Source organism: Lutjanus erythropterus, chromosome 8 (assembly GCF_056507025.1).
Source record: "Lutjanus erythropterus isolate fLutEry1 chromosome 8, fLutEry1.hap2, whole genome shotgun sequence".
Taxonomy (NCBI): Eukaryota; Metazoa; Chordata; class Actinopteri; order Lutjaniformes; family Lutjanidae; genus Lutjanus; species Lutjanus erythropterus.
Genome location: NC_139324.1, coordinates 29075763 through 29147851, shown reverse-complemented (window position 1 = coordinate 29147851; position 72089 = coordinate 29075763). Strand labels below are relative to the sequence as shown.

The following is a 72089-nucleotide window of genomic DNA, read 5'->3' as shown; positions in this document are numbered from 1 at the left end:
ATTTACACCTGCATGGCAAAGACAAGCCATGAAATTTTCTCATATTTAATTAAGTAGATTTGCTTCCTAACCCTAGCAAAGTAGTTGTGTAGTCTAATTTACCCAAACTGCGACTGAAAACTGAAAATAATAATTAGAAACTATAAATAATAAGTTAGTTAAAAATTTAAAATTATTTTCACTCATCCAGCAGCCTGTCTTCGATGGAAAATTTGCCACTATTTATACCTAAACTAAGGGGGTCTGGGGTGAATAGTTGAATAGTTGCCTTGTACCTATTTTCACCTGTGTCCAAACACATACTCTGAAAAAAAAAACCATATCAATCTGTTCACAGAGCCAAGAAAGTCATATCTAATAGTGTATGTATCAAAATTAGCATGATTATCTACCAGCCCTTTAATTTTTTTTTGCTTTAGAACTTCATCTATTATCAGCTTTGTTATGAGGAACTGTCCATAATAACAGAGTGGACAATGTGGGAGTGATTCTGACACAGTCTACCACTGAAGTCCCATTGAAATATGTGAAGTACAGTCACAATGGAGCCATGGCATCTTTCTTACCTGGCCTAGGTTCAGTCTTGCAGGCAGTGGAGAGCCCTTTGAAGGCTACAGAGAGGCTGAGATGAGAGGAAGCCCTGCCTGCAGAGGGATCAACCATGTCGAAGTGCCAGCACCACAGTGCTGTAATTAATCGCCAGCGATGGCAGCCTTAGTCCTGCAGCCCTGCTCAACTTCTCCCTCACGACAAAACCTCGCGGTCAGGAGACGTTAGGCAACATTAACTGCTCGTACCATTTCCATTTTCTGAAAGGGGGCGGCGGTGGTGTGTGTGTGCGGAGGGGTGGGGGGTGGAGGTGTCCCGGGGTAGGTCTGTAGATATAGCACTACCGTGGGGGCTCAGGCGGGGAGAGCGACGGTGCATAAGCCATGGCTATGTACCTTTCATCTTGGAGGAGATTTGGAGAGGTTTCAGACCACAGAGACTTCTTAATTCTCACTAATTCATTTGCGTTCCAGATTCACTGGGCCTGGGATAACCTGAGAATGATAATGAACTCGCAAGGGGAGTGCATGGTCCCTTGCCTTTGAATGTGCTCAGAATAGATTCAGATAATCTTTCCTTGTGAATCTTTCTGGAGGAGAAGAATCCTATTAAGAGTGATTGCTTGTCATGAGATGTCCTCCAAGTTGGGGAGCTTTAACTTGTGGACACACATACCCTGCTGTCTGAGGACATAACCCTAACAAAGCGGTTCTTTTGAAACACAAAAATGCAATATGGATGTATCCCCACAAAAAAATACATCTGTGCAACACTTCGATTTCAAAATCATACTTTATGATGAATATTTATTTGCGAGCCGCATGAATCCTCAATCAATAATTTCTACCCACCAGCTTATATAAAAATGTTGTTTTTTTTTCTCCTCGGAAATCAAGCATCATCCAAACAATATATTATCATTACAAATGAGGGAGCAGCCTATTTACATTTATGGATTGAAATGCCACATTTTCAATACCGTACACAAACAAGTACCTACATGTTTACATCCTACAGGCAAGCAATGCCCGCTGTCCAAAACTTGTTAGGATTATTTCTACACTTTTTGCATTCAGCATTGAGGGATATTTACAGTTACGGTTCCTCAAATATCTTTAGAAATAACACATTCTTGAAAGCACACTCTTGATAGTTACAAGCAAACCATGTTTGTCCTTTGCTGTCAAATCATGACAGAAATTTTGACTGAAGGAATTTTCCATATGCTTCTTTATAGCGGGCTGACAATGAATAGAGAGATTTTGAAGAGATTTATAGGTCTGCGGAGTTCTAAGGGATAGATTGCAAACTCTTGTGAGAAAAGGCAGGGAAAGCTGCCTTACTTCAGGGCTGGTCTCATCTTTGGTCAAACAGAAGTGAGCTTAATTTGTGGGTCTGCCTGGGGAATTTCAAAGGAAAAAAGCTTTGAGTGACGCCAAGCTTGAGCTCCCTGATGTTAGTGAGATGAATGAAAGCAGGGTCTATAGGCTACAGGCCTTCTCACACTCCCACATTAACAGAGGTCTTTCAAGTTCTCATCAGGATAATTGTATAGGATGCAGGAAAATGCAAGGCAGTGTTTTAGAGGAGCCAGTTAGCAGTTGTTAACAGTGTTATTAAGACACATTCACTTGTGTAATAATTAGTACACATTCTACCTTGATTATAAAGTAATAACACACAATATGTCATTCCTGATTTATAATGAGAAATAGCTATATACTGATAAAAAAGGCACTTTAAAATAACAGTTGTAGCATTTAATTTAAGTTGCACTATTTGAAAACAGTGTAACAGTATTTAATAAACTGTTTTTAAATAAAGGATAATCTACTCTGAGACGTCATTATTGTTTATTTTGCAATAATGACCTGCTCACTGTAGATTGTCCCACTTATTACACTGAAACTTACCTTTGACACAATGTGTTATTTTGGAAATTATCTTCTTGATTTAAATTTTTTTATTCACTCCAGAATCTATGATCAAAATTTGAACATTTAATAAAGCCGTGTAATAAAACACTTTTAAAATAATTTATTACATGGCTTTTTTAAATACTTTATAATACAAATTACAGCATTCTCAGGTCTGTTATTTCTGTATAGCAGATTGTTGCTATGACGAACAAACTGTCGCTATCAGTACAGTTCTGCTCATACACTCTGGAGAAACAATATAATCATTTCATTAATTAAATAATTTTAAAATTAATATTTTGTGTCAAATCATGTATTGAGTGAGCAGGCCATTATCTTGAAATAAACCCCTTCAGCATGATTAAAGTGCAGGTATCACCCGCCACGTATTACATTGCTACATACATTTAAAAAAAATCAGTACTTCGACACAAAATATGAATTTAAAATTAGCAAAGATCTTATATTAGCAACAGATTGTTGATTCTAGCATCAATCTGCTGTTCAGAAATAACAGATTTTAGAATGCAGTAATTGACCAATCAGAACTGAGTAAAGCCATGTAATAAATAATGGATAATGTACAGTGAGAAGGTCATTATTGTGAAATAACCCCTGACAGCGTGGTGCATGAACCCCAGTGCAAAACCCTGAGGGGGTTTATTTGGAAATAATGACCTGGTCACTGTACGTTATCCTGCTTATTACACAGCTACTTTCTTAAAAACAATTACTTGGTGCAAAATATTAATTTAAAAATGCTATTTATTGATTTAAAAATGCTAATGCATTAAATGCAAAGCTATAAATGTAGTTGTAAAAAGACATACCAAAGTGTTTGTTAATGTATAGTGTGGGTCCCCAGTACTAACTTTCTTCTAATTTCTTTGTGCTTTACTATATTGTCAGTCATTATCTGCTTAAGCTTCCACCTACCATCAGGGTGCTCACAGGAGAAGTCTGACACACACACACACACACACACACAAAATAATTTGTTTAATTAAACATCATAGACATACTAAATTTAATTAGTCTATACCTGTCCACTATGCAGATAAACTGTCTGTGTTAAAATACAGCAAAAGTTTGGTATTTACTCCCACTGCTAAGCTACTAGACAAAACAAAGGACACTCACTTCCTAGCAGGTTCCATTGCAGAAAATACAAGAATTCATTCTCTGCCTCTTGGTGTTTTTCAACAGAAGACTTACTGTGCTATTGTATGGAACTGGCCTTGATAGAATGACCTAACATTTTGACAGGACAAAATATAAAGCTGCTCTTTATTCTGTGGACAATTCACCAGATGCAGGCATGGGAATGGCTTTAATCAATAGAAATGTGGGTGTACTGCATGATTTATTCCAGGCTTTGCTTTATGTACAAAGAAATCTCGGACATTGCTAAGAGTGCAAGCAATAATGGGACCCACTCAATTTTCCCTGAAAGCTTGTGTTGTGATGGTTGTTGCTGCGAGTATTTACAAGTGCTATCTGATCAGCCTCAGAGGCTTCCCAGCGAGACAGATGATTAGGTACGGCAAACGAGCCTCATCACCAGCGAAAATTGATGACTCAATGCTGGATGACAGACAACTCTATTTGTATCAAGATAAGGCGCTGACAGTTGCGTATCAATCAAAATTGAGTTATTATTGAGCATAAAGAAAGGCATTTGTAATATCATTAAATCCAGATATGCCTCTCTTCACATCTGGCAGGCAGCCATGCGTGTGAAGGGGGGTTGAGGGACAGAACGAGAGAGGCAAAGCAAGAAGGGAAAAAAAAAAACACTTGGGGCAATCATTCCTGGCAGTGCGCTGGCAGCTGCAGTGTTTTTTTGTAATTTCAATATGTTTCTCTGTACCTCAAGCTTGGGTGCAATAACAGCTTACAGATTGCTTATGTCATCAAATTTTGACAAACTTCTCAATATATTTTGACCTTCATCTTTAGCCATCTGCTTTCTACTCTCCTCATCTCAGTTTTCACCCTACAGTAACTGTGTACTCTAAATAGGTTATATTTGAAAGCCAGTTTTAAATTACATAAGACAAGAGCAATTTATAGTTGTTAGTTTACAGCGGGCTAGAGTCATTAGCCACTTTTTTCTTCTTTTGAGGCAGCGGAAATTAGTTGTAAATGTAACACATATTCAATACATCCTCATATCTACACAAAAGAATAGGTTGAGTGCCAGTTACTCCCAAAATTAAATATATTGTCAGTGGAGAGTATAAACAGCGACAGGCCGGACTTACATGAGGTTTGCGTTGTAAATGGTTTGGTTAGGTTTAGACACACAAACTAATGGGTTAGATTCAGGAAACGATTTGGGTTAAAATAACTTTTACGAATAACACATGACAGAGGTGCTGTCACCCACATGGCGGTATGATGCGATGGACGTAACGTCAATGGTGAAACTTTTACTAACTCAAAACTACAAATACTTTTTTAAGCCATCCATTCCCCCACCTCCTCCATTTGCAGACTTTTCGTGTCTTATGCTCCTGTCATTCTTACTGCATCCAGTAGGGGGCGCTGCTTAATGTGGTCATATCTGTCAGAACAGATAATTACACATTTGAACAACATGCACAATTTTCTGGTGAGGATGGACTGGACGTATTACCTTTTAAAGCAACATTATGCAGGAATTTTTTGGGGTTTTTTTTGCGATTTGGTGCCTCTGCTGTTTTTTAGTACAATTCACTGATAGACTGCTGTCATAAATATGGACAGCTGTATACATACATTTGGTATGATTACATTACTAATAATCAAAAGCTAGCAAGTGGACAACTTCGCTAATAAAGCCAAACTCAAGCTGTCATGGTTTTGGATTTCACTTTAGTTATTTCCTGTTTTATTTTGGTAGGAGTCTAACGTCTTGTGTCTGTGTTTACTTTACTTCCTGTCTTTGCCTCGTTTTCCCGCCCTTAGTGCACCTCATTATCCTCCTTTTGTTGGCAGTTCATCTTCATCCTTCGTGCCACGACTTTATCGTAAGTGTTTTCCCTGTTTTGATATCCATGTTTTCTTGGACTCTGCTTTATTTGGACTTTGGATTTTGGATGGTCCTTTCATTAGTCAGAAAACAAAAGAACAAGTAAGACCTGTTGTTTGTGAGACTACATTTTGGTACGAAAACATACAGGCTTCGTAGCTTCAGCGGCTAACGTTTCATTTCTAAGGAGAAAGTCATGATGCCACTTATGAGACTTCTGAGTGTATAGTCTTTCTAATTATGTATCTTTACTGTTTGGTACTTCAACAATTTTGTAACAAACGACAACTGTCTTGACCTGTAAAATCCCCTTTTAAATTGACTGCAGTTAATGTTTTTGGTCCCATGGTGGTCCACCAGAAGGGGAGGGACTTCAGCTCTCTATCGCAACAGAGCATCATCTCCAAAGTGCTCTCAAAGCGCTGTTTTCAGAAGAGCGCCTGGCTTTTTCAGCTGGGGGAAAAAAAGGCTATATTGGACAACTTAAGTCAGAAAACAAAAACTGCCAAAAGACCTTAAAAAGCTCCATAGAGTTGACGGAAACAGTGGGTGAATTCTTGTGGGTTTATCACTATGAGTGACCTTTTTCATGGAACCCGTGATTCAATGTTAAAATGGAAATATGGGTTGTAGCAGCTTTAATCGCATCCCTGTGAGATCCTCTTTAAGGATGTCATTCAAATCAATCACTTCTCACCATCTGCCCTCTTTTTAGCTGCTGTTGTGTTATGTTAATCATGTATAGACTATTCTTGTTAGTCTAGCCAGTTGTGTTATTCTGAAGTGAGAAAACTATCGTCCAGGTCAAAAGCATAATAGAGACCTCTTAAATAGTCAACTGACAACGTGGCATTAAGAAGTATCTTGTTCCACGAGCCGATGATCAGAGTAAACAACACTCTGCGTATAATATAGTCCCTCCACAGTTTGACATTTCCCTCTGATTTTCATATCTTTGCCTGAAATGACAGTCTATGTAACATGTGGAGGCCTTAAAAATGCCATGGCTGATATGAAATCAATTTGCATTTCCCCAGTGCCTGGATAACATGGCCCTGTCAGAGGACCCTGCAGATCTGCTGGAGATAATGACGTTATGGAGGGCGGCTTGCACAGTGGAAAGGATGAAATTGAAAGAGTGACGTTCGGTGTTTCCCATGATTGCCCTGACTGGAAGATGTGCGGCTATCGGACATGCACTCTTCTGTCTTTGCTCCCCATTAGCTCCACTTGTTCCCAGGCAGAGGTTAAGACAGACTAAAGAGATCCACCAATCCACAAGTCAAAGCCTCCTGGTGTCAGCGATGGTATTTCAACAGCATCAACTTTTAGGTAAAGAAACGACAAAACTCTAATAAAGCTCATTAATTCCACCCCGTTGGTCTCTGTGGTGAAGGGTTGTGGACCTGCAGTACATAAAAGCTACAAATATTACAAATAATTAAAGATGTAATAAAAGCAATTAAGCTATTAAGAAGTCTTTTTTAGTTCATTATTGATATTATGCTTGAATTTATAGACATTAATTATCTCTCCCAGGCATGACCTTTTTTTACGCCTCCGACAGCCAGAGGAATTATGTTTTTGCGTCATCCCATTCTTGTGACACTATCTCAAGAACACCTTGAAGGAATTTCTTCAAACTTAGCACAGATGACCAGTTGGACTCAAGAATGAACCAATTAGATTTTGGTGGTCAAATGTTACTGTAAGATCAAGTTCATCCCAGTCTTGCAAAACACAATATTTAAGGAATTCTTGGAGGGAATTTCTTCAAACTTGACACAAATAAACAGTTGAACTCAAGAATGAACAGATTAAATTTTGGTGGTCAAAGGCCAAAGTTCAAGGTCTGTGATGACATCATGTGCGTCCAGTTGTTGTGAACACAATAGCTCAAGAATGCCTGAGGGAATTTCTTCATCTTGGCACAAACGACCAGTTGGACTCGAGAATGAACCAATTAGATTTTGGTGGTCAAAGGTAACTGTACTCGAATGCTTGAAGGGATTTTCTTCAAATTTGGTACAAATGTTTATTTGGACTCAAGGATGAAGTGATTAAATTCTGGTGGTAAAAAATCAAAGATCATGGTCACTATGACCTCATGTACATCCCATTCTTGTTAATGCAATATTTCAAGAAAGCCTTGAGGGAATTTCTTCAAACCTGACACTAATGTCCACTTGGACTTAAGGATGAACTGCTTACTGGTTAGTATAGTTTAAAGGTCGCAGTAACCGCACGTCCACCCCATTCTCATGAACACAATCTCTTAGGAAGACTTGGAGAAACTTTCTTCAAATTCGGTACAAATGTCCACTTAGGGTCAAGACTGAACTGATTAGATTTGGTGGTCAAAGGTCACTGTTTACTCTTGTAAACACAATATCTCAATTTTCTCAAATTTGGTACAAACATCCTCTTGGACTCAAACAGGCACTGGTTAGATTTCAGTGGTCAAAGGTCAAGGCCACTCTGACCTCACAAAATATGTTTTTAGCCATAACTCCAGAATTCATGGGTAAATTTTAACATTTTACACACAGTGCTGAAAAGTAACTACCCACACGTAACTAGTTAAATGTAAGCACATTACAAAATGAATCTATTTGTAATCTGTTATAGCTGCTGAGAAAATGTACATAATTAAATTACAGTTACTTCTCAAAATGATGCTGGTGTTGGTGATTACAAAGGGGTTCCATCCAAATATTCTTTTAGGGTTGTCTGGCGGAGATCTACACTCCACTGCTTAATAAAGTGATCGACTATTCAACATGTAAAGAAAGTTGACATCAATTAGAATATAATATTATGACTAAATTGATAAAAGGAAAGAAAAAAGAAAAAGAAAATCCCTCTGTACTGACTGTTAACCCACCGACTTTATACTGCAGCACTGGCCTGGTGCTACAGGAACGGCGTGTGATCCCATCATTATATTTTTCAAAGAAGACCACACGGTAATGGTAACTGCATGCCACTTTGGCCACTTTGTGAAAATGTGAAATGGAATTATCTGAATCGCGGAGATCACACACAGGAGTGTACTGCATCTGTAAAGCCATATTACGGTGCACAACCCAGAATTTGTTATAAACATAGGAAGTGAATGGTTGGCGGTGATGACCCGAGGACATTTAGACGTGATCACACTGGTGCAGGAGGCCAGCTTGTTATCGAGCTCAGTGAATGCTGAGAGTGAGGGACATCTCTCCCGCTGCTGCAACACTAATATATACCGCTATAAACTACAGCTGATTCCAGCAGAGCTGTTCCTCACTTTGCCTATTTCAGGTTGTTGAATGTGAAAATTTTGACTTCTACACCCTGAGTCAGACGGTTAGCTTTCACTGTGACGGCCGAGGAGGAAAAAAAGCTGTGGATTAGTGGTGGTTCTAGACTCAGGGGCCTGTTGTTTTGTCAGAGGGGCACATTTGACCGGAGGCAAAAGAGACAAATAAAATTGCTCATTGCTCAAAATTTCAGTATTTTTTGCTCAGTATGTAAAGTAAATGTGGACAAAAAACAACATAAAACATCATGACTGGTATTTGTTTTAGTATTTGTTTCAGTTATATGTTGTTAGTGCCAAGTCATTGCAAGAAAGTAGTCATTTTACTATCACTGTAGACTTTTGGACTGGGGTCCAAACGGCCCCTAAATTCCTGCATCGAGTCGGGTACCCACAAGTAACCTGCCAGGTAACCTGCAAAAAAGTTGTGCAACGGGTAAAAAAAATTTTCTTAAATTCACAGGTACAGACAAGGATAAAAATGAACTAATCGCAGGAGGGCAGCGACTGAGAACAATAATATAAAAAATACAATACAATAAAATATTTTTCCCCTTGAAAAATCACAAAGGAAAATGATTGTGCAGTATTTTTGACATCTCAATTTGTTAATAAGTCTGTTCAGCTGCCAGGATTTTATTGTGAAAGCCTTCGACACAACCTTTGACTCCACATCTTGCCAAACAATGTGAGCCAGTGGAAACACCAAACTGTGGACAATACACCGTCGAAGGCCAAGTCGGACATTTGGGAGAAATTTTGTGTGCCCAGAAACTGTGAGAATAATATTGTCAGTGAATATGCCACTTGCCAAAAAAGTATTAGCTTTTGATAACCACAAGCTAGGCTTGTTGTCCATGTTGAAACACATCGACATCCGCAGAAGCGCCAGTTAAAAACACAAGTGAGTGACAAGTGAGTGACAAGTGAGTGACTGTTTGTGTGTTAAATCACAGGTCAGGTTGCGGGTTGGTACTGGGTCTTTGCGGATATGGGCGGGTTTGCAAAATTGTACCAAGATAGGACTTTGCTGTCCCCCTTGAACCACCACAGTTGTGGATGTTTGAGCTGCTGTATATTAAAATGTGGTGCATCGTCAGTAATGAGTAAACTGGAGACCAAGATCATTAAATGGTTCAAAACTCCTCAGGTTTAACTGGACACAGAACAATTTACTACAGAAAAAAAACAAAACAAAAAAAAAAACAAAAAACAAAAAAAAAACGGCAAAGAAACTAATACAAAAAACATTAAAGTGAAGGGAACAATTTGCAGAAGAAAGTCAGGAGGACATTTTGAACGTAAACATCAATCAGTGATAGAATGTAAGTAAGTACATTTACTCAAGTTCTGTACGTAGAGTTTTGAGGTACTTCTACTTTACTTGAGTGTTTCCATACACTACATGTCAGCTCTGCAACAGTTATTAAGGAAATATCATACTGTTTACTCCACTACATTAATTTCACAGCTATAGTTAGTAGTTGTTTGGTGGATAATATGACCAGTCTGCAAAATATGATGCATCACTATGCATAATACATGTATAGAAACTAACCAACAGAATGTAAAGTTGTTTTAGTTCGCTCCATTTTGCTTCTTACATCTTAATTCATCAGCAATAATATTCCAGTATACTACTTCAGCTTCATTTTGTTGATAGTTCTTCTTTAAAATGCAAGTTTTTAATTGTAATAGAGTATTTTTATATCAGAGTATTCCTACTTTTACTAAGTAAAATATCTCAAGGCTTCTTCTGTCACAGAAATCAATACTGTACATTATATAGACATACTTTCACCATTAAAAATTGTGAAAATATTTAATCTAATTTCACTGTGCGGGGATTTTTAACTACATGTAGGCTGTAAAATGTATGAATGTCAGTTTAGCATAAAGTCAGAAACACTATGAATGATAGGAACAATCTTGCAGTGTTTTCAAAACCCTATTAAATAACAGTAAATATTTAAAGCCTTATTTTCTCAGTATTTCTTGAGAAGTTAAACTGGTGACAAGCTGGGTCTCCTTAATTACAGCTGGCAGTAAATTCCAGATGGCTTTAGAAGTAAGAAATATTTAGGATGGTTAGAATTTTTGCAGAAAACAGAGAAAATAACCCTGAACACATTCACACACTCTAATTATATTCATGGGTCACAGTTTGACTTGCGAATATATTTCGTCTTTGTTTCCATACATCTCATTATTTTGTTAAATCAAGATAAAATTGCTTTGAATGCCTGGGGATTAACAAGGTCATATCGTAAGTATCTAAGTCTATATGGTGGTGTTGATGTTGCAGAGGGATTAGTAAAGTACAAAATCTGCTGTTTTCCATGTTATTACAATAAATAAACACAGTCGGCTCTGTTCACACGAGTGGTCCGTTGGGTCTGATGTCCACCTTACAGTGGGATGTCCCCTGTATAATAAAGAATATACTTACAATATATGAGGCAGACGGGCTGATAATGAGACATCCTGTCTCTAATCAACCTTATAAAAGTCTGAAGAGGAGCAGAAATGTGTTTGCCGCACCAATAACAATTTTCAATTATAAAAAAACGTAATTTTGTCCAGTCCCCTGGGACAGGGATTTGGTCTAACTTGAGGGCCTTCCCTCACATGGTGGTGTGAACAAACCTTTATGCTCAGACAGTCACACACACACACACACACATACACACACACACACACACACACACACACACACACACACACACACACACACACGGCAAGGAATTATACTTGTCTGTATGGTTTGTTAGCACTCAAGAGATAAAACTTTACATGTTGCTCCCAATTAGCACAGCAGTGACCGTGCACTGTCTCCTGTGCTCAGCTTCCCTTCTGAAGAGGGGCTATTTATGTGAAGACTCATGAGAATGTGAGAATTGAGGCGAGAGAGAGGAGATATGGACTGTGTGAGATAGAGTGTGTGTGTGTGTGAGTGTGTGTGTGTGTGTGTGTGTGTGTGTGTGTTAGATAGAGAGAAAGGGAGAATTGAAATGGCTTAAGCATCCATTTTGAGTGGAGAGACAGGTCCTATTAACATTTAACAGCATTTGTGCAACTTGGTGCCGAGGTTATGATGCAAATGAGGAGGAATTAAAACTGGCCAGAGGTTTGTCATTGATGGATTGCAGTCTGGCAGTGCTCACACTTCCTAGTGTCCATCAGAAGCGATTACTGTGTAATTAAACCTTATTTCTGGACTCTCTAGTGCATAATTACTTTGTGAATGTAACCATCATCTAAAAGCTACAAAAATGCTTTACCATTTAGTCTAGCAGTCAGTTCCACGGGCTTGTGTCAGATATAGCCATCAGACAGAGCAAAAGAACTGTCACTTTTAATAAGAGGCAAAAAATTAAATGAAACAGTATGCTTATTACAGAAAAATTAGGCTTTCAAGAGTCCTTTCTGTTATTTGCATAATTTATCCCCCACCCCACCCCCCACATACACACACACGCACACACACACACACACACACACACACCACAAGCTTTAGGCAATTTCCCTCACATTTAAATAGATTGCACATTTAAGGCTACTTAAGGAAAATTATCACTTTGCATATTTTAATTGTTATGAAGGAAGTGATTTGAGAGAGGTCTGTGGCTCATCCTCTTGAGCCATGTGGTTGCGGAGCTGTCTGATTCGTCTGCTCAGCGCTGCAGCTCCACAGATAACCTCCGAGTTCACACACATCCACTCCAGTTTCATCAGAATGCAAATGAAGCACAGAACACTGGGACAAGTGGATCTTTGATATTTACAAAATAGCCACTAATAACTTGAGTGTAATTTGTTTGACTCAACTTTATTTTTTTCTCTCTCTTATCAGTCCTGATTTTTTTTTTTTTTTCTTCTCCTGGTCAAATGGCTCTTGTTTAAAAAAATTCTTTGCAAAGAAACAAAGGGCATGTTTGCAGCTAGAGTTTCAGAGCCAGCAGGATGGAGGGTGTGTGCTGCATCTATCTATATATATCTGTCTGTCTAGCTCGCTCTTATAACAGACCTGCTGCTGTGGCACAAGCCCAAGACAGACGCTGTGAGGTGTTAAATATGAAAACAAAGCATGTGCATGCATATGCAGTTAGGTGTTTTGATGTGCATATGCAACAACAAACATCAGCCACAATTAACACTGTGAGAGAGACAACCTGCTACAGGAACATTGTGGAGAAGCTTCAGTCTGAAGTGTTACTGACAGTCAGGTGTGCTGTGGTCGCGAGATCGTGTTATGGAAAATAGATTCAGTCATCATGAATTGTCTACATACTTACCTCCTTGTTCCTAGTTTAAGATTAGCAAACAATGCAGACAAAGAACATACAAAGTGACAGTTAATTTAACATTGATTAGTATTTCTTGAACCTAATTAATAAGATCAACATGTTTAGACAACAGCAGGCTTTATTTCTTTTCCTTTGTTGTTTAACGCAAGATTTAAAAGGACTCTGAATGAGGCTACACCTGCATTAGAGGATACAGATGCACCTGAATCTGAATACAGTCCATTATTCAGGAATGCAGAAATAATGCATACCGTTTTTTTTTTCTATCCAAAGCTACCCATTATTATTTGGAAAAAGTCGAAAGCCTGGAGTCATTTAATAACTTACTTTGGATTTGACTGTTTGCAAACAATAACTGTAGGGCTCTGTTGTCTGACATGAGGACAGTATAGATGTCTAATTTTCAACTTATACTTTTGTTCTTACTGTATTTACATGTCTGTTTTTGTCACTGGGTTTCTCATCTGTCAAATCTATGACTAACCGTTAATATGTCAGTGTTAAAAAAGGGGAAAAAACAAAGAGGAGATGGTGTTGCACTTCAGACAGTTCATAAAACTTAGTTTAGCTAAAATTAAAGAGAGAGAGAGAGAGAGAGAGAGAGAGAGAGAGAGAGAGAGAGAGAGAGAGATGAAAAGTGCCATAAAACAATGGGGAAATATATCTCATAGTTAAATATATGCTAATACGAAATAATTTTGATGCTTTGTAGGCATGACAATTGCATTGTCAATAAATATTAGGTTTGAAAATAAAACATTTGCCCAATTTAATTCCACTATAAATCCCATTTCTGATCTTCAATCTGACAGATAATTTTGTCGGGTGAACATATACAGATATAAATAATCAATTTATAATTAACAAGAACTACATGTTTTAAGAGTTAGTTGTTTCAACCGACAGTTAATTTAGTGTTGATTGGTGTTTCCTGAACCTAATTAATCAAATCAACATGTTTAAACAACAGCAGGCTTTATTTCTTTTGCTGTGTCGTTTAACACAAGATTTAAGAGGATTCTGAATGTGGCTACACCTGCACTGAAGATTATGGATGCACCTGAACCCTAATACAGTCTGTTATCTCAGGAAACAGATATTTCTTCAATCCAAAGTTGCTAATTATTATTTGGAAAAGTCAGCTCATTGATTCCCCCAGCAGAGTTAAAAACAGAGACAGATCATTTTATTTGCTGAACAGATACAGATACATATAATTACATCTCTGTGCAACTCTCCTGGAGGAATAAAATTAAAGTGCCTTAAAAATGTTTCATAATTGATAAGAACATATTTAAACTGCGGCGGTAGCTTTATTTCTTTTGCTGTGTTGTTTAACACAAGACAAAAAGTTCCTCTTCACTTGTGGCTACACTTGCACTGAAGTCTGAATACCGTATTCGGGAAAGAAGAAATAACGCAATGGAAACAGATATATCTTCTATACAAAGTTACTCATTATTATTCGGAAAAAGTCAGCTTCACGATTACCTCGGCATAGTTACAAACAAATACAGATCATTTTGTTGGAGGCACAGATACAAATAATGACGTCTCTGTGAAACTTTTTTAGAGGAGTAAAATGAAAGTGTTTTTTTTAAATAAAAAATGTTCATAATTGTCTCTTCATAACATTTAATACTTTTTTTCATTCAGAGATGAAATGAAATGAGTGAATTACTCCTGTTTTCTAGTAATAAGGTAATTTGTCAGGCAATGTTCTTCAGCATAACAGCTATGCTGAATAAGACTAGTGAACAATTCCATCCTCCAAGGACACTTCTCCATGGGAGACTGCGATGTTTGAAGTGTTAGCGTTCTCGCCTTGACAAGCTTATCAATGCTTGTGAGGGAGAGCATTCAGACGCTGACAGGCACTGATAATATGAAATTACCTTCTTTCACACCCCTTAGTTTTTGTAAATTAGTTAATTTTACTCCACATCATGTACAACTCAAGTCTTTATTTAGAAAAAGCTCTATGGAAATGAAAACATGTTTTATTTACAATTGTCAGTGCAAAGTATGGATGTTTTTCCCCAAATGATTTGGCATAAATGACATAATACATGTACAAAATTTATTTTTTTTCATCTGTAAAACCAGTGTTTGTCAACCCATGTTGAGATATATGTGAGATCTGCTGACAAACTGCACCCACAGCTGATACTGATGTACTCACATGAGTAAAAAAAAACACCGACACAATATACTGTGTCTTCTCTCATTTATGTTAATTGCACAGAAATTTCCCACGCATATGACACCTACTACTTAATGATACCATGAAACAGGAGTTTTAAGCATGGCTGTTCATTTTCTAATAAAAAAAAAAACAGCAAGTATGGATTTATTCATTATTATGAATCATGAGAGAACTGGTGGGAGGAGAGCAATAAAAAATAAGCCTTAAAACCAGCCTCTGTAAACAGAATTACTTTCACTATAACTTATGAAGAAAAGAAATTATGATTTAGGTTGTCATGGAATAAACACCACCAAGAAATTGCTTGAAACGAAAATAGCACAGGCTTAAATCAATCACACCGTTGCAAATTTAATCAAGTAAAGGTACAAAATGCATCCAGTTTTCAGGAAAAAAAGAAAACATCTTTATTCAGTATTTCAGTAACCTTTATGTACCTTGAAATTAAAATACATTTAAACTGACTGTACTGTAAGTATGGCAATACATACACACATATAAACATGTATGTGGTGCATTTTTCGTATGTATGCTGTATATCATTAGCAAATGTACAATACGTACAGCTATGTGCAAGTTTATTCTCTGTACATGTATATGAAAAGTAAAAACTCAGATTTCCCATATTTTAATGTTATCCCTCATACTTGCATGTAGAATTGCAAGTGCACATACATACACATTAACATGCGCACTACAACAATTAACAAAGGGTTAAAGCAATTTGTTACTGTACTTTTCAGGAAATGAAGTTGCATTGGCGACCTTGTAGGAGACCTACAACAATTCAATGGAAACATGGTAAATAAACTGTACGTCAGAATGTGCAGGTTAACTTCATCTTTGCCCTCAAGGTGCCGTATTTTTTCTGTGACTTGTACTTGACAGTGTAAAGACAGTCTTTTTGAGGTAGACTGCTCAGATTCAAGGGCAAGCTTTTTATTTTTTGTTCTTTTTTTTTTTTTGTTTTGTTTTGTTTTAACTTTTTATCCACAAATGCATGACATTCAAAATGACAGGACATAAGTACTACATGTACAATATGTAGCAATGAGGTAGAAATGGTTATAAAGAAGAAGCCAGACTATAAAACTACAGAAGGATGGAATCAAAAAACTTACTGTAAGCAGTTTTCAACAAAAGGTAATTACAGAAATACTGACAGATTTTGGGGGAGGAAAAAAAAAAGTGATTTAAGTGACTGAGTTGGCGTCACTGTGAGAGTCGATGTGCTTATCATAGGTTCTGCTCAGGTGTGGTTTGTGACTGTTGGCCCTTTCATCACATCATCCTCAACAATGAGTGACTATTTTTCATGATAACATCTATAGCATGTGAAATATACACCCTAATTGTTTGACTCATACCAGATCTTGTTGCAGGCCTTCTGTGATGGAAATTAAAAACATACACCTTTTTATCCGTGTGCCTTTTGTGTTACACTGTGCTCTATTGCACTGTCAGGGAGACAAATTAAAGCCAAAAAAAATCAAATGTGTGTGTTGTTGTCGGGGTGATTACAAGTACTACTTAATTTGAGTGGAACATTTCCCCTTTTTAACATACATCTCTCCGTCGGCTCATGAACAGTCAGCCTCTTAAACTCATGAAATCTGTGCTTGTTAATGGCACTTAGGGCTTCTTATCACCTTCTTGTCAAAAACCTTGCAATGAGCTCAATTACTTCTTAAAATTAGCAATCATGGAGACTGAAACAATTATATTCCAGTGTGACAATACACTGCGTGGTTTCTGACATATCCTGCTAATATCTGCAGTATGTTGTATTTTCTTTTAAATTAGCGACAAATTAGCCAAGTTTCCGTTTGTACTCCAGGCAGAGGCGACTGACTGCTCATAAACTCAGACAGGATAAAACTGAAAACTACAAACGCTTCACAAAATTCATCTCTTGAAATCGTTTTACAGACTGTGACACAATAACTTAACAAAGCCCAGGGAGAGTGTTATAAAAATTGACAACTTCTTAAAACAAATCATCATATCGAAAAGAAAGCTGTTTCGCTTTGGCTTCAAGGAAAACTTCAACCAATACTTCAAAGTGTAATAAGAAATCAGACAGTATTTAAGGGGTATTTTCATGTTTGAAGCTTACAGATTGACATGTTCATGTGAAAACAAATTTGTCCGAACCCTCCAGATGTGGTGTAAGTCTCAGGAGAAAAAAATGCATGCGCAGCTTAATCTTTTGTACATCCTGAATGAAGGCAAACCTGTAAAGTTTTCTTGTAAAGATAGTACTGCAAAATGTAAAAAAAAAAAAAAAAGTGAGTTAACTGATCCCCTCCTAAGTCCTACCTCTTTTCACTCCTAGATCAGCTATCTCCTTTCCTGTTTCCTGTACCCAGATATGCTTTGTGCTGGGTTCGTCTTTGTTGAAAAGAAATTTTTGAGATGCTTGTAAGACATTGCTGAGTGACCTGTAAAAGCGACATACATTCACATCTTAAAGTAGCTAATGTTAGCAACACACTAACTAGCTAGCTAGCTAATCTACATCGATTATTAGCTGGTTAGTTAGCCAGTGATTTGCTCACATTAGCTACATAGTTAGCTACCCTTTTGCTAAAATTAAATAACTTAAGCTGTGACCCATAGATGTGTTATAATGAACTAGATATTACATGCAAAGATGGTGCCCAATCAGTCCAGTTCTTGCTCTCCTGGTGGCTCATGGGAAAAATGCTTCTATAACTACTGGAAAAACTGGCAGCAAGGCTGAGCAGCAATGACCTGTCTAGTTCATATTACACATCTACGATGTAACCCTATATGTTGCTTTTGCAGGAAAAGGAGAAAGCTGATGAAGCACCCAGTTTGCTCAACCATTATTGGAGGACCGAGCAAAAAGAGGCGGGACTTAGGAAGGGTCAGTTATGAAAGTGTTTTGAAGCTACCACATTAATGCAATCTGAGAAAATAAAACCCATGAAAATACATAAATGGGCACTGATATTCTGCTATTCATAAGGTAAACCTATGCTTAATATTTCAGATTTGACAAATGGAATAATTCTGCTTCTGGGCTGATCAAATAGTCTGAGGTTAGGTTAACATTTTACCAATTACTGTAACCTGTGGGCATTCAAGGAACTGAAGTAAATATTAATCATACTTTATTTTACAGTACACTAATAAGACGTAGCAAATCATACTTTAAACAAATTAGACAAAATAAGAAAAGTAAATATGTTCTTTGTCAGCCAGTATTATTATTATTATTATTAGACTTTCTTAGCGGGTAATTAGTGACACATTACAACAGAACTGTATTGTAAAGTTAAGTGTATAATTTCCCACTGTTAGACCCTTATTAAGCTTTATTAGGCTGGAGGCATACTTGCTGTTTAACCATGTTTGTGTTCACGTATGAGCAGAAGAAGAGGAGTTCATTTCTAAAGACACACACAACCATCACTCCAAATGTACGCAGGATACATGAGGCAACCATGACGTATAGGGATGCATATGCAACTGCATAGTTAAAAGCAAGTATATGTCTGGCCTTAGAGGGTAATTTGGGGCATATTACAACAGAACTGTACTGTAAACTAAAGTGAAGTCACATAAATGCTACTTGAGACACACCTTCTTTGGCTGGTCCCATACATTGATCTAATCATCATCTGCCTAACAATAAGTCTGCGCAGTCACCCACAGACAAAATATTCCTCTACCTCTCTAAGTTTGGGTTTGCATTTACTTGGTCGATGTGATTCATGTTTATGTTTATTTTATTTAATAAGCGACAATGCATATATAAAAGCAGACTGATGGTACAAAAGCACAAAACAATATACAGAAAGCACATAAGCACAGACAAAAGTACAAATTGTTTTTAAATGGGGAAGTAGGAGATATTTGCTCTTACTAAAGTTTACAGTACAGTTCTGTTGTACTCACCCTCTACTAAATTTCAATAAGGATTTTACAGCTTAGTTTAGTTTATTGTGCAGTTCTGTTGTAATGTGTCCCTAAATACTCTAAAGGTCTCATAAAGCGTCTAATACTGTCTACTGAAGAACACATTATTTCTAGTTTTTCAGTTTGATGCAAAGTACAGCTTGTTACGCCTTATTAGTGTACTGTAAAATAAAGTGTGACTTATATATCTATAAATATGTAACACAGATAGTGTGAAACTACGACAGGCTTGCTAGCTTTCTCTGCTGCTAAGTACAGTATGTAGTTTCTCTGCTTTCGTCTGGATGTTCTGTATACATCCTGATACAGGTCTGGAAGAGTTAACGATACCAAACCAGGTGGCAGTGATCAATATGCACACTGTCCAATAAAAAAAAAAAAGACCAGGTAAAACATGTGCAATAGGCAACAAACATGAAGGGACCTCCTTTGAAAAACAAACACAAGGTCCTTTAGTGCCTCTGCAGTATTATCCGCCTACACCTACAGTGCTATCTACTTCAGTGGCATTTTTCAATGTGCGAGTGCTTTGCTTTCCTTACTGCTCAGAGGACGTAATACATTCAATAACATTTTTTACTTGCCAATTCAGCTGTCAGTCCTGCTCTTTCATTGCCAAAAAAACGTTGCACGGAAATGTACTGATTAATGGCAGCAAGTAGTGATTAACAGCACTGTAAACACAACAGTTTAGGTGTGAAAATGACAACATAGAGTGAAAATAACAGTTTCGTGTACAGTGAGACTAGCCTTCAGGACATGTTCTTAAAAAGGAATGCCACTCAATTCATGAATGTTACAGTTATGGTCGAACCAATCCTGGTGTAAACTTTGTATTAAAATAATGGAACTGGTTTCAAGCCAGAAACATCACTGTGAAAACTGTCACGTTTAGATTTTCTATTTGACATCACAGATTCAGGGGCCAAACAAGCAAGATCCACCGGCGAAAGTTAGCTAATACAGACCAAATTGTCCTAAGGCAAAGGCAAAGGTATCCCAAACCTGATATTCAGTGGTATTCCCCTTTAAGTGCATTGTGTGGTGAGAAACAGGGCTCTTGGGAGTTATCAAAAATGTAAAGCTAATAGATTTTTGCACGCAACAAAAATACTGTTTGGTGTTCTCTCACAAGGTTTCCCTCATCAAACAGGCAGAGTAGGTGCTGACATTTTGCTGTCTTCATGAATTTGTCTTTCAGAGATAACTAACAAACTGAGGTAGAAAAGGAACTTAGGCTATACATAATCCTTAGGTTTCATTAATGAAAAAAAAAAAACGGCAGCAGGATGGAATGAAATAGCTCGGGGCGGTCGTCTTTCCTCAACCCCGAGATGTTTGTCTACACCTTTCAAATTTCTCTCGGCTCTGCATCACCACAAGCTAAAGAGTAACACTTTACATAAAGGCGCTTGTAAAAAGCGTTAGTTAATGGGTAACAAGGCCCTTATAAGATGCTTATTAACATTAGTATGTGTTAATAAGACTATTGTTATGTTAATACTAGAATATTACACATGTTTATTGATAGATTGTATGATATTTGCAAGCAGTAAGAAGAAACATTTGGCTGTGGATTTTTTGGGGTACGGGATCTAAAATATGAGCAATGCTTATTAATGTCAATGAATCCCTTATTATGCACTTATTAACAGTTTACTCTAGTTTTAGGGGTACTGAATCTTTAGTATAAACAATGCTTATTAAAGTTAATTAATCATTTATTGTACACTTTTAAGTTAATTAAAGTTAATTTAACTAACTTTAACTATTTCAGGCTTTTTTCCTCTGTGAAGAACTGCTAATAAAGGCATAATGAATTATGCAGAAAGTTTAATAAAGCAAGTAAAGATACTATAAACATTTATAAGAAACTCATTAGGCTTTCATTAACATTCTTATGCAGTCTGTTAACAAGTTTATGAGCTGTCGAGTCTTATAAGCTTACAATAAATATGTTTATTATGTTATTATGAACACTTAGATGGTCTTATTGACACATTAATGGTAATAAGCATCTTATCAGGGCATTATTACCTATTAACTAACGCTTATTGCAAGACAATAATGAAAGAACCCCAAACGAATGACTTTTTAGTCTTAGTAAATAAACCAGAATTGCTCTCATACATTCATCGTAGGAACCTTCTCGTTTCATTTTGAGCTTTTTGAGGTATTCTATAGCCTTACATGGTTTGATGATGGAATTTCAAATGCAAGCCAAATGCTCTTGGAGTGTGTAGTGCTTCGACACAAGCTTATGAGGTACTATACATGTCATTATCACTTTCCTGAGTTTTCAAATAGAGAACATCAAAAGAAATAATGGTAGAATTTTACACATTTATGTGAAACACTGTAAATTACTACTTGTAACAATATTTTAACAGCAATTACATATTCATTTATTGATTTGATTGAAGTCACATTGAAAAATAATGTTTGTTTTTGTAATTTCATCTGTAGTGGAGAGTACAGCAACCAAATTCACTTGCTAGAAAACAAATTCCAGCATTAAAAAAAAATGTATGTCAGCGTTATTGTAATTAAAGGATTTACACATACATAAAACTTGTGTAAGGTAATGAAGCCCAACTGTAATTGAATTTAGCTCAAATTAAATTACCACAACTGTTCACATAGAGCACGAAACAGACACAGCTGTAGAACACTGTTCTAATGGAAAAGAGAAAGCAAGTTTTTTGTCTCATTTTAAAGCTTTTTTTCATATTAGCACATGTCACCAATGAAGATTGTGAGAAAAAAAAAACTTAAACAGCACCACCTCAGGCACTTGATAGCAACTAAATCTCAAGATCAGCAGAATAGTATGTATATATATTTATATATATATATGTATATACAAAAACAGAGGGGGGATCTTCTCCAAGACGTTTGAGTTTTAGTGAGCACATGGCGTCTGCCACATAAAGCATTTAATTAATTTATACCAATGTGTGATGTCCAGGCTGTCATCTTGTGTCTAAAGCCTTCAAGGACAATCCCTTTGATGTACAGAGTATGTTCATGTCACCACTGTTTGATAGATTTCTTGTTCACTGAAGGCCAAACACTTTCTGGGTTTAAAGAAACTGTATTTGATGGGCCTCTTTCATTGACTACAACCAAACATTTTATTCCACTCAGTGTACATGTCAAGTTCTTTTTGTGATATGCTGGGCTGGAATTTGCAAAACACATTGTCAAAGTCTTGGTAGGAGACCGGTCTCATTTGGGTGGGATGGATGGTCGACAGATCAGTACCAGGAATGCCGTGGAGAGGACCGACCACAGCCTCTTGACACAGCTGGGTCACGTCTAGTCCTGAAAAACCCTCTGTCCTCTGAACCAGTAGTGACATCTCTTTGTCACTAAGACAGTAGTTGTGCTGTGAGAGCAGTTGGCTGATTATCTGGTGTCGTGCCGTCCCATCAGGCAAGGGGATGAGCAGTCGCTTGGTAAAGTACCTCCGTAGGGACTCTGGGATCTCTTCAGGCTTATTGGTGGAGCAGACCACGAGGACGTGGTCCTCAGCAGAGGTCAGGATACTGTCGAGCTGCATGAGGAGCTCAGCCTTGAGGCGATTCACCGGGCTCTCCTCGCTGAGCTGGGCCGACAGCAGCAGGTCCACCTCTCTGATGAACACCACTGCCGGCTGGCGACACCGGGCCACCAGGAAAGACGCCTGGATGATCTTGTCCCCTTCGCTTAGCCACTTGGTCACCAGAGCTGAGCTGCTGAGTCGCAGGAAGGCCGCCCCCAGTTGGCTGGCCATGCAGTGGGCCAGCAGCGTTCTACCAGTTCCCTGAGGTCCAAATAAAAGGAGGCTCCGAGGTAATGTGGCAAGTCCACTGAACATGTCTGGCCTTAAAATGGGCCATAGTATCTCCTCTTTGATGGCTGCTTTGGCCATGTCCAGACCCGCGATGTCGCTCCAGTCCACTGGAGGGCCCTGCTGAAGGATTTCTGTGGTCACCATCTCCACCAGGTTGGAGTCACTGTTCTTCAGCTGTTCCTCTGCAGCATGGATGGACGAGGTAGCCGTACCGATGTCAGGCCCTGTAAGGGAGTGAGAGAGGTGCTGTCTGTGCTCTTCAGTTTGCTCGCTCATGATGGGGGATCCAAACTTGCTGTAGGGCTCGCCAGTTCTAAGATCACCCACAGAGCTTTTGGTTGATCCATAGGATGGAGGTGTTAGTGCTCTGCCAGAGTGGACGATAAACTTTCTTTGTTGATCAGAGGACATTGGCTGTTTGGTTGGCTTGAACGCTAAAGACGACGCCTCAGCGTTCCTGTCAAAGCCATTGCCCCTGTTTGAGTCTGAGATGCTGCTGTCTGCTAGTCTGTACATCGGGCTCTGGGAGGAACGCTGTTGGTTGTAGTTGAAATTACCAAAGCTAGAGTCCATATCTCCATGTCCGCTCATGTAGAAAGCTTTTCGTTTTAATGAGTTGGATGTGCTGCCGTTCAAAGGTGTTGGTGCAATTGGTGTATGATTATGGGACTGGTAGGTGTAGCCAGGCAGTGTGGAGGGAGGGATTGGTGTAGGAGCTGCAATACCGGACGGCAGATAAGCAGAAGGAGGGGGCGCCCCCCCAGGGCTGTAACCAGGGCCAACAGCAGTCTGAGAAGGATACCCTGTTGGAGGATAATTGTAGTTGGGGAGGTTTGGAGACCCAGCGTTGTAGCTCGGCACTAAGGTAGGGGGAGGAGGCGGGGGTGGTGGTTGTAAGAGGCCAGCACTGTGCAAAGGAGAGGGGTGTGGGGAGGGGAGGGCGGGGGTGCTCTGGCCGCTGTAGCTAGAATGCAGGTAGGAGCCGTTGTAGCTGGCAGTATATTCCTGAGAGGGGAGGCCCGAGTGGAGAGTAGTGGCTGTGTGGCTCCCACAGTTACTGCTGGAATAGCTGGGCTCAGACAAGCTGCTGGCCACCCCTGGGGAGCTGCCTATGCTAGCCGACACATCTGTAGGGGGTAGGGCAGCTGTCATTCCAGCTTTGCTCACAGATATAACATCTGGACCACAGTTCATTGGGTAAATCCCCTCCTGCCAGGACTCATTCTCTGACTTTCGTCCATTCATGAGTCCAGTGGTGCTATCAGAGTAGGAACACAGCAGGGCTCTTTCATTTGGGCCCTCTAGGATCCCAGAGTACTTCTCTGCGTATTTCTTAAGCAGATTGGAGGCAGTCAGTGCAGAGATGTCATCGTTTGCCCACGCATACTGGTACGTTCGCTGCAAGTGCCCCCGGTAGGCCTCTACTTTGTGTGCTGGCGAGCGGGTAGTGGATGAGATGTCAAAGTGTTGCTCTGCCCATTGTGTGTGCTCTGGGGTCCACTGCATCTTTAGACCTAGATATTCCGTATAAGGAAGAAACATGTCAAAGTAAGCATTCAATCATGGTGAATAATCATATAAAAATAATATTCTGATATTTGTAAATGTTCTGTAATAATTATCAGACAGTAAGTAATTAAAATACTGTACAAAAGAATAAAGACATGAATTGCTTGTTGGTGTGTCTAATTGATTGTGTGGAGAAAAGGTTTGAAATTACAAAGAAAATAAGATTGTTTTTCATATCATTATCCAGAAAATATTTAACTTGTAATGTCCAAATTAGAGGTGTCACAGTAATGATGATAATTGTGATACTGTAAAAACTCAAATGGTGATATCATGGAAATAATACCCTTATGATATCATTGTGGATTTTTTGTTTATCAGTTCATCTGGTTGCTTTTCACTATCCATTAAGGCTGGGTTGCAAGGATTAATTTTAACTTATATGTTATTATGTTACACAAAACTTCTAGACTATCTTTAAGTTTAGAAAGATTAAATTTAAACCTCTCTTTAAACCTCTATTTAGTTGTTACTGTAAACCTAGATCAAATTTAATTCTGTTGCACCAAAGCTTTATACCCCAATTTAAACTGTGATCTAGTATTAACTTTAAATTTACACTGGAGTAACTTTAATTTTTAAAATGGCTGCCTGTTTCTGCAGAGTCATCGCGAGTAGGCTAACTAGGTCAACGAACTGATGAGCTAGCAAGCATCAATGTGCATTTTTAGCTAGCTAGGAAAGAATATAATGTGTTTTTTCTTCTTTATATAGCTAGCAAATAAAACGTCTTTCTTTTTAGCTGGCTAGCAAACAATAAAAGATTTCTTAACTTTTTAGTTAGTTTTAGCACGCAAACAATGCAGTGTTTTATTGAGGAATTACTAGAACTATTTTCAATTTATATCAGTTTACATTACTTGAATTTACTAAATACAGATTAGTTTTGAATTGTGCAATAGAGTTATGCTTAATTTCAAATCTATATTTTCTAATTTTAAACCTGGTTTTGCTAAACTCTGATTAACAAATCTTAAATTAAATTAATCTTCGTTGGTGCAACCCAGTCGAAGCATATGTGCACTTTTTGTACACCTTTTTACAGTTATAGTAAAATACTCTCTCTCTCCACCTTGCCACATCACATTTTGAGGGACTCATTTGCAAAAAAGAGGGATAACACACAATAAAACAAAGGTGAAAATAAATTTGACTAATTTGTTATTATTATTTTTCAGTAATATTCAAATCTAAAATAGTATCGTCATCATGAATTTGCTTTTGGTAACAATAATCATGTAGTGAAAATCTGGTATGTGACAGCCCTCATCCAATCTCCCCTACGACAAACAGACAACGCTAACTGAACACACATCATGTTCAGAGCGAGGATGTGGGACCCAGCACCTGGTTAGCGTGGTATAATCCACCCAACACAGAGCAGAATGACACAGACATTGCGGGTCAGTTTATAATCCAACTCTCATCTGAGGCATTCTGAGACAGTTTCAAATCTGCTTGGAGGAGAGCAGCAAAGCAATCTTCCTTGGCAGCGCTCTGTTGCTTTCATCACACAGACCCCTCAGCCCAGCATGAATTACATCCACATCCAGTCTGCCTACTGCTTCCTAGTCCACAGAGTGAGGGAGGGGAAAAAAAAGAGGAAAAAAAAACATGCTTCACTTGTCTTTTTCTCTGCAGCCTCTCTGTATGGCCCTGAGGGTTTGAATGACATAGATAATCAAGTTAAATCCTAAAGTCAATCTGCAAATAAAAGTTTTTACACACGCTGTCATCTTTTCCTCTGCTTGGGATTATCAGAAGATGTACTATACCCCCAAAGAATATAGACTATTAGAGAGGTTACAGCTCAAAACAATCAGAGATAGTGTGCAGAGCCTCGCGCATCTTACATCAACACTAATCTTATCAAAAGCTACAAGGAGATATAAAAGGAGATGCATTTAACCAAACTTTCCCCGCCCATTACAATGGTCCGTGCCCTTGCTAAGCAGACGCTGAAATGTTGTACTTTATACTCCAGTGGGTTAAGTCCATATCACAGGATTTAGGCAACAAACAGCCACTGTCCAGAGGCAGATTACAAACGCTGTGTTTGTCTGCAGATTCCCTTCTGACTCCCTCCCAGTTATTTCCCCACCCGCCACACTAGACACCGGGAGCTAATTAGCAGGATGATGCTGCACTAATTGTGTTAATTTACAAGGTTTTAGTCAAAGAGATCCATGCTATGGCTCACATGGTTGTCAACCATCCAAGCTAATGATTAAGAAAAAGTGCCTGAGGCAAAAAGCCCGGGCAGACAAATATGGTGGCCACACAATGCTGGAACAGAAAGGTTCATGAACCTACAGAAAATGGATTATGAAAAAAATACATATTATCACAGGGGATGGTGACAAAAATGACAAAAAATTACAAAATTCATGTAGATCAAAACCTCATTTACTTCACTGTAAAACAAAAAACTGAATTTAATGGAATCACATAAATGTAAAATAATTTTTTATTTGTTATATACGAGTTTAATGAATGTACTGTACAGAGTTCAATCAACTCATTAAATCGAGTCTCTAAGGAAACATTATCAGCATATTAGCAGACTTCCCATCATGCATTGTATGAGACTTAAAACTCTAAGACCCTTCGTTTTTACAATTAGAAGAAAACATATATGATTAACACTTGCTGAGTGTCTCTAAATGTGTACAAAGTGAAGAAAATGAAGGAATGACATCCTTGATAACACCAAAACTCACTGACTATATTCACTGAAGTGGCCCACTACATTCAAAGTCAGCTGTTTTGTTTGGTGCAGGTGAAACGCAAAAGTAAGGCTTCTTATGTGGATTTTTTTTTTTTTTTCCAATTTGTTTAAACTTCAAGAAGTAAGTGTCCTGGCTGCCTTAAAATTTTAAGATGACTGAATCTTAAGAGACAAGTTGAGGTCCTTTTGTGATGATTGAAAACTTCTCTTTTCAAATAAACTTGATATTAATTCAGTTGTACTGACTGACTGTGACTGAATGTTTAGGAACTTAAAATATTAAGTTGGTCTTTCCAGGAAGTTGCGATCGAAATTTGCACAACCTTGTAATTTTGTCCAATCACCACTACTTTTCTGCAAATTTGACCAATCACCATTGCTTCCTGCAAGTTCCACCAATCATAGCAGTCCCTCATGCAAATGTCATACACGCATGTCTCGGTGTTTTATTATTGTGATACAGGTACTGAAAATCATTGTTACTGACATTTATCAATGCTCTGTGCACTTTTAGATTTTTAAATTTTGTTCTCGAGCTTCTTTTTGGAATACCTCCATTTAAAAATAAAGCATAGATTTTTGTAATTCTGAGCCCTTTTGGTTACTTAGAACATTCAGAAAAGACTGTGGTTTTAATCTGCCTGGAACAAGTTGCCTTTGATTTTAAATGAATTGTACGAAAAAAAGCTGTTGTGAAATCAGGCATTTTAGGCTTCAACAATCCCCCGAAAAAGCCTGTGAAATCCTGGAGGGAATGGTAGGTTGAACCAACAACTCTTCAGTTTAACAGAATATCACAAACATGTTTGAATTTCTTTTGCATTTACTCGTTTTGAAGAGTCAGTCCTTTATTTCACACAAATATCTGACAGCTGCTCACAAAGACAATATGTGAAACTCCTCCGCATGAATTCATTACATTTTAAGTTTAAGGGGGTCAGGACTGAATTCAATACTAATGTGCATCGTGGTTCACAGTTTTTTCATTATTGTGAAAATGAACAACCATGACTCAACTTCAAATGTATTAGTGACACGAGGTGAGTTTTTATAAATATGTTTTCTTCCAGCTATAAAAATGAAGGGTGTCAAGGGAGTGTTAACTCTCACACAATGCATGCTGAAAAGTCTGCAAATATGCTGATCACGTTTCTTAAGAAGCCACATTTTCATGAATTGATTGAACTCTGTGCAGCACGTTCATTCAACTCATCATTTCAAGTCAAAAGACTTACTGTCAGTACGGTACAGTAAATACTAAATGAACTAATGAACCACTAATCAGAACAAATAAATGAAACTTGATAAGCCAGTCAATAAAGATTAGCTGATTCCACTAAGTTCCTGCTTGAGTTTTCACCTGATGCTTTTTCGTCCTCTGCTATTACCACATTAATATTGAATATAATATTAATATTGAACATGATTTTACCCACATTATAGCTGAGAAAAATCTTCCCTTCAAATAAAAAAAAGAAAAAACAGTATCTGGATGATAGCAACTAGCACAATGTTGTCTGCCAAAAAATCTCAGCCACTCACAGCGTTTACTGACACCGCAGTGTAAGTATGAGTATAATAGCTTTTGTAAAATCATTCAGTAGAGTTCATTAACACTCAAGGCACATTTTGTCAATAACAGCTTATTGAGTGAGATTCTTCTATTACTGTTAATCCTCTCTGAACAATGTGCCACTTTGGACAATCAAAGAAGTGCTACTCACAAAGTGTACTTGAGATCTCTGAGCATCAGGTATTTTATACAATGGAAACCATCCAAGATGATTATATAAATACCGCACACTGCTTAAAACAGACCGAGGAAGACTTTCGCTTTCTACATCGAAAATAACTCGAGATTTGGATTTGTGGAGCATTTTGTCTTCTACAGGCAAAAAAAAAAGAGTCTGTTCTATTAATACTGAACCTACACAGACAAAAATACAAGGAAACATGGATTTTTTTTGAACCATGTTAAATAACAAAAGAGTTTCGGTATTACATACAAAAGCAGTAACAGCAACTGTCAAGCGTGTCAGCCTGTTTTCTCTATTTATAAAGCACACTATTTAAACGAGAGTCAGACTTTTTGGTTTAGACAGAGGTTATGGAGATGGAGAGTAAATGCACCCATAAATAGGCATATAAACACTAACACGTAAACAGACACAAACGCGCACACACATAAACACACACGGTGCATTTGCATAATGATCTTGTACTTTGGTATTACGGTAAAACGTTGTCCTTTATTCCACCTGCCTGGAAATTCAAATACAACATCCACAGGTTCCTTTGTCTTTCTTTGAAATGGTATAATTACAGAGCGCTCCATTAGTGGAATGTTTTCAGATAGCCTCGGGGCTCGAGCTCAAATTCCACTGATCAGCCACCAACAAATACAGCCTTTGTTGGACTAATGTGTTTGTCAATTCATAGATCAGAGTAATCCTCTCTGGCAAATTTGGGATGATGGCAGTATGGGAAAATAACGTTTTTTGGTCCAATGTTTTGAGTTATTTTATAGGTTCATTCATATCTAAATGATCGTCCTGCTTAATATGAGATAAGTTTGAGAAAACACACATTTGTTCTTATTCTTTACAATCATCACTGTGATTAAAAGTGATTTATGTTAAATTTTTTAGAACTTTAAGGTCAAGGTTGCTCCAGAATTACAGTAACATAAAAATAACAACAATAAAAGAGCATCAAATATAAGTGGAATATAAAATATTAAGTGTTACGTAGAAAAGTAAGCTAAATAGAAAAAGTAGTAATGGTAATTAAATTGACAGTTACATTGGGTGATACTTAGAGGTAATAAAAAAGTTATGATATTAAATGTAATTGTACATGATAATAATGAAAAGTGACATTGCATTCACCAACTAGTTACAATATTTTGGATTTAAGGATTTAAATATATGGAATATATGTAATTTATGATGTTTTGTTTTGTTTTTCTAAATTTGCTCTGTGGCAGGGAGCACCTTTGTCCCAGATAAAAACTCACAACTTAAAACACTATAAAATGTGCAAAAGCCTTTAAAATCCAAAAAAAAAAGAGTTAGCTATACTTTAAGCATCCCTGTCTCACTTCCTGGTCTAAAAAAGAAAAAAGGTAAGAATGCTGCTCAAGCACTCGTAAACTTTCTGTTTTTAACAAATTCATTAAATGATATTGCTATTAGATGTGTTTCAACCAAAACATGTAAACTTGGTAGAATTATGTTTTAAAAAAATTTGATTAGCATAAAGAGAGCAACTTTAAAAAAAAAAGAAGTTTACTCACTATTTAAAAATCTTCCTCCGTAAGACATCAGCTCAGTCAGTTTCCATCTGACTGAGCTGATGTCTACATTATTAAAAAAAAACATGAGGTTGGTCTGTTAAAAGGTTTAATAGCAAAGAGGTTGATCTTTTAAAATAAATGTTTCCTGCATACTTTAAGAGTAAAAAAATTCAGTTTTGTCTCAATTCTCAATAACGAGTGATAGATCATATTCTTTATAGACGATCTCCCTCTCATTGAAGACAAGGAGACCAGGTGGAGCTGAAATGCGTTTGACATGTGATGCGTTGGTGTTATGCTACGCTATAGTGTTTAATTTCTGGTTCAGTGATCATCATCGATGAAACAGAGATGCTGACCTTTTTGGGAACTATTAATCTGGTAGCCTCGGCCGTTTTTAAGCAAACAAGAGCGGGCCTCCACTCTGTCCATCCAATTTCCCAGTGCGTAAATTGGACCGCCGCTTGCACAATTCTCTATTCATTACTGTGCTGCTGAAAGGAAACACAGAGGTGGCAGAGCCGTTTTCTTTTCCTCATTCTGTGTGTGTGTGTGTGTGTGTGTGTGTGTGGGAGACAGAGAGAGAGAGTGAGAGAGCAAAATGCCTTCCAGGAGGATTCCCAAGCATAAAGAGCTGGACTTTCCTTCCTCTTTTTTTGGTTTGGGGGGAGGGGAAGGTGGGAGGGTTGAGGGAGAGGGAAGTGAAAGCTGTCGTAATTGAAACGTGGCCTAATCAGACTCATTACCATTTTTACCAATTTGCACCACCAAAGATGCTTATTAGGTAACTGTGTTTAATAAGCCGCTCTTTAGAAAACTAACTGTAATGAGCTCTTTAAAGTCAGACTTGGGCATGATTATGCACTGGAAGTGTTTTGCAGAGCCGAAGCAGACTGGTACATTTAGTCATGTACAATGTCATAATTAAGCTGCACAAACTCTGCACTTCACACCACACAATAGTCCCAGCTGAGGCAGTAGACATGCTGAAAAGTATTTATAATTACTGATCATTACAACCCTGGGATTTTCATCGCCGGACGTAAACATAATTATGGGAGCTTTTGCTTTTATTCTGCACACACAGACCACTCTACTTGACAAGCGTGCAAATATTGCAGACAGACAGTAATTACGTTTATAAATAAAAACAAGCTCATATTCATATTCAAATTCGCTGGAGATATTCTAAGTAGGGGTGGGGCAAAACATTCTAATACAATGTGAAATGGTAATCGGTACGGCTACAGAGTCCCATTCATCTCACATATCAAGTTAAGACTATTTAAACTCAATTTAGAGCTCCATGTGGCAGTAATTCCAATCTTTAGATGGCAGGGTGCCATTTAACCCCTCATTTAGAGAAGATATGCCTTCCTCAGTCACTGTCTCTTCCAGGGCGGCTGCCCATACATTTCACAGTCTGACCACCCGTGGCAGCAAATTACTACATGTCTCCACGCTATCAAAGACCACCGATCCCTGGTGGATTCCATACTAATCCCAACATAAAAGGTGGAAAATGACTGTACAAGCACGCACTTACAGTATGTTTATTGTAGCCGACCTGCCTGTCAAGCGGACAGGACGTCTCTTTGTGATCATAATGATACTCGTGATCGTACAGGAAGAGTCCGCTGTGACAGAGCTGTTATCACTTCAGTTTAGTTAACACAGCTCAGTTATTCAAAGCAGATATCCTAAATATCTGAAACACCGTCACCCGTTTGATGAATATTTTAATGAAACATGCACACATGTAATCAGGATTATGTTTTCAGATTTTTAAAAAAGAGTAAATAATTAGAAAAATTAGATCATAGTTGCATTTTTGGTTACAGATACGATATATAGGCCAAATATGCTCAACTGTAAGTCACTCTTATCAGGTTAGTAGGCTAGTTTTTTAATGACAATACATGGCTAATGGAGCTTTGTTTACTTTTTTATTTACATTGAAGATGGACATTTTGAGTAGGTGGTCTTCTTACTTCATTGTAATTGTACAGGTTGAATATGAATAAAAAAGAATATTTGTTTTGTTGTTGTTGTTGCATCCCTTATTTAGTGCAAGGTACAATGTGTTTAATTTTAGATTTTGAAGTCATGTAAAAAATAATGCAAAAGTATTAAGAGTAGATAACCTTAATTTTTTAGAATTCTATGGATAACATTACTAATTACAAACATTTTAATTTGTATTCAAAAACAGACTACTTTTCAGAGTACATAATGATATTGCCAAAAACATATCATATCACACTGATTAAAGATTGTATTAACAGTGTATAAAATCTTAGGTAAAAGATGACATCAAATGTTAGATATAACAGTTCTTTTTAAAAATTGGATCATTAATTAATGTAATTAATTGTGTCTATGAAATGTCACAAATGTTTAGCACAACCAGTAAGAGCACAACATTTCATACTTATTATTATATTAATAATTCAGATTCACTTTGAGAATGTGACAAAGACAAGCTGCAAATGGTTGAAGCTGTAGCTATATCTGGTGCAGTGACTGAAATAAACTAATTAACTTTACTCGTAATTAACTTTAAGAAATAATTGAATGTTGACTAACATATCATTTGAGTTATTTATTATCACTCAGTTTATACATAACTTAATCAGAAATCTGTGTCACAAATAGTAACAAATTCTGTTTGTTCACGAGGCACCGCAACAAATATTAAACAAAAGGGTATAATGTGGACACAAGAAAGTGATTCTTTTAAAGTGAAGCTCTGTGGTTTTCAAACTGGGGTCCAGGGACCAACAAGACTCCTTGAGTGGGTTGAAGGGGGTCCCAAGCTAAAGAGGTGGCAAAAGTTTGGAAATCCCTGTTTTAGGTGATAAATTAACATTTGTTCGGACTGGAATTTATTTGGTACATTTTTTGTTTACAGACTGATCGGCCAACCGATCAGTTAACTTTCTTTTTTCAGTAGATATTGGACAATGTGTGTTATCAATAAATATTGGGGACACCATAAAGAAAAACTGGGTTGTTTAATCAATTATATTGTATGGAAGTGTGCACACTGAAACTCGCTGTGGTTCAGGGGGTAAATAGGTGTAGAGATTACAGAAATGTCAGTGCAATACACAACTTTTGTTTGTTGATTTGTTCTTTTCAGACAGTCTCAGTTCTGTTCAGTCCTGTTGAGCTGCACATGTTATGGCGAGCAATGGCTCAGTGGACATGTGACCAGACATCTGATTTATGAAGATGTTAATCCTTGATATGATCATACAGTGAAAGTCATTTTTGACATTTTCAGTCTACACATAAGACTTCTCTGTGCTTTATATGTGCTGTATTTCCATCATTAATCAGGAAGTTGCTCATTGCTAATTCCACACCTGAGGAGGGTGACAGACAAACAATCTATAGATCCCACCAGGTTTGATCCTCCAAACGCTCAACACTCGCTCGCTCATCAAGTTGACTTTTGAGACACTGGAGGCAGGGATGGAATAGACAGTTGCTAATGTCTCTCCTGCTGTCCTTGTCTCTGATTAGACTCATAATTACAATAATAGCAAAGTACAGTAAAGTAGATGGCATGTTTCATGTTTGACAAGTTGAAAATTTGCAGGTAAATCTCAGTGAAGCTTATTTGTGAGAAAGAATTTTCCAAAAAGAAAAGGCCAGTGTAAAAAGGACTCCACTCTCACTCTACTGAAGCACAAAAAAAGAAAGTCACCAAATAAAGACAGCACAAGTCTAAAAACTAGAAAGAAAACCTTTTCTCAATTTAGCAGTTGTTTGTTTTTGCCACTACAGGGACAGCACAACACTGGTGTCAGCAGCCTCGATATCATCATATGGGACTGAGAAGGATGGTTTCTGCAGCTGTTTGACAGCTCTGACTAACTGGAATCAGTTTGCCAGTTGACTCGAATCATTATCTCACCAGCCTTCGCTATAAAGCTGCAACTAAACTGTGTGTCATTATACCAGGAGGACGGTTCACTGCCACATGGTTTCACCTCTAAATAAAAGTGTAAATCCTCAGTATATAATACCTGTTTTATCTGCAGCCACTGTAAATGCGCTCCTGCAGCTTAATGTCTTGTGTTTGTGTTACGTGCAAGATGGTGGTTAGGAAAAAAGATCAAGAACGCCTGCTCTTCTTGCAATTTGTCAAAAAAAAAAAAAAATCCTAAAACTGTATTAATCTACAGAGCGGCACATTATTTCAACAGCAGCTGTAAGAGCTTGTAACAGAGTAAAACTGTTTGCTGGCACAGCGCTGTTGATGATTTGAATAATTCATCTGAAATGTAATGAGAAGATGTAAATGTTCCCACTCAGAAATCATTTCATAATTTAACTGTACAAATGCCCACTTTGGATTTTAAATGTCTAAAAGAGGTGGTATGAAAAAAATCATCTGTGTTCTGTGTAAATGTTTTGGTATTCAAAGTGATGATAAAAAAAAATACTGTTGAGTGCACACCAGTGTTGAGGACGAGAGCAGGCAACACACAGAGAAAGTCCTGAAGTTTCTGTTCCATCATCACAATGAACATTTCCACACACACAATCCTGCTGCTGCAAATACTCACTGCATGTAACACGTGTCTATTAAAAAGAAACTTTGGGGGGTTTTTTCCCATTCCCATTTTGTGTGCATGTCACTAATGGCAAAAACAATTTTTGAAACTGGTCAAGTACTGAGCGAGACCACTGCAGCCATCAGGTGCAAAACGGGCTGCAATGTCAAATGACAGAAAGAAAAAAAGAAAAGAAAAAAAAAACCTCACAGAACTGACTTGGTTTGTCTTTTCACTGTTCCAACAATCACTAACTCTGGTTTGGTTGAAATAAACCCTCACCCTCATAGCATATACAGCCAGAATAGTGAATTATGGGTTTATTTTGACCAAATCAGTTGGTGATTGTTGGAGTAGTAGAGACACAAACCAAGACAGTTTACTTTTGTTTTATTTTCCTTTCTGTCCAGTTTGGTTTGAATGAAGAATGTTTCACCATGATAAAATTGCTGTTCCTGTAAATGGAGACTTTGACAAGAGCGATAAATCATCAGTTTCTGGCAAAATAAAAAGGATCTTACTCTGTGCCCATCCTTTCCATAATGTTGTCATGCACTTAAAATAAAAATCTGAGCCTATCAGTGTCAAAAACAAACACTTTTGGACACACGTTAAAGAAGAAATCTGTAATATATTTACTGTACTGAATCATAAAATTACTATAAAGTGTCATCAGAGATCAAAGAAACATGTTCATGTTAATTTGTGTTATTGTTTGCCGGTTTCACGTTAATCACAACTCAAATTAATGCCTAATGTTCACTGAAAGAGTCAGTGTCTGTTTATGAGTCGTAAGAAATCATTAATAATCTTTTAGAAGGAGCAGAAGTTTATAAAGGTTAAATTGAGCGATATGTTAATAGAGTCTGGCAGGATGTAAGACAAGCAGCCACTGAACTCCAGCTGCAGAGTGTGTATATTCAGAGCAGTGGGCTTTTGTTTTCAAGATAACAGGCTTAATTTTATGCCAACAGAGAAATGATAGTTCTTAAGAAAGTTATAAACAGTTCATCAGTCAAGTGTAGTACTCATTGACGATTCAATGATTCAATGTTGCGCTCATCGTGCATTCCTGCAGTGTTCCTGCAGCCTGCCTGAGCTTCCTCAGTCTGGTGAGGAGGGGGCGGGGGGGGGACAACTCGCTGCAACTATAGACTGTACATTAAAAATGACTTCATATAACGTGTGGGGCTCCAACTCACTATCTGAACTCCTGTGCTCATTTTTGGGCATGTTGCTCCTTTAACGGTGTGCAATAGCCCACAGGGATTAGGCCACATTGCAGCCTGTTTCACAGCAGTCTCACTCAATACTGGACTAGTTTCAAAAATTGATGTCCCCATTAGTCACTTATTAACATAAGCATGGGAAAATAAGGTCCAGTTTGAAAAATACTGAAGTTACCCTTTGTTGGCTGAATATGTCTCCAACAAAATCCTGTTTAATGAGAAATATTTATGAAAAGACACAGTGCCCTGCTGTGGGAAAATCCTTTGCCTTTAAAAAAAAAAAAAAAAAAAGTGAGCCATTTTTTAAAATTTACATGTTCAGTATGAACAAATGGACTTGGGACTGAGTGACATAAACAGGGTATTGAGCAATGAATTCTGCTCTTCTCATGGGATTTGTGCATGTGCAGCTGTTTTTCTATATATATATATATATCCATAGTGATGAAGACACAGAGGAATACACACAAGATCATTTATGTTTCGTTGTTACATGTGATCTTTCCATTCATTCCTCATTTGGACCCATCTGTTGCTCGGCTTCCACGGCACGATAGCCACGTCTATATTTGTCACATCTAAACAAATTTAAAAAAAAAGCTGATTTGTTGTTGACAGCAATGTGGTTAAAAATGTTTCTTCCATTACAAACCTTACAGTGAAAATCCACAGACATTTAAAACTTCACTTTGATAACATAATGCATTCTTTGTTATAAACCCTGGATATTCTCAGGTCCCACGGGGTTTGGGGCTGAGCTGATGATAAACTCTTTTGGCTTGAGGGGAACATGTATTTCTCATTTTTCCCTGTATTACAGTAAATGGTGAGGTTGAGAGATTCTCTGAGCTGTCATTTCTCTGTCTCAGTGATGCTAATTAAACCATGACTCTTCAGGCCAAGAGGCCCCCGAGGCTACATCTTCCATTACTACCCTAAGTATAGCTAAATCCACACACATGCTAAACCAACAGCTCTCCAACACACAAGTAGAACTTGTACACTGAATAAAATAAGACAATTATAGGAGACGGGCTTCATAGTGTTCTGTAGTGCATAATACTGATGAATACTCAAATGGCTTGTTAGTTAAAAGAACACAGTCGTTAAATTCGAGCACTTGGTGAAACTTGTTTCACATGTACAGTAGAGGCAGTGGTTTTTTCGCGAGCCTCTCTGAACTTGGCTACTCTGCCTCTCAAGGGATCACTTACACACTTCAAAAGAGAAGAGAGGCAGATTGTGACCTTGCTACATGAAGGCTCATTGACCAAAAGCTACTCACTAACATCTTCATTCCCCGAAGTCCCGTTACCCAAAGGAAGAAGATTCCAATCAAAGAGGTGCAGGCCGGTTAAGGGGAAAAAAATACAGGAAAATTTTGGTAGGGTTTTCTGGATTTTTTATCGCATCAATCACATCTTGACTTTTAGTGTAAAGGCGGCGGCTCGATGGCACCAGGAGCCGGTTTAGTCGTCTGATTTTCAAACCAGCGGGCCAAGCCCCCCTTTTGGAAATTAACAGATTATCTTGTTCACTGGTCCGATTCACAACTGTGATTACTTCACACTTCCAACCATTAGACTTTACAGGCATGTTAACCTGGTTAAGACAGGAAGTAAATCACATTGTAAAAAAAAAAATCTCATTCTTCACAGTGTGATCTTGAGACACAAATCAGAATGAAAATGTTTTTTGTCTTTTTTCTAAGCAGCTAGCTACACAGTCAGTGGCATTATTTCAACCGTTAAATGAGCAACATGTAACTGTTGCACATCCAAAACTGAGCACAGCGGTCCAAGTAGCGAGTTGGAGCCACAGACGGTATATGAAATCTGTTGAAACGTATTTTATTTCACAGCTGCTGGGAACAATAAACATGTCAAAATGGAACTAACTAGTCAGTCAGTTCCTCAAATCACTACAAAGTCTGCTGCAACCCTTTTCTCCTTGTGTGCTGCCTGTCTTCTGTTGCCTGTTTCAGATCGACTAAGACAGAGAATCCCCATCAGCATATTAAAAGCTGTCAGTCAGACTGCTGCTGCCAGAGGAGTGCTGACTAAGATTACAGCATTCATGGAAATAAATTACAATATAACAGATTTGTCTGTATTCCTGTCTTTCCTGTTGATGGTCTAAACACCTTGATAGACTTGTGGCCAGTCATTTATTTCATATGTTTAATATTTTGGCAATAAAAAAAGACCTTTGGCTATAGGTAGGCAGTGGACCAAACCACACTCAGGCATTTTAAAACTAAAAATATATTGTTTTCTATGACACTGAATCTCATTAAAATGGACTAGACACTGATTTGGTTCTTTTTGATCAAAAATATTGCTAAAGACAATTCAGTAGTTCCTGGATATTAGTAAGGACATGTTCCTACACCACATCCACCCAATTCTATCAATTATATTAAATCCTATTTAGTATATGATTTATACCCCACCCCTCTTCCCTAGACTCGGGGAAGCTCAGGCAGGCTGCAGGAACACCGCAGGAGTGCGAGACGAGTGCAACACAGTAAACTGAAACTAACAAGCGAAGATGTGTCCTATACTTTAAGCTGATCAGCTTTTTATAATTGTCAGTTGTCTGTAAATGTAAAATTCAGCCTGTTATCCTGAAAACCAAAGCACACTAATCTGAAAACACACACTCAGCCTGACTGAGACTGCCTGTCTCCCTGCCTGCCAGACTCCACTAACATATCGCTCAGGTTAACTGTTATAAACATCTACTCCCTCTAAAAGATTATTAATGATTTCTTACAACTCATAAAAAGACACTTTACTCATTCGATGAGCATTCAGCTTTAATTTTAACTTTAATTAACATGAAATAGGCACACAAAAGCCAGTTATTCCAGCCAGAACTGAAATTTATAACGGGGAACACTGCGACTGTAGCATTGTTGTTAGCATATTTCCTTGATCTGTAATGACATATCAGGGTCATTGTATGATTTATTACAGTAAATTTATTACAGCTGTCTCTGTTAAAGTTTGACTAACAAAGAGCAGTTGCTATGCACCGACGTTTAAGCATTTAAAAGTGCAGCAACTCATCTGTGCTTTCAACCTCAATATATACAGTGAAAAATAAGTATTTTCACAACACATTCACTATTCTTTTCTCTATGACAGAAACAACACACACAACACAACAGCATTAACTCATCTCTCCTGCGTGATGACGGAGCCTACATGATGTCCAACTGAAGAAAACTAAAGATTTGTTTGAATTAGCCTAAAGCCATTTCACACAGCGACACAGAAAGGAATGCACGTGGAGTTCAAGAGCGAAATTTGTTTTTGCGTTCACAAGAGAGAAAGCCAGGGCCATCTGTTGTTCTATTTATCCTTTCCTACACGTTAAACTGATTAAAAGTTTAAATTGAACTCTAATTGAAAATACCCAAGTGAACAGGAAAAAAAAGGATGTTTGCCTGTAACCGCTGCCAGCTTTCCGCTGAAGCATTCTGAAGCATTCTGCGGTATCGACTGCAAGTCTCAAAGAAGGTCACTTCTCCAACACAGGCCAGACAAAAGGTGAAATGAGACAACTGAAGCAATCTTAGGTCAATATGAAATAGAAATCTCTCAGCTATACTGTAATAAAGTTACTGAAGTGAAGTAGTGAAGCCATAAAGGGGAACTTTTACAAGGAAAGAGCTGTCTAGGAGATTGGTTCGCCCACTGGCAAACAATGGCTTCTAAGAGCTAAGGTGGCATGGTCAGTACAGCAGCATGGCGCTGACTTACAGCATTTGCCATTAAAAAGTAAGTTTGGTTTTTACAAGGAATTTCATGTTACTTGTCTTTATGTATGTGACAAAAAAACACTGCAATCAAAATGTGTGTAAAAATTCTAATCAGATTTTGAATCCTGATTTGTTCTTAAATTTTCCTTTCAGTAGTTTTAAAGGTACAACCTGCAATATAGACTCATATAACATAATCCCTTTCAATCATCACTTTCACATCAATTTTTTCTTTCATCAACCCAAAACATTGATATTTGACGTCCTGATGCGTTTAAGAACAGCTCGGAAAAATCCTACCTACTCTATCATTGAAGTGATGAAATAAGAATGTCACATTTATATAATTTGCAGCTGCTTGTTCCTTAATCGCAGCTATGCAGTGATTTTTATAGATGGACTGTCAAAGCAAATCAGATTATAATGTTTTGTGCAGCATTTTATATAATTTTTCATAAAATTTAACCAAATATATGGAGTATCTTTTGATTTTGAACAAATCCGTCCAAACCTGAGTTCGTGATGGGGGTTGAGAAGTAAAATTAAAATCATTAATCAACTATTAATTGACTATTAAATCGATCGCCAACTATTTTGATAATCAATTAACCATTTTAAATAATTTTTAAAGAAAAAATCTTTCTCTCTTCAGTGTGTCATACATGAATATTTCTGGTTTCTTTATCTCTCTATGACAGAGAAGTGAATATCTTTGGTTTGTGTGATGAAACAAGATGTCTGAGGACGTCACCTTCAGCTTTGGGAAACGGTAATCAACATTTTCACCATTTTCTGACATTCTATGGAGCAAATAATTGATTAAATAAGCAAATCAACAATCAACAAATGAATTGGCAGTGAAAAAAATCATTAGTTTCAGCTCTATTGAAGAGGATATCATGAACACTTAAGTAATTCGCTTAACAGAAAAAAAAAGCCATGTAAATGAGAATTTGAATGCTGAATGAGACATTCATCACGAGAAAAGTCTGCAATACGCTCCTGCCAGCTTTCAGCAGTCATTAAGTATTCAATAAACAGAAACAGACAGAAATAGAATCAACTCCAAGCGTATTCAGTTAGATGAGATTATGTGCAGGGAGCAAATCACCTGTTGACTGATTTACAGAGATACTGAGTGAACCTGCTGTTTCCTTTCCATGACTACAAGCAACAATATGTTGTCATCAGTGTAGTAACTGTGACAGTAGGTCGTACGGGTTGTGTCAGAAGCTGCTGCACATTAAATCATCACATACAGGTCTCATGAAATTGTTTTGAGGTGACATGTTTTTGTCGGTTGTTTAGTATGTTTGAATATGAAACAGCAACGTCAGAAAAAAGCAATAATGAAGCAATAATAAATATGTGTTCTGACTTTGTCTTGCAGTAGAAAATTGTGTTATTAACCACCCAGCCAAATTTGAATGATTAAACATATATTAAATTAGTTTTCAAATTGTAAAAAAATGAGCATTGTTCTCTGCTCATGAGTCATTTCGCTCGTGGCGGATGAACAAAACGATCACTTGCACTGTGAAAAGTGTATGTCAGTAACAGCTGAAGTCATCTTCTGAATGAGCCTCCTTCACTCATTCACTTTTGTGGATTATAACAATTTGAAGTTACAGATTGTTCCCTTAACCTGTTATTTCAGAAGAAGCACGTCAGTCGGGTTTCTCTTAGTATCAAGACGTCCACGTCTTTTCCAGATTTTTCCACCAGCAGCTGAGCCACCATTTTCTCTTGGTGACTTGGAAAGAACATTAAGTCTAATGCAAGACAATTATTTAAGACGATTTTTGCTTTTACGTTATTTTTTGTGTTAATTCAAACTGTTGATTAAGGTGATCAGATTATGAAGTACATCTGACTTAAAGCAATAGTGTTAACTTGTTAACTTGATTTTAAAAAACTTCATCAAATTCATCTGCCTGTTACTGATTTAAGCATTTTTAAAGCTGGTCCTACAATTCCCTTTTTCAATGTGGAAAACGGTTTAGCAGTCTGACTCCAGGTATAATGTACTTTAAAAAAAAAAAAAAATGAGAATTTCCTTTACATAGGTTTTAAAACATGTTACTGTTGCTACACTGCCAGGTTTTATTTTATTGGCTGTTTGTTCACATTTATTCATTTTTCTGTCCATTTAACATGACATTAAGGATGTGACTTCATTATAAAAAAATATGCAGATATTCATTTTGCATGTATTTGCATATGTTAATAGCAGAATAACACACTATGGGGCCATTACTTAATGCAAAAAACACATATTATTCTATATTTCATATTATTTTAATGCTTCCTGCATTACTGTTGCGCTGTAACCTGGCTCCGCCCATTTCATAAAGTGTGTCAGCAGTGAAACAAGCTTTAACAAAACTGCAGTTCATGTTCTTCAGTTACTGAAACACTTGCAGACTTCAAAGACACAAAATACAACACGGTAAGACAGTAAACACAATAACACGGTCAAAGACGAGCACAATCTGAAGCTGAACTGCATTATTTAAAGCAACTTACTGTCTCGTTCTAAAAATCAGCCGATCAAAAGCAGGAGCTGTTTGCGGTCGCTATGGTCCAAACAAAATATTCTAAACTGGAAATATAGACCAGTCATTAGCAGCATTAACCATTACAAAATATAAATGATTAACAAATACGCATGTTGTAGCAGGGCGACACTAATTATTTCATCAGTTTAATTTGCATAAATGGCAGAGTTGTCTATTAAAGACAACTGTGTGGAGCAGGTGGATGAGAGCCTGGCAGCCTTCAAAGAGTTCAGAGCTTTGATGGAAATGAGGCAAGAAAGCAAGAATGAAAATGATTCCAGACTATTCCTTAATAGATTATGAAATGAAGGAAAGGGGGGAAAAAAAGGTTAATCTGTGGCACAACGCAATTGTAAAAAATAAATTAGATAATTAATAGAAATTGAGAGGTAGGCATTTCAAATATTTCTACATTCTCTTTGTTTAACTAACACCTTCCTGGTGTTATAAATCCAGTCCTCGGGCATGTCTGCAGGAATTTTACGCCACAAAATAAAAAAATAAAATAAAATTAAGAGACACAACAAACACATTTCATTAAGTTGACCTCAATATGCAGTTCTTTATGCAGTTTAAAGTAATGATTGCACTACATTCTGCTGCATTTGCATGTTCAGAGTTCAACCAATTAAAAGCTAATTAATTAGACACAATTCCATTAAGAAACATATCCCACTCATCAATATACACAACCCAGGGTCAGCCATTGCTCAAATGTGAATTGGCTCTTTGCACCACTTGGACTGGAGAATAGCACAATAGCACTACCGCAGCTCACAATAAACAGTTTGGCACAGATATGTTTGATGGAGCACGAACTCATCAGTGCTGATAGATTTTACCTCCCTGGACAGAAAGTAGGACCAGAAGGTGTCACTTGGACGTGAAGCTTTTCTCTCAAATGGTTACTGTTAGGAAAAGGGCCAGGTGTTCACTATCACAACCCACACATGCTCATATGTTGTTATACACACACACACACACACACAAAATACTGCAGTACTCAAACTCTAATGATCCAATACTGACACTCTTCAAGTGTTTAACACTTCTGTCTGAATATTTGAATTACTCTTCATCTCTATCTGGTCTGTGTATTGGCAGGATATGATACGTGTCACGATACAGGGGTTAAAATTCAATATATTGCAATACCGTAAAGCAAGTCATGACCCCCCAGAAACATCAGGTTGGTGTGCGTCTACCAAACTAAGTTTATACGACTGGTACAGGTGATGTAATTCAAAAAGCTGCTCCCTGGTTCTCATTCCACTGCTTGCCAAAATATTTTATTTTATTCTCCACAACCATCTGGGACCCCCCAAGGGGGTCACAAGATCCCCAGGTTGAGGAGCACCGCTGTAAGCAAGGTGATATATTGCTATTTTTAAAATCCAGTGTTAGAAAAACTGTCTTACTATAAAGAACACACCAACATATGCCTAAAAAATTAGTTAAAAAAGTTTTTTTTTTAGCTTTTTTATGAAATTGGAACAGTGATGATAGATAACAACACTGCTATCTCTGCATGTATCATGATACAGAGTTTTTGAGCATCTATAGTACAGTATAACATCATGATACATGATCCTTACAACTCTAATTAGATTCAAACCAATATTATCAGCCTGTTATTGGCTTGTCACAGATATATCAGTCTGTATCAGTATCGACAGGACTGCAGATTGTTTTTATTTGTTAGCTTTATAGGCAGCATTCTATGTATATTTGAACCTTTTTCAGGTTTCATCCATAGGCCTAAATATATTTTTGCTCTTTTTGTGATTTTCTTTATCTATAGTTATTGACAGCTCACAGTTTCAGTGATGTCATTCTGGATAATAAAGTTTATTGTTAACTGTTAAAGGTAGAATCAGATGGAATGAATGAGGTGTTAATCAACAGAAAGATTCTTGAGTCACATTCCCAGGAAGTCAAATACCGATGTTTTGGGTTGTTAAAGCGTGGCAAAATCATAATTAAAGATAAGTAAATACAGGCAGAGAGCATGGTCTCTGCAGATAAAGACAATAACACACAATTCTAGTGGGACATGAGGGACGACTGAACGGGATTACATTTATATGAGTCTATTTTTTTTTTTTTTTTTTTTAGAAAATGTTGCATATTATGCCTTTAAATATCCTGCCTTCTGAGAGACCACTGCAAAAAAAATGTGTGTTTGTGTATATATTTTATATTCTGTATATTATATTCTGTATAAAGAATATTGGCAGACCAGTCTGGCCCTGCTATGAATCCTGTGTTGCATTGTCTGAACAACAACAACAACAAAAACAAAAATAGAAAAATAGAAGGTGATTGAAAAAAGCAAAAACAGAGAAATGCAGAAGCCATACTTAACTGCATCAGTGTGAGTTCATGTCTCAAGTGCTACATAAAGATGCTTAAAATCAAGAATAAAACATTATTTTTTAAATCAGTTTTCCTCAGTAGAATAAAAAAAGTGGAAACATTTACACATAAAGTCGTGTTTTTCAGTTTAAGTTTGCATTCAGCATTCAGATTGGTGACCTTTCATTGCACCCTATCGAGCTACTGATTTCTTCCTGTCTTTCCTGGTAATATTAGTGTAGATGAGCATGAAGGAGTAAATGATGATTCATTTTGGTGTCTTTAAACACCGCCTGCAATCCATTTTTTCCAGATTTGAATTCTGGCCATCACAATGTTAATTTAAACAACTGCAAAAAGCAAAACCAACTACAGCCCCAAGTCATATTCTATAATATAAAGCACTGCTACTATATATGTTATATGCAAACTGCTGTAGAGATGCAGTTTAAATTTAGTCATCGTGTCCTGGAAACACTATTAAATAAACTGTTGAGCTAAACAAGATTTCTAACTGGTTTTTGAGACAAAAATAGTAATAGTAAGCGTAATATCAGAGGAGCTTTATGGGCTATAATTGCAAGACTTGGATGAAATCTTTAAAAAAAAAGCTGGCTTGAATCTTCACTGTACACTGGTTGGACGTCTACCATGTGCCAGCTTTCCGTCCATTTCAATGAACACTTAAAAGAGGAAAATAGGCAAATGGCCTGCTGGCTGAAATATGCAATAAAAAAACACAACTACTCCACGGTTTATTTGTTATGTTTTGCCTCTCTTACAGGTTATGTGCATACTGTTAAATAAATCTGCCTCTGGCTAGCGCGAGATCCCTTGATGAATTGCGAACAGCCGACAGTGAAGAGTCTAAGTACACTGGTCCACTTTGTGCAAGGCGATTCGTACAGCCTTGCTCATTTGGGTATGCATGAAATAACAATATCCTACTGGGAGCGTTCTGAGTTTCAAACGTTTGGGGTCAACTACACGAGCAGATTCCACATGTGCAGCCCGTGGCCACTGAGGTCTGGAATCTACCTCCCTCCTGGCTGGGTGACGTTGCATGTTCTATTTCCAGACCGAGGGTTGAAGTGAGGCTGCAGGGAGTGTAACACTGACCCACATGACCTGTGGCCTAGAAAAGCTGCCTGAAGCTCTGCACACTAAAAACTCCTCACTCCTTTGCTACAGCCTTTCAAAGGGAAACGAAACCTTTGCGCAGAGCATGTGTCTTTTCATGCCAAATGATTTGCATCCTTTTTATTCACATCTTTGACTTGTTGTCAATGTATTCCGTGCTGTTGTGGAGCCTCATGCTCACTCTCTGAAGTCTCAAGTGGGAAACAGGGAAAGGAAGTCGAAGAGGCAAAAACTGCTTTACTTTCAGGCCCAGTGTCTACAGGCCACATGTCTCCAGTCATCTGTCACTAGTTTACATACATACTATGACACTTCCTCTCTCTGTGGGAACCCGTTGTCACCACTTGGCCGCCAGCAGAGGCTGACTGGGTGCTAGATGGGTCTCCCCCAGGTACCTCTAGGGAGCCACATTAGGCCTAGCTGACAGACTGACAGGAATACGCACACACACACACACTCTTACCCCACACACACACACATCTTTTGCCCAAGCACTCACTCCTCCTACAGTACGCCAGCTCGCATGCTCCCAAGGCATGGCACACTTTGCATAAAGCAGTGACTTTGCTCTACATCAGTTTTTTTTTTTTTTTTTTTCCAGACACAAAATTATTTTTCACCCCTCTAGCCTCTACATGCTACATGGAAGTTTTGAAATGAATAATGGAAACAACAGAGCTGAAGACTCATGGGATCCATTTAAAGATGTGGGAGAGGCAATGCAGTCAGGGTTTGGACTGCAGAAAGAAACATCACGCTCCAAGTAAATGAATCTACTATTGTTCTGCGCATTATAGAAATACTGCTATAAACTGTGAGCAGGGCTGTTAATGTCAACAATGACATAATGTTAATACATTTTCCTTTAAATCAGGAAGAAAAATATAACAATAAAAACATACTTTTTTTTTTTTATTTCACACTCGGAAAGAAAAGATCTGTGGGCAACCAGAGCGCTGTAAAAACAAACTATTTGTTGTAAACTTAAAAGGTATAATATGCAACATTATCCTTAGAAAATACATAGACTCATACATATATAATTCTTTTAAAGCATCACTTATGACCCACTAGGAGCGTGTGGTGGTGTCTGTATCCTCTGCCTATGTTTCCTTATTTTCTCATGATTGTGCTGTGCTCAGGACGCTTTACGGACCCAATATGTCAATATCTGACACCCAGGAAAGAGATTCAACAATCAGCAATCTTTTTGGTGCGTTTGCAAACAGCTCAAACTGATTTTACCTCGTTAGTCTCTGGACCGCCTTAAGATTTTAAGTTGTCTGAATCTGAAAAGATGAGGTCATTTTTTTGGAATGATTCAAAACAAATGAACTTTTCTAGTCAAATAAACTTGATTTAGTTGTACTATACATATAATAGGTATAAGAATAACAATAAGCTTGAGACATTAAGTTGGACCAACAACTTTTCAATCACACTTAAAAATCATTTTATTTTCTCAGTTGAAAGGGTCATTTACTCACAGCTACCAAATATTAATGGTTCATGGTTCACAGTGTTATTTTTATTGTGAAAACAAGTAACCATGATTTATCTTAAAAAGTAGAATCAGTAGGATTTATCCGAGCTGTTCATTGATGCACTACAGAGGTATCAGAACGTCAGATACCGACATTTGGGGGTGATAAAGCATCCAGAGTACAGCAAAATAATGAGAGAAAAAAAAACACAGGCAGAGAGCAGGTTCCTTGCAGACACAGACAAACACCACACTTTTGTTTATGAGTCTGTGCATTTTTTTTTTAAAGAAAATGTAACATATTATACCCTCAGGTTAAAACAAATAGTTTATTTTAACAGTGCTGAGTCTCCCCACAGATCTTTTCTTTCCTAGGGTGAAATAAAAGTATATTTTTATATATTTATATTGCCATATTTTTCTTTTAAGAGATTGTATGTTTATATAAATCTATACGGTATATTGTTTTTAAAGAAAATGTTGTATATTATACCTCTTAAGTGTGTTAGAGACACAGCACATTTTCAACATGTATTTTTTTTCTTCAGGGTCTCTGTTGAACAAAGCATGCTGGGAAGTCAGCTGATCATGTTTGATTTAATGAGTTGATCAGAGAAAAGAGAAAATCGCAGTGCATTCATTCAATTCATCATTTCAAGTCCAAAGACTTCTAGTTAGACAGTCTCATAAGTTAAGTTTAATGTACTTGAACAAATAAAACTTGTATATTTATGTTAAGTAAATAAAAAAATAAGTTCCTCCTGTGTGATTCTTCACCTGACGCTTTTTCCTCTTGCTATTACAACATTGCATATCTCTTAAAAAAAAAGAAAAAAGACTGTTAAATTGTCTGAATGTATTTTTTCCACATTATTACTAAGAAAAATGTTCCCTTCAAAACAAAACAGTATTTGGGTTCAATTAACTTGAATAAATAAAACATATATATTTAAGTTAAGTGAGCAAAGATGGACTGATTCCACTAAATTCTTGTTTCATTTCCTACAATGAGCTTTCAGCAACAAAAAGCTAAAAAAAATAAAAACCTGAATGCATTCTGTCTTATTTCTGCAGGTGCAATACTAGACTGCACACAGGAATCACGTTTAAAAAAAAGAAAAAAGAAAAAAAAGGAGCTTCTGTTTGGTGCACACCATCCAAGTGAACAAATGGCTTGATTTCCTTTGCTATGTTTAGCTTTTCTCAGCAAAACCTACGTTTGGTATTTCCACCTTGCCTCCCCAGATACTCAGAGTGGAAGTGAAGCGAGCGAGCGCAGGGCAGTCCACTGTTAACAGCTATTTCAGACCATGCAAAGTCAACACGACTCCCTGAGGTGATTTCCTGATAATGAACACAAAAGAAGTGTCAGCCCTCATAAAGCTCTGTGATGATGCTGAACTCTTGAGCGCTCATTTTTTTTTTGCACTCTTATTTTTCTGATTTAAATTAATCTAATTCCGTGTGGACTCTAAGAGGGACTGTCAAATAGGCCACATGCCAGACAACAAGACTTGCAGAGACTATTCACTTACACCGTGCAAAGTGAGACTCACATTGTTGGGAGGGGAAGAAAACAAGGAACAACTTTATGAATTTTAATTGCCTACATGTATTAATCTACCAGTAATTAAAACATAAATGTTTTCTTAATGTTTCATATTTAATTATTTCTGCATACAGCAACTGCTGGGAATCAAAGTTTCACCTCCACTTCAAACGGCTACCTCAAAGAAAGCAAAAGGTTACTTGTAGTTTGTGCAATTACTTAATTTAGTGCTTTATACCTTAAAGGGATAGTTCGGATTATTTGATGTAGGGTTACAGAGGTGTATATCAACAGTATGTGTATTACCTACAGTAGATGGCAGAGAGGAGCACCAGCAAAGAAGCAAAACAATGGACTGCTGTGGACAGGATCAGCAACAAAAGGTATTTTAGCCACTTATAAAAAACTGCTGTTATACCAGCAGATATGGCCCTCTCCAAACCAACCAAACTCCATAGGCAAAATCAGTCATTTTACCTCACACACAGGAGTTGGAGTTGTTGGTCTACCTGTGCCTCGATCTGTTAGTTTGTTTGCGTCATTGTGTGACTTCAATGAATCCCAACTATCCTTTTAAAACAGCGAAGCCAAACAATAACACAAACAAACTAACAGTGGTGGACCAGCGGCCCACATGTGTGAGGTATCGTTACCAATTTTGTTTGTGGTCACAAGCAACGAAACAAGTGGAGCAGCTGCATCCCCACTATTACTATTACTATGCAAAAGTGTATGTTGCATCCCCACTTTCTGATCCCACATCTTTGCTATTTTGAAACATCTGAGCTAGTTTGAATCAAAAATTTGATTCCCACAGCCCTCTCCTTCTAAAATACAGACACACACAGGCTTGTAGCAGGTTGAGTCAACAAAAACATAAATGTAAAGTTTGTATTAAATTACTGTTTATCTTTATGGATTATATTGATGCCGGATTGACAAGAATACATATGATATCTTTTGCCTTGTGTTTCTATGTTTTTATGGACACATAATGAAATGCTAATATCATATAATATCATAATTCTTAAAGGGAGTTTGGTGTAATATTTTCCCCAGAGAGTACAGGGAGCTTTAGTTTAATTTAAACTAGTAACATGTTTCATTTTAACATTTTGTTACCACTACAGGAAGAAGAATTCCTGTTTTACCTCCCCTTGCCTGTCAGTGATATTGCCCTCACTTTTAACTATAACTAGGTGCCCACAATTGTGGATTCTGTTAGTGTAGACAGAGCAGTATTTGGCTCATACAACAGCAGTTTCCCATCAGAAAAGTCTGTCTGACGGCAAAGTAAAGCTGTGAAAATATTCTAAATATAGCGTAGTGTTTTTTAGGTAGACCTTTTCCCAGTGGCTAAAATACCTTTTGCTGCCGACCCTGTGCACTTTGCTTGACATCCCTACTGGTACTCCTCTCTGCTTCTCCAAACTGGCGGCGTGCCCACCTGCAGCGACTGTAGGTACACGCTGACTATGGATAAGTATCTCATACGACCTCACTTTGATTAATCTTAACTCTCCCTTTAATAAGCTGCACGCTATAACAACAACACATAACATCACTGAGTATCCCCAAACATCCAGTCACCCTGCCTCACTCCTGCACACGCCGCTGCGGTCGCGTCACAGTGTCACTGCAGACACCCGCTGCCTTGCCGCAGCCTGACACCTTAAACCTCCGTGGCAGCGTATACTCACCCCTCTACCCTCCCCTCTCTCTTCCCTCCCCCACCTCCGCTCATCCTCCTCTCCCTCCTCTCCACACCATCAGGCAGACCTCAACCCATCCTCTCGCCGTCCCTGGCGCTCAAGGCTCCCTCTGCCAGCACCTGGCACAGCGCCAACCTGTCAGCCACCCGACTCCACGGAGGATGAATGAATCGCTGAGAACTTTGTGAGAACCGCTAATGGCTCACATCTCATCTGATCGTCGTTTTAGCTAATTGTCTGAGATATCAATTTGAGACAATTAGCATGGTATGTGATGAATGGGACAATGAAAAACAGTCAAAAGATTAACTTTTATATTCAAGGCTAGCCCCTGCATGCTCTTGAATATAAATATCAAAGTTAATTCAAGCATGTATTTCAATACATCAATTATAAGACAATTATATTTTCATACAATGACAAAATAAAATGACTGGCATACGGTATTATTCTGCAAGACAAATTTATTCCAATTCTAATTTTATTCTTACACTAACATATTTTTTCTCTGATTTAATTTAGAAGAAACTACATTTTATAAAATCAAAGCAGTGGGATCACAGTGTCTTGGTGTTATCTTAACTAAGGGGTTAGATTCACTGCTGTCTCTGCGGGCTTCACTAAAGTGATTGAAAAGTGGTTTGTGCAAAAGTTAGACGATTTTATAGAAAAGCACATAAGTGAGAACCAGCATGAATTTAGAACAAGCAGATCTACATCTTTAGCACTGATCAAATTAATAGACAAAATCACAGCAGCCATAGAAAGAAAGCAATATACAGTGGGGGTATTTATTGATTTAAATGCATTCAGTGCCATAGATCATGGTTTGTTATTGTCCAGATTGCAGGCTTATATAATTAGTAGGACTATATATATATATACATATGTGGTTAAGTAGTTATTTCAATAGTAGGCAGCAGTTTGTGCAGTTTGCTGCTAATGACTCTGAGTTTATGAGGGTGAATGTGGGGTCCCACAAGGGTCAGTTTTGGGCCCCAAAACTATTTACTCTATCTGTTAATGAGATTTGTAAAGTGTCCAAAACGTTGCAATATCCTGTTTGAGGACAAAACAAATGAAAAATTATCCTTGAATTTGAATATAACAAAATGTATGGTTTTCGGTAGGGCTGCACAATTAATCGCAATATTATTGAAATCGGCAAGTGCAATATCTAAATCGCAGAACTAGAACGAAAACTCTATAATGAGGTACTGTAGTACTGCGGAGACGCCCCAGCCTAAAAATCTTGTTCTTCAAATGATTGAAAACATGTTTGTTTGTTTCAGGCCCCAAAAAAATATCACATTATCATGATTTTAACAATTTTATTTTTTCAGTAAAAATGAAAACTTTAATGCAGAAACAATCATTCCCGCTAATCATATTACATATAGCAATCGTAATTTCGGTCAAAATTATCACAATATGACTTTTTTCACCATATTGTGCAGCCATAGTTTTTTATTTATATAGTAAATATAATATATAGTATTTATAGAGACAAAATAATGGAATATTATAGACTTACTTAGTCATATTTATGTTGACTGTCATTGGTGGTTTTGAATGTTTGATTCTTTAATCTTCTTTAAATTCTTTACAGTTGAATTTTTATGAGTGATATACAAAAAGGAGAAAGGTCATACGTATTTATGTTGTCAATTAAGAAAAGGGCAGGTAATATAAGCTTTTTCTTCCTCCTGCTCCTTTTTCTATAACCTGTGTGAGTGGTTCGTGTTAAAGTGTACTATCTGTTTTTGTGACATTGCCATCGAAAAACACTGAAATGAGCAAAGTAAAGAAAATTAAACTAAACTGAACTAAATATTGATTAAGACAGGCCAGCGTCAAGAGAAATATGAGCGTTTGAATATAAAAAAAAAAAAAACACATTTCAGAGACCTACAACGAAGACTAACATATAATGAAGCTGACAAATGTGTACTTAAAGGTTCTCTAGTTGCACGGGTTTTCAGTCGAGCTAGAATGGCGGCCTCGATTGCCAGATTAGTCAGACACTGTTTTGTGAGAGCACAAGAAGAATTTCAATACAGCGAAATATTGAGTTTTCTCTTATCCTCTTGTGAAACGCTCGCTGCTCTCTCACAATACTCTAGAAACTAACCAACAGCACGCAATAAAAGAGAAAAAAAAACACCTTGGAAGAAGGACAGGAAAAAACACCTCTCTTCACCAAGGTTATTCAATGATAAGCAACAGTGCTCAGGCACACAATGACGGCTCAAAGTGCCAGCTATTTTCAGAAGCCATGTAATTGTAGATTTTGTTAATCATAGTCCTTGAGGGTTGAATATCCACTGCCTGAGAGTAACAGTAAATAATCTGACTAAAGACATAATTTCGAGATATGGACACAGATTCAGTCACAAGGACTCGATGTTATATGATTTCTTATATGGGTAAAGCCACTTCATTCAGACCTTGTTCATAAAGCAGCCTACAAATGACACGCTCAGCCACAATACCACATTATAAATCATTTTAAGAGGATGTTAAGAAAGTTACATTAAGACATGGACTGTGGAAAAATATCTGCAAGGCTTCAATTTACAGCCAGGCAACATTCTAGATGTAGTTTATCTTTGCTGAACTAGAGATAAGAAATCTTTTTCGCCACTAAAAAAAAAAAAAAAAAAAAAAAATCAAGAATTTAGCATGTCTAATTAAAATGTAAACAGTGTAATGAGGACATCAGTGATTTAGGCAAACGTCTCTCTGGCTGCCACTGGGGGTATGATAATTACAGAGGCAAATCTATGAATGCACATGAATCTCCTACAAGTCCAGATTAAAAGCCTTAGTGCTAAACCTAGTTTAGTACACCTGGGGATTGTCTATTCTAGCCAATCCCCAGCAGGCTCGGAGCTGCCTCGTCTCCTTATGAGTGCAGAGACGCCTCGTGTGAAACAAAGCCACTGTCTCAGTGTGCTGCAACGAGGAGAACAAGGAGTTTAAGGAGCAACAAATGCTACACTCTGTGTAAATAACACGCCTGGCATATGTGGCCTGAATAAACCAGCCCTATACAACATGACTCATGGACGTGTTTCTGTCATAATCAGTCATTTAGTAAACCATAAGCTCTATAAGCACAGTCTGCGTTATGGTATGGAGCATAATAACATCACAGGGTGTATGTGTGAAAGATTAGCTTCTTAGAAAAAGAAGTGGAAGAGAAAAAGCATGCACAAAGAGCAACAGACATGCACAATCACATACAAATACATGCATGCACATAATCCTTACATAAACATTAATATGATTAGAGATGCAATGACTCATTGGCTATTAAATTAATCACCAACTATTCTGATAATTGATTAATTATTTTGAGTCATATGTAATTCAAAAAAAGTCTGATTTCACCTTCTGAATTATGAATATTTTCTGTTTTCTTTACTCCTTTCTGACAGTAAACTGAATATTTTTGTCATTTAAGGACGTCATCATTTTATGGACCAAACAACTAATCAATTAATTGAGAAAATAATTGACAGATTAATCGATAATGAAATTAATTGTTTGTTGTAGCCTTATATCTGATATTACAGCTGGGTAATAATATACAACACTGATATTGTGACATCAGACTAAATATCGATTGATTTTGGATAGCTTTATATTGTGATATGCTGTCTTTAGGGCTGCAACTAACAATTATTTTCACTGTCTATTAATCTGATCATTATTTTCCTGATTAACTGATTAGTTGTTGTTCAATTAAATCTTAGAAAATAGTGATAAATGTTGATCAGTGAGTCCCGAAGCCCAAGACAACATCCTCGAATGTATTGCTTTGCCCAAAACCCAAAGATATTCAGTTTGTTATCATACATGAGTAAAGAAACAAGAAGATATTAACATTTAATCATCATTAATTTTGACTGAGAAATTTGAAAAATACTCAAACTCATTAATCGATTAATTGAAAACAGTTAGCGATTAATTTAATAATCAGTTTATAATCGATTAACTGATTAATCATTGTAGTTCCAGGTGTCTTTTCCTGGTTTTAAAGGCTGCATTACAGTAAAGTGATTTTTTTTTTGCTGAACTTACCAGGCTATTCTAGCTGTTGTCTTATTAGCCTCATATCACTGATGATTATTTATTTTAAAAAATGTTGTTGACATTTTGCAAAAGCACCAATAGTCATCTCTACAGCAATATCAATATCAAATTGATTTTGTCCATATTGTCCAGCCCTACTGTCAGTGTTTTATTATTATATTTGATTTGTATGATTGCTGCTGCATTAATGTGTATGTTGCATTTTACTGCTGTAGATGTTTAAGGTTGAGCTACAGGTTGGTAGTTAATTCTACAACAATGCATCGTATTTTATAACATCATCATATGTTTGCACTGTTTGAGAATTTACTTTATGTTAATTTAGAGAAAATGTGTATATTGAGATATATATTATATATCACAGAATAGCCTAAAAGTATAGACATGTTATTTATAAGGCACACTGCACAGCCCTATATAACATATGCTACAGTACAACCAGAGAAATCTATGGAGCAGTTTGAATTTTAGTGCTGCAGTGAAACAGTAAGACTAAATGGTTCCTAATGTGCAACCTGTGTTGTCTTATCCAGCAGAATCTGTTAAACTAAATGAAACGGTGAGTATTTTGTTTGAATTAGATGAAAAAATAACATGACAGGCCTGTAGCTAGGAGACACATGAAGGGTAAGTACAAGCAGCCAATGGTAGGCACATGCATTTTAGAAAATGTCTATGCCATATGCTGTCACTCAGAGGCAAAAAAAAAAAAACAAGTCTGAGCAGACAGTCGCTGTGTCTAAATGAGATGGTAGGAGGAGGAGGAGGAGGAGGGGGAGGAGGAGGAGGAGGAGGAGGGGAGAGAAAGGGAGGATGTCAAGGATTCATGGTCCTTCATCTTTGCAGTAGAGCAAACACGTCCCTCAGTATAGCAACAGACAGCTGCCTCCACTTTCTAATGCAGTCTAACTTAGATCAGTGCAAGAATTGTCAGCGTAGAGAGAAACACACAAAGATAACATAGCAAGCTGCCATGAGGGAAACGACAGAGATGTGGATACAAGAGAGGGGGAGACGAACACAGAGAGAGAGAGAGAGAGAGAGAGGGGAGGGAGGGAGGGAGGGACACGTAGAATACTTAGAAGAAAAGGAGTTTTTTTGTCCCTTCTGCTAGCGTCTTCCTCCACTGGGGACTCCCTCTCTTTTTATATGAACAACAGTAAAGACTCCACTTAACATATTTGCTTAAAGATGACAATCCTGCACTGATCTCACACAATCCAGTCAAAGGGCTGAACTGGATTCCTTCTAGTTACTGACAAATAGATCCGTCTGTACAGATGAATATTGCATCGATTTACAACGGCACTGCAGACGTCCCGGGGGGTGTTTACACAGAGGCCGTTACAGGTATGGAGGAGTTGCTTTAATTGTCATCATTAGTGCACACATATAAAGTGTCGGTCCTGTCATTTACACCGCCTCCCTGTCCTAATGGTTCATGTCAGACTGTCAGTTTTAGTGATGACTAACACAGACTTTCAGATCATGGACAACACATTAAAAGAAGCATTTCTTCAGCTGCAACCATCAGTCAATTAATCGTGTCAACTATTAAATTAATCGCAGAATATTTTGACGATTGATTAATCAATCTGAGCCATTCTTTAAAGGTATGATAAACAACATTTTCTTTAAAAACAATATATAGACTCATATAAGCATAATCCCTTTCAATCATCACATATGACCCACTAGAAGTGTATGGTGGTGTTTCTGCAGAGATCCTGCTTTCTGCCTGTATTTCCTTATTTTCTCATTATTCTGCAGTGCTTGGGATGCTTCACCAACCCAGACAGTCAGTATACGACGTCCTGGTATCTTTCTGGTGTGTTTACAAACAGCTCAGCTCTGGTTCTACCTTTAACAAAATAAAAAATGTCCAGATTCTCTGATTTCAGCTTCTAAATCTGGTTTCACTTTTTTTTTTTTTAACTACATTTTTCTATCATTTCATGGACAAAGCAACTAATCGATTGATCGAGAAAATAATCAACAGATTAATTGGTAATACTATCAAAAGTATTAATGTAACACCAAAGATTTGTTTTTGTTTGTTTGTGTTTTTGTGCACAACTACGATTAAGTAACCTTACAATAAATTACAGATACTCTAGTGTATATTTATATGTTATATTAGTTATAACAGCAGAAAAAACAAATGCTGAATTAGATTTATGTGGTGCAGTTAGTGCACAGAAAATAAATATGAAGTTGTAAAGCAACATTTTTTTTAAAAGTACTTGTCATCATTAGTACACACATATTTGAAGTGTCTGTCCTGTCACAGTAATGATTCATGTCACACTGTCAGTTTTAGTGATCACTCACAGTGACTTCAGATTATGGACAGAATATTTAGAGCAGCATTGCTTCACACAAGAGCTGCTACTAATTGTGTCAGCTATCAAATAATAACTGATGACTATTTTGAGGATCGATTTCAGACATTTCTTAAGTTGAAATTCTCTGATTTCAGTATCTCAGATGTGAATATTTTCTCTTTTTCTTTCCTCCTCAATGACAGTAAACTGAATATCTCTGGTCTGTGGACAAAACAAGACATTTGGGAAACTCTGATCGATATTTTTCACCATTATCTGACATTTTACAGACCAAACAAGTCACCGATCAATCAAGAAAATGATTAGATTGTTCAAAAATGACACTAATGAGTTAAAAATTAATGTAAGACGTTCTATATGTAGCAGAAAGCACAAACCCTGATTTTGATTTAGGAGGTGCAAACAGTGCACTGAAAATAAATATGAGCTTATAAGACATTTTTTTCGCCTAGAATAAAAAAAAAAAAAAAAAAAAAAAAAAGATTTTGAAGTTTCAAAATTACTTTACAAATGTGACTTTCAAAAGCAGAGCAGACATCCCAGGGTGTGTTTACACAGAGGCAGTTACAGGTATGGAGGAGCTGCTTTAATTGTCATCATGAGTGCACACATGTCGGTCCTGTCATAGTGATGCTTAACAGTTTCAGTGACTTCAAATTATGACCAGAACATTTTAAAGCAGCATTGTTTCACACTGGAGCTGCAATTAGTTGATTATTCATGTCAACCATCAAATAATTGCCAACTATTTTGAGAGTAAATTTGGGTAATTTTTAAGTAAAAATGTCAAAATTCTCTGATTTCATCTTATAAACTGAATATTTTCTAGTTTATTCACTCCTCTGTGACAGTGAAGTGAATGTCTTTGGGTTGTGGACGAAAGAAGACATCTGAGGACGTCACACTGTGCTGACATTTCATAGATAAAACAACTAATCGATTAATCAAGAAGGTGATGGACAATTCAATTGATCAAAGTTAACGTACAATGCACACTGAATATTTGTTTGTTTGTTTGTTTGTGTCCTTGGGCGCAACTGTGATTAAGTTACCTAATAATAAATCAAGGATATTCTATATATTGTAACGGTTATAACAATAAAAGATTACAAACCCTGAATTAGATTTATGTGGTGCAGTTAGGTAAAGAAAATAAATCTGATTTCATAAAGCAACATTTTCCCTTAAAGAAAAATGAGGTTTATAAATTTCAAAATTACTTTAGAAATGTGATTTCCAGCAGCAGTGCAGACATCCCAGGGGGTGTTTACACAGAGGCTGTTAGGAGCTGCTTTAATTGTCATCATGAGTGCACACATATAAAACGTCGGTCCTGTCATTTTCAGCGATCAGAGCATTTAGAGCGGCACTGCTTCACATCAGAGCTGCAACAATTAGTCAACTAATCGATCAGCTGTCAACTAAAATTAATCACCAGCTATTCTGATGACCGATTAATCGTTTTGAGTCATTTTTATATATACAAAATTTCTGATTTCAGCATCTCAAATGTGAATATTTTCTGTTTTCTTTAGTCCTCCCTGACAGTAAACTGAATGTATTTGGTTTGTGGACAACATGAGACGTTTGAAGACGTCTTCTTGGGTTTTGAGAAACAATGTTCGGCGTTTTCACCATTTTCTAACATTTTATGGACCGAACAACTGATCAATTATTCATATAGAGAAAATGACTGAAAGATCAGTTGATAATGAAAGTTATCATTAGTTGCAGACCTGCTTCACATGCGACACCATCAAGTCAAAGATAAATGTAAGATGCAAACCAAAGATTTGTTTTTGTGTGTGTTCTTGGGCATAACTGTGATTAAAGGCATGATATGCAATATCTTCCTTAAAAAATGTATAAATATAATAAATATAATCCCTGCAAATCATCACTTTTGACCCACTAGAAGTGTGTGGCGGTGTCTGCATGTATTTCCTTATTTTCTCCTTATTTTACTGTGCTTGGGACGCCTTACCAACCAAAAATGTTTGACGTCTTGGGAATGAGACACAACAATAAACTATCTACTGGTACATTTGGAAACAGTTTGGACAAATCCTACTGATTTGATTTGTGTGGTGCAGTTAATGCTCTGAAAAGAAATATGAATTTGTACAGTGATATGTTTCCTTAAAAAAAAATCAGATTTAGAAATTTAGAAACTACTTTAGCAATGTGACTTTAAAAAAAATAAAAAATCTGTCTGACTACATTAAACAAGGTGCACTGACCGTGAAGTGGAGAGGAAAACCTCAATATTACACGACTAAAAATAACGAGTAATTTACTACATCCTCCTGTCATTGAGAAATAGGTGAACGCAATTACTGAGTTTACTTCACACAACTTCTTGCTCGTATAAATAGTCGCTCTTAAAAGTGTGAACGTGTGACATTCAGCAAAGAAGGTGATGAAAACAGGAGGGTCAGCATCTGTCGTCGAATTGGGCTCCGAGATTCACGTCAAGCAACAGCTCAGATTGCTATCATAAGTGCCATCCTATGAGAAATAAACAGAGCTGTCAGCTTCTTTCCATGCACGCCGGAGGTGTCCGGGGTTAAGTAAGGACCTGCGAGAATCACCTAACACGCTGCAGGAGATCAGACATGGAACCCTTCCAGGGTCTGAACTCTGATAAATGTCCTCAGGTAGCACTTAATAATAATTAGGATATTTAGGAGGAAAGATCTGCAAGAGTATTTTGAGTGTTTTTACTGTTCAGATGCATTGTACTTTTTAAAAATAAACCTACTCTTGCACAATATATTCAAACCATAACTTTCACTAATATTCATTGTGTCATGCATTTCCAAATATGGTATAAAATGAAGTATTTCAGATTATTACTAAACGCAAACTGTGGATTCAGATTTAAATATAATTAATTGCTTCAAACTATTTGCCATCTGGTTCAGTGTCCATATCTGAGCAGCTAAAATCAAAGTTCTTACCTAATAAAAATAACCACCACACATGCATGGAGGGGGGGGTCTAAATATAAAACACATAAAAATCTGACCGACAAATTTAATACCCACTTTACAAAAACACATTACAACCAAACACTCCAACATAATGAACGTGGTAGTAATGTACATTTTTTTTTTCCCTCCACTGAGTGACGGATGCTGCGATGCTGTTATTTTTTGAAGAGGAATGAAAACATACTTCAGCTCACTGCTGATGATGTTAATTTCCTCTCAAAGCAAAACATGCAAATGAAATGTGTGAACACAATTAAGTAAATTGTTCTATGGAGGTGGGAAAGGTTCACTCGGGACAAAGTGTTTGCAAAAGAGAGACAGCACACAACTTGTTACTTCTCCTGACTTTGTACGTTCAGATCCATTTACTGGCTTGTCACAAACCATTTCCACTGGAACATGAATAACGGCTATTTCTGACGCTGCCTTTCAACTAATTTGTGAGCAAATCTGATTGAGTTTCACTAATGAGTTGTTGCAGAATGTGACAACTAAATAAAAAAAAAAAGCACATGACAACTCCTGGAATAAAAGTTACAACAAGTCCAAGAGTGAGTTTTCCTCAGAGTCAGACTATACAACATCATGTTTAACAAATTACCATATAACAATAATAATATCACCAACATATTTTAGCATTATTGCATTACTTTTTTAGTCATCCTTCATATTACAAATTATGGAACACAAAATGTGGAATATTTGTGATGCAACTGGTACCAGATAATTGAGAAAATGTGATGCCAAATTTATTGTTTTCTGCAGTTTTCAGATAAACACTAGAGGTAATAAAATTCTTAATATTTGCGAGAGATCCTTAGCTGCAGTCACGTCATAAATTTTAAAATAAATAACATTTATAAAGCTGTCATGAGAATATCCTCTATAAATTCTTTTAAGGACAAATATTTAATTTATGGCTTAATAATAACATAATAACAGACTATGTCTCAACACACACAATAAAAAAAAGACTATTTAAAATAAGTGTGTTTGAAATTTGATCTCTTAATGACAATTTGCAGCCTGTCTGGGTAATTTCACAGCCACTGTCTATGAGGCACAATAATCATATTGTTAGTGTAATGCATGCAAAAATATGAAAGCAATGCAACAAGAAGGAAAAAAGCAACTGCACATAAAGAATGTCAGAAATAGAAACCAAGGAAAATTAAAGTTAACCTCCACAACTGATAATACAAATTAATCATATAATGTGCCTTTATCTCTGGTCTATTTATTATTATAACCTAAATTAAGTAAACTTTCAAAGATGAACCAAACATGCACAAAGAAAAAATGCATCAGCCTCTTTTTTTTCCAAAATATGACAAATATGGAACAATAACAGTAATATTAATGATAATTCCAAAATGAAACGTACCATAAATACTGGTGCTAGTGATCATGTCTTCAAGCCTAAAAACAAGAGGAGAGGGAGAACAGCAGAATCGGAATTTTCACGAGGAGGAATTCCAAAGGTTGCTTCTCATTACAGCCACTTTTTCTCCTGCAGCAGCAGCAGATATCGGATTTCACAACTTAAAAAAAACGCCTTGTTCTTTCTTCAGGTGTTCATTTAGGTCGTGTAATTAAGGACATCGCAGGAGCAAAGGGAAAAACGGAACATGCGTGGATTTTTTTTTTCTCCTTTAAAAATAAAATGAAAAAAGCCCTGGACGGAGACGCAGAGCCACACACACACACACACACACACACGGCTGGAGCCTGTCACTTCTTCTTGCGCTTGTTGAAAGCAGAGAATAGGAAGCGTGTGAGAGGCTGTAGATGACAGAAAACACACATTCTTCATGCCGCCTATTAGAGGAAGAGGCTAAAGCAGCGTGAAGCCCCCCTCCCTTTACTTTTAAAATAGATTACTTGCCAGCAGTTGTCCCGCTAAGAGCGCAATGACAAGCCATCTATTAAGCTCCCGCCTGCGGTTATCGGAACAACTTTTATTCAGCCTGACATGCAAAAACTTCTCGTTGCGGGAAAGTTATTTAACGGACCGGTTCCAGCCGTGTGCGCGAACATCTCCTCAAACTACGCAGAGTGAGACGTTAATTGCAAACTTGCTCTAATCGCGCAACTTCGCAGCCTTTATTCCGTCCTCGCCAAAGCGATGACAGTAATTCGTGTTTGGAGAAAACGCAGGGTCGAGTGTCCGCAGACCGCAGCGCTGCGATGCGCGACACAGTCTCCGAGCAGCGAGCGTTTGCGCGCACAGACAGACAGACAGACAGACAGAGCTGCTCCGTTTCTCCTGTTTTTTTTTTTTTTTTTTTTTTAAATTGTCAACACGAGCGTCGGACAGGAGGAGAAAGACTTACCTGTGGAGGTGACAGGGCAGCGTCAGGGTTTATAGTACCATCGATCCGCGGAGGGCGCGCATGAATGGCTGGCCGAGGTTAAGCGTGGCTGCTCGCGATTTGAAACCATTCCAAGTTAGTGAGGGGAAGACTGACCACAGCCTCTGCCATGTTGGAATTCCAAACCCTGGACAGCTGCTCCACTGACTGAAGGCAGCACGCTGCTCACTGCGCATGTTCTCTGCAGCCGGAGCCAAATTCAAAGGGAATCAACCTTAATCTGCTGCAGCTCACACGGAGCCTCATCACAACCTTTTCTATAGCTTGTTTTAATGTATTAATCGCGCTGCCCGCACGAACTACAGGGAGTTGGTTCTTGCAGACATTTCTTTGTCTGAGAGCCTGAACATTTAGGACAAGATTCTCTCTATGATGTATTCATCTGCAAATATGATGATGTTATTTCAAAAAAATGAACACAGAAACATTGATTATGTTTTACAGATCTGTAAAGAATTGCATTTTGCATTTCTTCACAGATTATCGGCTATTTATTGATGCTTTCGCCACACAGGGGCCATTAGTTTTGCATATTTGTCTGAGGTAACAAAATGTATTAAAGCAACAGTATGAAATGCATTTATTTGCTTTCTTCTCAAGAGTTAAATGAGAACATTGCTAACACATATCTGCTCATTAAATATGAAGTCACAGCCTTAGGATTGGGCAATATACTGATATATCAATACAGTGATATGAGACTAGATATCTGAGATTTTGGATATTGTTATATTGTGATGTCATGACAGAAGTGTTGTTTTTTTCCTGGGTTTAAAAGCTGCATTACAGTAAAGTGATGTTATTTTAATTACTGATAATTATTTATCAAAAATCTCATTGTGTTAATGTTTATGAATCAGGCATCATCAACAGAAAACAGAAAATGTGTATATTAAAGATATATAGCATATATAGTGGAATAGCTTAAAAATATTGAGATATAATCATATCGCCCAGCATTACACAGCTGTTAGGTGGCTAGCTTAGCTAAGCATAAAGACTGGAAACTGAAAATTTGGATTGAATGCTAGGTTGCCTGCCAACCTCACGGTAACAACAAGACTCCAGGAAGTCACTGCATCTGGTCAAGAAATAGTCCTTCGTACAACCCCCGTAAAACTGCAGTAGACCCTTCCTAAGTTCCACCCATTTTTTGTTCTGTGCTCCAATAACAGTTGAGTTAGCCAAGAGCGGTGAGGAGAGCCATGCCTGCTGGAATCAAGCTGGAAGTACAGGAAACAGGAAAGGAGAAAGTTGACAAAGATACAGAGCTTGCTCAAATGTTATTGGAGCACAGAGCAAAAAATTCATTTAACAAATGACATTTAGGTGGACCTAAGCTAGCCATTTTTAGTCTTAATGCTAAGCTAACCGACAGCTGACTGTAGCGTCACATCTACATGGCAAATGTGAAAGTGGTATTGATTTTCTCATCTAACTCTGCAAGAAAGCAAATAATCATTTGTCCAGAAACTTAATTTATCTACATTAAAAAAATCTTTAATCCAGTCACTGATTGACACAAACGTTAGCAGGTTATTCCCCAGCCCCTCTGTTATCTGTATACAGCCTTGAAGGAGGGGGTGAAGGGGGGGGGGGGGTGATCTCTTCTCCTTTGGGGAAGCGTTTCACGAAGACCCTGGTTAGACACATGATATGAGGATCGGCACCAAAAGTCCCATTATGCCCTCTCATATCCATACCCAAGGCCCTGGGAGTGATGCATTGATTCAGCCTTCAGTGCTCCCTTGACTGCACCGTGCTAATTCCAACTGCATGAGCTCTTTAGAGAAATCCTACCCAAAAGGCAGGACACGGAGTAGCCACTGAGCTGCTCTGGACAATGACAGTTTAAACTTGCACAGTCCAGTATTATTCAGTGTCTCTCTTTTTTCTCACCTCTGTCATTCTATCCTTAAATTGTAGTGTACAGGCGCAGATTCTCCCAAAACTCACCAAGATTTTTAAAGGATGAGAAGCAGAGAAAATGATCATAATAACAGTATGTGTTTGATTTCATTTGCTCGCCTGCTAATTACAAGAGGATGTTTAGTGCTCATCAGAATTTCTCTAACCATGGCGGAATTATCTCCCGTTAATGCTCAGCTGACTCGACCAGAAGCGAGCGTCCGTGCATGCTTGTAGGAACAGCCTGTGAAAATCTCTGTGTGCTGTGGAGGTCATGGCGAAAACAACAGCAGTGCATTTCCAGGTGTAGCCACGTCCATTGTCTCCTTCCTCATATGGGCATGTTCAGTCTGTGCCTTTGTCCTTGTGTCAGCAGGCAGGACATTCTAAATTATTTTGCTCAGCTGCCTCCCTGAACTCTTGCTACAGCACGTCAATACACACATCATGCAGGCTCCCGCACATACAGCCACAGGGATCACAGTTCACGTCCATCACACACTTGAATCCTCCTTGACACATATCAAAGCTCGGGGAATATAAAAGTTATGATTTGGTGTCAGGTGATTTAAGATCATAATCTCAGGTTTATCACCATTTTGTCAATGAGTGTCTGAACTCATTTTGTTACAAAATACAAACGACAAAATACTCAAAAGTAATTAAATACACATTTTATATACATTTTATTGAAGTACTGCTCATCTCTGAATGAATATGATGAAATGTTCTTCCCTCAGGAGAGTTAAAAGCTTGTATTTGTGTGTTTGAAATGCTTAAAATGCATTACTGAATATATCATTTTATTCTAAAACAGTGTTTGTCAAACTTTTTACACCATGCACAACAGAAAATATTAGCGTCTCCAAGTGCCCCATTATGACAGATGTTGAAATACAGTAGCGTAGGTCTACTCTATTCAGCTCTGGAGAGTTCACACATGGAGGCAGATTTATTTATAATAAGATGATTTTTTGTTGTCAGCCACACTATCTTCACAGTGAGGCGGTAAGGTTGCTGCTATCACAGTTTAGCTCATAACTAATCATGTATGACTTGTGTGCGTGCTACATCCATGAACATGACTACATAGCAGATTGATGGTGAAACAAAAGTATTACAAAATATTACAGGAAAGTCAAAGGTTATTTTAAATTTAAGCATTTAAAATGAAAGTATTTTCAGTTGAAATTTCGTAATATTTCGATTATATGTCATTGAATAAATTTATTTCATTTTTAAAATTGTGAACCACTGGAGTGAGCTTGAATACCACCAGTGGTATTTGTCCCATAGATTGAGAATCTAGGTTCTAAAGTAAGACATATTTTTTATCTCCAGGTTTAAACTGTAGAAGTAGAAACTGTGTCTATAAAAAGTTTCCCATCGACAGTCTTTTGCTAAATGTAAGTGAAGCATGTGACATGTCCTGTTGGATCCAGCAGTGTTGCTCATCGTGAACTACCGTATTTCATTTCTCAACCAGCAGCTTGAGGAAAGAAGCTGCTTTGGTGTTTGGCCGCAAATTTCCTGTCAGATAAAGACATTAATCATAATGATCAGATATTGCTTCTAAGGCAAATTACTGAAAGACACTAAAATACAACAGAAAAAACAGCAATTAGCAAACACATGATGTGCCCTAGAACTGAAGCGGCAAATATATTTACTAGCTAGAAACCACAAACACGTCCTCGACAGGTCACTGCCAATGACTCCCAAAACGACTTGACTGTAAGAAAGTACCAGCTAAAGGCGTGCAGAACCTTAAAGTACGTGATTTAAGTCATGTAACTTAAGTCAGGTGATGTTAAATGTGGTTAATGTTGTGAAACGGTCACAGTTTGGTCAAGTTTAGGCACCAAAACTACTTGGTTAAATTTGTCACTTACGACACTAAACTTACGTAACTTAAAAATTTAAATAAATCAGTGTTGACTTTTGAAAGTCCAGTGTTTGACTGATCCCTCCCTCTGCATGCTTTCTCTTTCTTTATTTTGCTCCCATCATAATTACTACGGCCACTAGAGGTCACCACCTAATAGTGAACATAAATAAGCTACTTGCACAGACGACCCACATCGTCGGTTTTCTGGTGAGGACCACCCATCATGCACCCCTGCATTCACAGCCTCCTGTGTCCAAGACATCCTGATAGGTGATGTGAGAAATTAGCAGAGCTCATTTGGAGGGATTAAGGTCAGACCAATACTGCGGCTACCAAAAAATGTGTTAACACCACTTTGTATGGAATATATTTTTGTATGTTCAAATTACAAATTATTTGTATTCTAATTAACTACATTTTTAAAATACATTTGTAATTTGTAACAAGATACTTTTTGATGTATTTCTGCCCGTCTGAGTGTATTATACCTGTACTTAGTAGTCACCGTTTAAAAGAAAAAAAGCTGAATGAATGTAAAACACCTCCTGTCCTGCACATACACGCAGTGGAATTGTTCATTTCTCCAGGAATGAGTTTAGGGGTTTGCTCGGCACGTGACTGCCTGTTTTTTAACCTCCTGCCTACAGACTCTTATGTCATGTGCGATCACTTCAGCAATGTTGCTGGGCGTTTATTGTTTCTGCCATGAAACACTGACTTTGGAGAAAGCAGCTGCATCGTGCCTTTTCTCACAGGAACAAATGCTTCTTGATGTAACAAAGGAGGGTTTTTTTTTCTCCCCCTGATCAGAGGTTTGTAGAATTATTGACTCATCTTTACAGTGATTGTTGCAATAATAACAGCATGTAGGATCAATGTTTAACTGACATAAAAAATACATATTGAGTGGTTCCACTGGCACAGAAAAGTGATGCTTTCCTTTCTGTAAACTGCGTGTATATTTTCTATCATTACGCAACTTAACCAAATCCGATTTGGGGCTTTTCATGGAGTAATGCTGTAAACAACATAATTTGCCGAGATGCTGCACTGTATCTCTGGGCTATCAGAGGCAGTGATTCTCATCAGCTCTTTGAGTAGGAATAATACACACGCTCAGGCTTAGTACAGTCTAGTCTCAGTAATGAAACATTTTTACTACAAAGGAGCACCAGCTATGAAGAGAAAAATGTGCCAAAAAGTACAAAATTACAGGCTTGATTTCCCACATTATTTCAAGATGTGTATCCAAGTCCCTGTATAGACCAGGGCTGAAATCCTAATAGGGACAAGCTTGAAGTGAATAGAGCCCACAGAGGATAAGCTACTAAATCTTGCAATAAAAGCAATGTGATTTACAGTAAATTCCACAAGGCTGACAGTGCCACAGCTGAGGGCATAAACACTCCTTTCAATGCTGCGCCTCAGTTCTGTCTGCTGTGAACTACAATCACACAGGCATGCTGCTCGGCAGCACTGACTTTGATAAATCACCAGGAAGTCCCAGTGTTGGCTTAAAACTAGAACTTGTTCAGTTGCAATTCTGCATTTGTCCCTCTTTAATGTGTATGGAAGTGGCTTTAGCAGTAATCTGTCAGTGATTGATTAGGTGTGGCCAAATCCCCTCTCCGTTCTCCTCTACTGGCTCACTGTGCAGCCACACAGCTGTGTATTTACAGAACGATGGCTGTATTAGGGGGAGAGGCAGCCTTATTTACCTGCAACATAAACACAGTTACTTCCACTTGGGCGACTACACGCGCGGGATGACCAGCAAGTAAAACAAGAAACAAGAAGTGACATGTTCTTGTTGGTGCTGAATTCATGCACCGGTGGATAAACAAACGGGCTTATAGACCTATGACGGGTTTGTTTTGGGAAGAAGAAATCACATCTTAAGCTGTCATCCATGTTTGTAAGCATCCAAAAATTCACCAGTGAAGTCTAGACAGCAGAAAAACACACACTAATGTCTTACAGGAGAAATCTGTAATATATTTGCTGTAATATTGTTGTAAAATGACCTTGATATGCCGACAGAAATTAAAGCTATTACAAGGACCTTTCATATTGTGTTGATTTTTGAGGCTCCTGTGGACAAAAGCTGACAATGACAAAACATATATACAAAAAATAAAATTACCTAAATAAAAAATCCTTTCTGCTTGTTTTTAACTGTCTAATGTACAACTCTCTGTAACTTTACCTGGGAAAATGTAAACACAGGCGTGTTTTCTCTGATTTCACAGAGAATCGGACCTGGTGGCAGCTTTTAAGAATAACTAAATAAAAATAGCCAGTGTTTTCATGGATGGTCTCGTTGACTTGCGTATTGAGACTGTTTCATAACCACTTAAAAGCTGCTTTTAGTAGCTTTAAGAAAACATGTTAACTTGAATTTCTCACTACTCTGACAACAACTCTACGGCCACAGAGTCCTCCTCTGAAATTTTCATGGGCCAAAATAACTGTTTTAGTTTGTTGTTCCAACTCCAGAGTGTGTGTTTTTAGAGCAGTGGGCTTTTCTTTTCAGGATAACGGGCTTATATTTAGACTAACAGACAAATGGCAGTGATAAACATCTGACCAACCTACAGTCATTTGTTATTGTTAAATTACAATGTTTCACTCGTCCTGCACTCCTGCAGTGTTCCTGCAGCCTGCCTGAGTTTCCTCTAGTCTGTGGAGGAGGGGATGGGGGAAAACAACTCACTTAAACCACAGATTGTTTTTAAACAGGATTTCAACCTATTTAATATACATACTTGCCAAGCCTTGTGATTTTCCCAGGAAACTGGCGTTTTTCATTGCCCTCACCCTATTTCCTCCCAGGATCATAATTCTCTGCTATTTCTTCTGATTTCTAACACATTTTCACACCTTGTTCTCTTTTCATTATCACAACCTGTTTCTGACACTGTACAGTTTGTATAAGTCTTGTATAACCCTAAAAGTTGACATTCCACCCAATACAGCAATACACCAAACCAGACTACCAAAGAAGAATTCCTGTTTCTTTCTTTTTTAAATTTCCAAAGGATTTGGACATGCTTTTGTTTTTTTTTTAAATCTGCCATGACAATTTTCTGTTAGGGGCAGAGGAAAACAATAAATAAGTTAAAGAAAACTGGTGAATATTAGTTTATGTCAAGAGATTTATACAAGCTCACTCTAAAGAGATGAAGTTTTGCATATTTTTTCCTGAGAAATTAAACAAAAATTAAAACAATTCAACATAAAAATGCTGTTGCAGTTTACATATTATCTATCTCTATTTTCATTATTTAATAGTCACCAGAATGCAGGAATCAAACTCTATCAAACTTCAAATTTTTGGCATTGAAATCCTCCCTGTGTTGAGGTCTTAAGGATGGCAAGCTAAGTTAATATATCATCTATGACTCCAACTCTCTATTTGGACAGCAGTACTCATTTTTGGATGTGCAAATGTTACATATTGCTCCTTTAATGTAGTACAATCATCCTTTATCCTGTGTATGTAACTATTAAAACATACAGTATTTATTTTGTATGTGACACAAGAGGTTGAAAAAGCAATTTAGACAGGGTGCTGGATATTGATCACACTTACCAGCAGATCCATTTTAATTAAATATTAAGAGAGTGTGCTGCATTGATAGCAACTGAGCAGCAACTGTTTCTTGCTTTTCTTTTGCCGTCATTTAAATAAAAAAATTATACAAACTGAAAAAGAAGACATGCTTTAATAACACTCACGTGTAATTAGACTTGAAGTATTAAAGCAGGGCCAGGTTATATCTGATGCATTTTGTATTCAAAGAATATTTTAGCTATTTTTAAAAGAAGGTCTGAGTATGAACATCCGTGCATGAATTTTAATGGAGATACTTAAATGGTAATTATTCCACTCAGGCTCAAACGTAGGTAACAAATGGAATTCAATCAGTGTCCGTGCATAATGATGGTCATTAGGAGAAAGAAAATAATAATGACATCCTATCTGCATTAAACCTGCAGACACTTTACACAATGATCCTGCAGCCATTATTGATCTCCATGGAGATAAGCAATTGTCACTTTTCAGCATTGTGCCTGAATGTTAAATACAGCTCGTTTTGTTTTTCTGCAAACTATTTCAGCCGACACTAAATTTTCATTTAATTTACTTCACTACTTGAAATCCTTGGTCTTATTCCACGTGATTGTAATTTTGGTTCATTGTCACAGCTTCCTCTCCTGTTGCCACAATTTTTCTCTCCAATTCAAGGCTTCATGATGCTCACATAAAATGAACATCAAACCTGAACATGACCGTAGTGATGCTTTACTCGCTATGATAAGTATGCTATATGTAATGCAATGCAGCCATCAGGAAATCATTTCATTTCATTCAAGACCATGATCACGCACAAACAGAACATACAATAATTGCAAAACATTGCACACAACAAACGTTACTTAAGAAAGGAAGGAGATTCTTCAGAAAAGCATGTACTTTGCAAATAACATCCCGCTTATCCTTATAGATGAACTGTTTAAATCAGTCACAGGAGGTTTTTTTTCATGTCAAAATAAATAAGACTTTGGGGGAAAAAAATCAGCAAATTCAAGATTTATATCTGCAGTACACCTTTCATAAAACATTTAGAATATGAATATTGTTTAACTGATGAGATTAAATAACAAGAGTCTTTATTCCACCTAAATGTATTTATTTTGTCTCATTTATAAAGTGGGCTAAAATGCTGTCCTGATGAGAGGAAATAAAAACAACGAGGTGGCTGTTAATACAGCGTAAATGCATTTCTTTCTCACTGATAACATATTTAACCTGAAGATGTTTTCAAGAACACATGACAAGATGATATATGGTGATGGAGAGATGGCAGTAAAAATGATCAGGAATGTGAAGTTAGGCACAAATTAACTCTCCCTAAGATCTACTGTGAATATGTTTTGTGAATTTCCTCCATTCCTTTCCTCAATGATTAATTGTGCCACATGCAAATAAAATATAATATTATGAGGTTGTAAATCCTCTAGTTTCCATCCAGCCCTTTATATCTTCCAGTGAGAAAATTCTGCTGTTGTTCACTCTAAAATTACAAATAGCCTGTCTGTGCTTTTGGTTTTCATACAACTGATACTTTTCCAGTTTGATCTCTCGATTAAATTCTATAAATATGAGTATATTCTCAGCTCACTTTGACACTTCAGTTCAATTCAATTACTTATCCCAATTATTATTTGCGTAATTTGTGGTGCAGTGAGCATAAAAACACTTAGGAAACCATATAAAACATTCAATATGACACAGAAACATGCAGCAGTTGACATAAACATGTGCAGGGTGGCTTGCACCTATGAACGGATGCACAAAGAGTCACAGGAGCCAACTTTAACTCCACTGGTCGTGAAATAACGTAGCGACCATTAAAATATTGACAGCGTCTCCTTACAACATAACCATTCTCAGTGTAAT

The 72089-nt window shown here is 37.4% G+C and overlaps 1 protein-coding gene across 2 annotated transcripts; it reads right to left on the bottom strand.

Moving 5' to 3' along the window:
* Positions 1-20838: 20838 nt before the first annotated feature.
* Positions 20839-63044, bottom strand: fign (fidgetin). Of its 2 annotated transcripts, XM_084724094.1 has the most exons (3): positions 62791-63044; positions 61842-61876; positions 20839-24586 (listed from the first exon to the last, which is right to left on the bottom strand). In XM_084724094.1, the coding sequence occupies exons 2-3, from the start codon at positions 61864-61866 to the stop codon at positions 22350-22352; spliced, it is 2262 nt and encodes a 753-aa protein (XP_084580220.1). In that variant the 5' UTR covers positions 61867-61876; positions 62791-63044; the 3' UTR covers positions 20839-22349. The 2 variants fall into 2 exon arrangements, with proteins under 2 accessions (XP_084580220.1, XP_084580221.1); XM_084724095.1 differs by lacking the exon at positions 61842-61876.
* Positions 63045-72089: the final 9045 nt, after the last annotated feature.

What these genes read in the sequence shown, in the direction of transcription:
- fign (XM_084724094.1), bottom strand. Translation starts at nt 61,866, where the DNA reads ATGATCACTAGCACCAGTATTTATG. An exon ending in CACTAGCACCAGTATTTATG is followed by an intron (nt 24,587 to 61,841) that starts GTACGTTTCATT and finishes CGGAATATCTAG; the next exon opens with GTCTAAAGATGCAGTGGACC.